Genomic DNA, 69,348 nt, shown 5'->3' on the forward strand with positions numbered 1-69,348 from the left:
TATCAAATAGAGTTATAGACTTATAGCTCATTTGTAGTTAAGGTTCAATCTCTCATCAAAGTTCACCACACAAGAATCTTGGCAACACCTATTCTCCACTCCCTTGAGCTCCTTCCACACATCTTGTTTCACATCATATATATCATATAATCCCCTAATTTTGCCCAAATAATCATAACAATACAGCACCCCAAGTCTAGCCGCTTTGGGACAGTCCCCCACATCGTACACCACCGTACCCCGCCCCTATCCGCCATTGCATACACTCTAACATCCGATCCATTACTGTGCTGGCATGCATCCATTTGTCCCGGACCTCAATCTGGCTAGGCAAAGCTGACCACGACTCGGAAACCCGGTCAAAAACCTCAGCCGCCATCGCTTCCTCAGCGAGGAAGCTTAGTAATGGGAAGACGAGCGGTCTAAATTCTTATGGCTTCTTAGGAATCTTAGGTTGTGTTGGTCAAACACCCCAATGATTCATGCTTTTATAAATATTATAAAAAAAAGATCCATAAAACTAATTAGCAATGGGTTGAGTTGGTTGAGTTGGTCTAAGGCGCCAAATTAATGTTCTGGTCCGATAGAGGGCGTGGGTTCAAATCCCACACTCAACAATAAAATTTTCAGCACTTTAATATTACTATTTCAATATGATTTTTAAAACCTTTTGCCCCCTACAACTAATCTTAATACAATTTTCACCCCTTATTTTTAAAAATGTAATCTATTTCTGCCCTAAAATTCCTCTTTAATATAATTTTGAAGTTGATGTTTCAAAACAACAAAGAACATATATATTTTTCGCATATTTATTTTATATCTTGCATTTTGTTTGAAGGGTAAAAACAAAATTAAAAAAACCTGATTGTAAACACCCTGATTTTGCATTATTTTTCATTTTTATTTTTAATTATATTAATAAAGGAAAATTTGTATTTTTGACCTTCAATTATACTCGTGGTACAAACTTAGACTATGAGTTATATGGATGATCGTCTTTAACCCCTATGTTATGCACGAAGTGATAATTTTAATCTCTCAGGGACTTTTTTACCACCAATTTGTCACTTAATAAAGTAGCTGATTTGGTCCTTCAAATACTAAAATCGCAACTATATGCATAACTTAGGGTTAAAGATGGTCACACATATAATTCAGGGACTAAGTATGTACTACGGGTATAACTGGAGGACCAAAAATGTAAATTTTTTCATTAACAAATTAATAAATATTAATAATAGCTTATTATTTATGAAAATAATTAAATATACATATATTCAAATTATTATATTAGTAATTAAATAAATTTATTTGTTAAATTATCTACATAAAATCAATAGATAGTAAATTCAATTTCACTTTAAGTGGTTCTATTCTATTAATAAGAAAATAGATTTGACATATTTTTATATTAATTAGGATTTAATGTAAATAAAATTTTTTATACTACTAACTCTATTATAATGTAATATATGTCAATATAAATAAACTTATTAGTATTAAAATGTTTTTGTATGTTAATATATATATATATATATATATATATATATGTATATATATAGAGTTAATACCCAAAATTGTCCTTGACTATAGTTGTTTTTCTCAATTTTGTCCTAAACGACTTTGGTGTCATAAAGTGGTCACAGACTTTAGTGTTATCACTCAAAATTGTCCTCCCTTAGTTTAGCTGTTAAAAGGTGTTAAGTCCAGGGATAATATAGTCATTTCATAAAGGAGAGCGCCCTCATCACGCTCCGGGAAACCGCAGAGATTTCGGTCAACGTTGTACCCGTTAATAAGGAAGACGACAGAGTGCACAACTACCAGATTCCGTCCGAGTGTCCGACGATTGCTTTGCCCATCTAGAAGTTCAGTTCAGATTCTTCGGCCTATCGGATACCGTAGAAGGCATGCTGGGGAGGACGTACAGGTCGGATTTTGAAAACCCGGCGTTGCAATGCCCGTTGTCGGATGAGAAGACAAGTACCGGACGGCGTGACGCTCAAGGGAGACCTGCTCATCACTGATTTGTTGCGAGGGAGGATTTTCTTCATTCATGATGAACAATATGGCAGAAAGCATAAAAAAATAAAGGGAGCAAAAATGGGAGAGCTAATCTCCCAAAAAACAACAAGAAAAACAGCAAGAAATTATAAGAACAAAACGAAAATAAATGAGAAAATGAGAACACTTAGCTAACGAAACCAAGGCAAAGCAAAAATGATCCTGTCTTCACACTCTGCCACAGCTTGGTATTCTTACTCTTCTCCAAAGTTTAAACATGCTGCTTCCAAATTCGTCCACTGCCATAGCTTCGAAAGTGCAATTCAAACTGTTGGATTTCGCTTGGTTTGTCGTCTGAGGAAATACCGCCGGCCAAATGGGTTCGCGGAGGTTCGTCACTGTAGAAACCAAGCCTTCCAATCGATTGCGACTCGCACAAAGCCGGAGGTTAGGTGCCGTGGTCCAAGGAATCTGCCGTTAAGCTTGTCGCTGGTGTTTACCGATCAGCTTGTCGTCGTTGCTCCCGCGACCCAAGCAATTCAGGTCAAAAAGACACGACAACAGTTCTCAACACGGTTTGTGACGACCAAAACAATGTCTCTATTCACACTCTGGCCGGAAGTTCGTCATCGGAAGTCCTAATCTGTTCTCTCTCACATTCTTGGTGTTAGCGGGTGTGGTCAGAACCGGCGCAAGACAAAATTGATGAAATGACTATATTATCCCTGACTTCACACCCTTTTGACAGCTAAACTAACCGAGGACAATTTTAAGTAATAACATCAAAGTCTGGGATCACTTTATGACACCAAAGTCGTTTAGGACAAAATTGAGAATAACCACTATAGTCGAGGATAATTTTGGGTATTAACTCTCTCTCTCTCTCTCTCTCTCTATATATATATATATATATATATATATATATGGTAGGATTCCAGTGAGGCCACCTGCTTAGGTAAGATCGTGAGATCACATCTTGTGCATCCATGTAATACTTTTTAATGGTCTAGATTGATTGACACACACACTTTGTTCGCACACATTTAATCACCGTTCGCACACACTTCAATTTGAAATCTTAATTAATCTAGACCATTAAACAATTTTGAGATCAAATCTTGTACATCAATCACCGTTTGCGCACATTTAATCACCGTCTGCACACACTTAATTACCATTCGCACACATTTTATTACCGGTCGCACACACTTCAAATTAGCATTTTATATCAATATAGACCATTAAATTATTAAATGGATGGACAAGATCTGATCTCACGATCTTACCTAAACAAGTTATCCCATATGATCCTAACTCTTTCTCTCTCTCTCTCTCTATATATATATATATATATAAGCTTTATGGATAAATATACAATTAATTGAGTATTCTATTATTATTAAGGGTTGGTCTCCTGTGAGACCATCTTATGTGTCTCAATTCATGAGATGAGTCAAATGTAATAAAATGGTTCATAAATCATAATATAATTATATGTATATATAATCAATATTTTAAACCTTATATATATTGCAATTATATCATAAATGTAGTACATTATAGCAAAATTATAATAGACAATTTGTAAGAAATAAAATAATAACACAATACAATCGCGGATATAATCTATATTTTAAGCCATACATATAATATTTTATAGCAAAATTGTAATAGACAATTTGTAAAAAAATAAATTAATAATATAACATAATTGTGAATATAATATTTATAACATAAATGTAATACACATTTTGCAAGGATTATATATATATATATATATATATATATATATATATATAGGGGCGCGCTCTAATGAGAACAGGTGCCCACGAGAGAAATAAGAACGATCCACAACCGTCCACGTGTTCAGATCAATGAATCAGATGTAATTTTAAAAAAATGACGCGGTGGCATTTTCGTAAATATCTCGAACTTTGGTGCAAGTAAATGTGTTATAAGTGCAAATAGCTGGTGCACATTTACAAGTAAAAAGTGCAAGTAAAATCATTTACAAGTGCACCTATTTTCACTTACAAGTGCAAGTAATTTACATTGTTAACATTCGTGCACCTAGGTGCAACTAATTATACCATTAGGTGCAACTAGTTATAACATTAGGTGCACTTAGTATTGATGCTCAATGTATATTTTACTTGCATATGTAAGACATTTTACATGCACTTGTGCACCTATTTTCATGTACAAATGCAAGTAATTTACCTTGTTAACATTCATGCACCTAAGTGCACCTAGTTATAACCTTAGGTGCAACTACATCTGGACATGTGGCGCGCGGCGATTGATTCTCAGTTCTCTCTTGGCTGGTGCGTTCTAATTTGAACGCAGTCCTATATATATATATATATATATATATATATATATATAATAATAATAATAATAGAGCTGCAGATATCATCAACACTATAAGCAGTTTACATGAAATAATATTACTAAACTCATATACCATAACTCTATAAGACACAAATTATCCTAACCTGACTCATCTCATATATTTGAGACATGTGAGACAGTCTCACTAGAGAATTTACTGGTTATTAATGACAGAACAAGTAAAAGATATAATGCATATTTTTGTATTACTTTGTTATTTATGAGAATTTGGATTAACTTTATACGGGAGGTGGTGGGTTCGAGCCTAAGTGGAGGCAATACTGACTCTTGTGCTTTAACAGGTTAAGAAAGTAGTTATGAACAGATACTGCATTGTAATAGAGTTAGTAGTATTCAAAAAATATATATATATATGTATGTATGTATGTGAGCGCGTATGAACCTCCATGACTTGCAAACTAGAGAGCTAATGGGGTGGTATATCCGAGGGCCCTGAGCCAGGCAAGAGATGTCGTTTGGGATGTCGAGGATCAACTGCGATGAGGGGTCCTTTTTACAGTGGGGGGGGGGGGGGGGGGGGATATTTGGGATCCAAAAATGTAACACTTTGGGGTGGCAAACAAAGGTCAACACACATCCCTTTGTGGTCCCTTGTACTCGGTGTCAGAAGGCGGATTCAGGCTGTGGATGGCGGCGGTTGAAATATAGATACATTATTTGCCAGTCTTATAGTTGAAATATGTATTAATAGTGTAGTGTGTATATTGTATTTTTTTTAAAGTATTAAAAGTGTTATATATTGCTATATCAATTGATTTTATTATTTTACAACATTTTCCAATATTTAGAATAACAGTCTCTCAAATTTTAACTTATCATTAACAGATTCGTGAAAATCTTAGTTACCATTTTACAAATTTGCATTTGGAGATTCATGCATGTTAACCTCTAGCCAAGATATCAATACATTTGTACGATTTTTGTTGTCAATAAAAAATTTCTAAAGTTTTTTTAAAACAAAATATAACACATATATATATATATATATATATATATATATATATATATATACTTAAAATTAAATAAAACTAATAGTTCTTAGTATTATAACATAACAACAATACTTATAATCTTTAGTCTATGCATAACACGGTATCATGCTTAATTGTGAAGCAACCTTTTACTCATAGTCTATATATAAACATTAATATCATCACTTAAGAACCACATTTATTTGCATTTATGCAGGATGAAGGTGGCATTCTAATTGGCAATAAAATGATGAGTAATCTAGAGGAGGTCATGATTCATCAAGAAGAAAATTCTTGTGTGCCAGAGGGAGGCCCTTCCTCCCACTGTTGGAGTGTTGGAGAACCTGAGCTGCCGGTAGAAGATCAACCAGCTCCAAAAATCTGTTCACTTTCCAAGCTTTCTTCATCTAAGATCAAGAAGAAGAAGACCAGGAGAAAGGCTCGAAGGTGGAGCCGCAGATCCTCCACTTAGCTTTTTCTATTCCACCCATACAAGGCTCCTAACAATATTTGTCCATCCTTTATCTTTTCTGCAGGGAGCATAGAAAATTTTCTATATGATGTTTGGAAATGCATCATATTCCTGATGGACCTCATACATGCTACTCTCTATGTTATTTCTGTTTGAATATTTTATATGTATGATTGGTCCATGTAGCATTATAGATTTGAAAACTGGCCTATGCTTTCATTATTATAAGGGTTCTTATTCTCAGTTTCTCACACTTTTTCTTGGACCATACTTGGGGATTTAAGGTTGTTTTTCTTTCATTAGTTTTCTCCTTTGCCTTTCATCTTTCTTTTTCCACAACTAACAAATGCTGGCTAAGTCAGTTTTTATGCAATCAGTTCTCTTTCAAACCCAAATTACTACATGAGCTGCAACACACCCTATATAAAATATCTTAATTTGGGGCAGCCACTCCTACATATACCTAATTCAAGATGAAATGGAATATATATATATATATATATAAATGACTTCCTGTGCGGCCTTCTCAAGTGCGGTTGCTTAGGTGCGTAATTTTTATTCTTAAAGTGCGTGTTTTGTGTGTTTAAAGCGCGTGGTCTGTTTGCTTAAGGTGCGTCAACCTAAAGGTTTAAGTGCATGGTTTTCCTTTTTAAAGTGCTATGTTTTTCTTTCTTAAGGTGCGTGATTCGTATACTTAAGGTGTGTCAGTGTTAAAATTTAAGGTGCGCCATTTTAAAACTTTTTTAAAACTTTAGATGCGTGATTTGTGTTCTTAAGGTGCTTTGTGTGTGCTTAAGGTGCGTGGTTTGTGTACTGAAGATACACCATTTAAAAACTTTAGGTGTAGTTTGTGTACTTAAGGTGCACCACTTTAATGCTTAAGATGCGTAACTGCAACACCACACGGGAAGTTATATCTGCACTTGAACCCTTCCTTATATATATATAATAAACATAATAAGTGTGAATGAAGGTTATACCCTTCATTTATGTCCGTTTTTTCCGTTAAGTTTTTTTGTACATTATGTTATAAAAGTTGTACGTTATAATATATTAGACAAACATACCCTTACCGTTATAACTTCCGTTATCTTTTCACTGTTGTTACCATACACATGCATCCATTATATAATTTCTTATTTTCTTCAATAATAATAATATATACAGAAGTTATATGTTAGTTATTTTTTAAAATATAAATATAAAATTTATAAAAATATTTTACATTATTATTATTGTTATTATTTACAATAATTTAAATATCTAAAATCTAAATAAATTTAAAATTTTAATATAAAATATTAATATTGGGCACCTTTTTTTGCGCATCACGCATAAGAAAAACTAGTGTGTGTGTGTGTGTGTATATATATATATATATATATATATATATAGTACAAAAAGGGGCATTTGCGTCTAGAGTTTTGGACTTTTTGCGTCTAGAGTACTCCAGACGCATATGCCGTAGACGCAATTGGTCCGTCCGGAAGTCCGGAACTGCCCTTCCGGACGCAGATGGATTTTTTTTTTTTAATTTATAAAAAAAAATAAAATTATTTAGAGAATTAAATAATAGTACAAATATAAGCTATACTTGTTTATTAAAAACTAAATTAAAATAAACCGATACAAAAAATAAAAGAAAAGAAAAATAAAAAACCATTATAAAGAAACACACAAACCTTTTTAAATTGGCTCTCCCAATAACGGATGCAATAGGAAGCACACTCATGCTTGCTTAGCATATCTAGTGGCATAGAATCAAAACCAGGAAGACCAATCTGACAGTAATTAATTAGAGAAGTAATATGGTCAGCAATTAATGCAATTGATCAACAAATTAAAGAATAAAATATTAACTCTGATCTACACCAATATCATATCATATCATTCCAAAGTTAACCAATATCAATTACAGAAACAACAAAGCAGCCTCTTCAATTGTTAATTTAGAAGCAATTTCTGCAACTTGCTTGTACTTCTCTTCATATTTCTTTTGAAGCAACTCAGCCTAAATCAGGGAAATGATCATGGATTATAAGGAAATGGAAGCGTGGCTAGAAGGAAGCAGAGGCAGACATGCCGACACAAAGGTCCATGTTTGCAAAAGTTTACCTCACGTTTATCAGCTAAAGTCCTTGTAAAGCATAGCCATTTTGCTTACCTGAATCGTCTGTCTGTGGTGTTTGTAGATATTGATCCGTACAGTTGCTTTTTTGAATTCTGGATTTGTGCTTTTCACAACATCATAATCCCACTGTTTTCTTCTATTAAAAGTAACAGACCCACAACATCATATCTGTTTAGTGAAGTTGTGCACATCACAATTTTAAGGAATTTAACATGAGCCCAGCCTAGTGAGGTGGAGCCAAGTCAGGCAACAATTTTACAACTCACACAAAGTCTCAATACTTCTAGCCAAAATCTCTTGGTTAAATCCACATTGGCCTCTACTTTTGTTGCCTTCAAATCTTTTTAGCCGCAGTTACAGCAGCTAGTTTAAGTATGCATATTTCCCAAAACCCAATCGATTTCCATGGTTGGTGACTGATTAAATTAGATGATGAGAAAGTATAATAGAAGTAAGAATATCAGAAAAGAATAGTGAAAGAAAGGCCAGGAGTAGAATATAGAAGCCAAAAAGGCATTCTTGCTAATTACTTTTAATTTAAAAGTTCAAATGATAATTATAATATTCATATGGGCAATATACAAACACATTAATAGACACACATTTTCTTTCTTTTTTTTTTCCTTGACTTGTTAAAAGGCAATTACAAATTTTGGTCTCTTCCAATTCTGTAATACTTTATTTAGATGGAAAAAAAATCAGAATATGTAATAAACATTCCCATGGCTCTAAACCTGCTTTGTCTACAGGTCCCCATTCTTCAAAGTGAAACAGCAAGCTCTAATTAGTACAAAGGAGAGGATTCATACTTTTTCTCTTTTAGGTTGGGATGGGCTGGAGAGTTTTACAAGGCTAATATCTAGTTTAAGACATTTATATAATAACTTGGACAATTTTTAATCATCAGGAGAAGAACAAATTTAAAAGATATCTGCAATTCGAAATTGTAAGTGCATCACCTTGATGAGCCTCAGATTATAACATAATGGAGCATAGTAAACAGAAATACAAATGGACACTTCAACCTTCAGTATAAAACTTAGTTCTGACTTACCGTGTAGCACTCCTTATTTGTATCTGATTCAGCTACGTTTAGGGCCCATGTGCGAACCCGTTCAAGCCCTTTTAAAATGTCAGCATTTCCTTCAGTTAGGGCAGATGTGATGAAAGAGGGGTGAAGAGAAATCAATATGCATGATGCTGCAAAAAGCACAGATCTACTAACGTATGCTTCCTTATGATAAGATACCTCCCTGTACAGTAACAAGTAACCACACTTGAGAATCACAAGATCATAAAAGAGATCAAGGAAATATAGCACTCTGATTCACAAAAGTGATACTACATTGACATTTTTTTCAGGTACCACACATGTTGTACTTTTATTAGTAAATCACAAACCAGGTTTATTAGGTTCTTGGGAGATGTATGGATAACCAAAAGCCTAAACTCCACCGGTTTGAAGAATGATCTATATGAATAATTGTTAGTACCTTGATCTCAGCAAATCCAGCAGAGGAGATGCCAAAACAGATGCTTCTGGTGGCCCAATATCCCTTGGCACAAACCAGTTATCAATAATAGTGAGTAAAGTTCTTCCAAAGTTTGAGTTGGATCATGAATGCATCTGCCCTTACATAAAATGAACATAATATGTAATAAACAAGTCAAATTAACAATCTAACAATTACCAATTGATTTGAAGATTATGGTTTTCCCTGCATACTTTTCCTAATTCTTTTAATAATATACCACTATTTGCTAGATTGAACTCTTTAGTTCTAGAACATAAGATTTTCAAAGGGATGCAAGGGAAATAATATTATGTGATCGCAGCCTGACATTTAACTTACAGTGAAAAACCCTCTGGCTCCATTTCCAGCATCAACAACTATATGGAATACCTCCAGGGGCTTCTCTGAGAAATTAAGAAAGAGGATGTCAAAGATATTAACAAAGAAATGCAACTGCAATCATTACAAAAAATAAATATTGATGGCATGACAATTCTATAGTGATAACCAATATTTTTGTCTTTAAAAATGTCTGCAATTGTTATTTGCTTCAACCAAATATATGACAAAATAGTTACCTATATTACCTATGGTTATAAATTATGGAACTTGGAAAGTATGGTTATAAATTCTTGAAAAAATAACTTACTTATAGCTAATTTAGTGTTTTTTAGAAACTGTGGATGCTTAGTCAGATTCTCAAAATGATGCTCCTTTAAATACTCATCTGCACGTGAACCACCATGGCCTGCAATAACACATGAAGATCATCGCAGAAATCTCAGACCTTGACTCATATAAAGATGAGTATACAACAGCAGGTTCTGCCCATGGTTATCAAAATGTTTTCAAGCCTGATAACACAGACTTAAAATATGCTTATGGAATCAAAAGGCAACCCAACTCAAGGCCCTGTCTTATTAAAATAAAATAGCAAGTATAAGAGCTAAAGAAACTACCAATGGCTACTAACTCAAGATTTTAAATGGAAGGGTCGTCAAAACAGTTCTAACCATCAAATATCTCAAACAAACAAACTGTTTCTCCCTCAATTTTAGAAGTCTTCATATTATAACAATCCTCCATGCTGGCTCAATATTAAAGGACTAGCAAAGACCAGTAACAGAGCAATAGTGCACAGCTAGCTCTCTATTCATATTTATAGTCTAAAAATGTATAATTCAAATTAAGCAATTATCAAAAACATGTCCAACTAATAATATTTAAGAAATGGCAGACCATTGAGTTACCTTTGATTGAATAAATGCATTAAAACAAAATATAAATGGGGCATTCAACAGCAGAGGAAATTTACCTAGTTATACTCCTAGATATAGAGATAAAGCTCCTTGAGAAGTTAAAAACACACTAATATATGGAGTAGAGACCAAATCAAATCATATAATTCATACAAGCAAAAAATAACTCGTCAAATACTAATACCTTTAATTTACAGTCATGTGTTCTTCTAAATCATGCGTTCTTCTACATCACATTGTAGTACTCCCTCATTTCCTGCAAAAGTAAAATCTCACACACAAAGATTATTCAACTGTAAAAACACTTTTCAAGTTTCAACTCAAATAACAGTTAAAAGAATTATACCTTCATGAAAGGATCCTTGACCTTGTCATTTGAAGCCATCATTGATGACAGAAATTGCTTGTAATCTTCAGTCCATCTCCGAACTGTTATTATACCTTCAGTCCATGCTTCATATGCCAATTTCACCCCATTTACTAAGGAATGCCCCAGCCCAGAGAATACAGTTCCAAGCAAGAAGCAAATAGAGTATCAGCATAAGCCAGTAATACCTAACATATACAATAACAAGCAATTAATCAAAACTAAAATAAACGATAACCAAAATTTCTAAAATATTAAACAAATAAATAAAATAAAAAACGAAATAAACGTACCTGTGTCGACGGCGAGCAGGCGCTATTCCGGCGGCGAAGCAGGAGGCCGAGGCAATGCCGGCGGCGAGGGCAGCAGGGGCGAGGGCATCAGGGGCGAGGGCGTCAGGCGACGGCGGCTAGTGGCTGTGTCGATGGCATGAGGCGAGAGGCAACGGGGGATGCTGCTGTGGACGGCGGCGGTGGCTGTAGACGGGAGGCGATGGTGGTTCGGCGATGGGTGTGGGGAAGGTGGTGCGGCAATGGTGAAAGTGAAGCCAGATCTGCGCGATTTCAAAACATTTTATCTAAAAAAAATTAAATAAAAAATGATATTATTTCAAAAAAATAAAAAATAAAAGTCTAATTTTATTTTCTTTAGTAATATTTTATTATTTTTAAATTTAATTTTTTGTGTTTAATAGTACTTTTAATGTAGTTTCTAAATATATAAATTATATATATTAATGTTAAAATTAATAATATGAAAAATTGGATTAAAAATTACTTCAATCAAGCCTCGTTAAACGAACCAGACAACCAATTTGAGACGGAGGTAGTAATAAATAGTAACTAGCTGCGTCCGAACTCCGAAGTAGGAACTTCGGACGTAGCTGGTTACACTCTAGGGAGCACCTACGTCCGAACTCCGAAGTAGTTACTTTGGACGCAGATTGTCTGCTAAAAATAATAATAATAATTAAATAGTAGATATTTTAATTATAAAAATGCCACCGCATCACTTTACGCGTCCGGAGTTGAAACTCCGGACGCAAATAATCCTATATTTATGATATGTTTTGTACTAGTGATATATGCATAGAAATGAGTTCTCGTGTGGTTGGCTACTTGAGATGCGATTGTGCAGTGAGATGAGAGCCATTGATCTTGTCAATATCAACGTCCAGGATTAACAAGAATTAAAAAAGAAACGCGGTGGCAATTTAGTCTTTTTCCATCTAGGGCAAATTTAAAGTGCGTGGTTTTGTGTTGTGGGCTTAAGGTGTGTCAGTTGATGAAACTTAAGGTGCGTCGGCCTAAGGCTTTAAGCGTGTGGTTTTCCTTCTTTAGGTGCGTGGTTTTCTTTCTTAAGGTGCGTGAATTGTGTGTTTAAGGTGCATTAGTTGTTGAAATTTAAGGTGCGTGGTTTTCTTTCTTAAGGTGCGTGAATTGTGTGTTTAAGGTGCATTAGTTGTTGAAATTTAAGGTGCGCGGTTTTCCTTCTTAAAGTGTTTTGTTTGTGTGCTTAAGGTGCGTGTTTTGTGTACTTAAGATGCGTCATTTTAATGCTTAAGGTTATGTGTGTCATTTCTACACTTAAGGTGCGTCCTTTGTGTGTTAACTGCACTACCGCACGCGAAGTTTTCTTCGCAGGGAACCCTTTCCTATATATATTGTAAGTTTACAAATGATACACGGTCCATTTTATTGGCTTAATTATTTGTCAAAATACACTTTGGATTATATTATGTTATTTTAGGTTTTGGACCGTCAATCAGGATATTTAGCTTTGCTGAAAGATGGACTGTTTCAGCGGAATCTGTCTCATACAGGATGCAGTCAAACACTGTCAAACAGAATTAGTCTCAAAGATTTATTTTATGTGGATATCATATTATTTCAGATTTAAAGGTTAAGTAACTCTCATTTAATTAAGGATTTTCTGCTGCTACTTTGGTGAAGGTTGTTAAGGATTTCTATGCTATATAAAGGATGGAATTGAAGCTCATTAATTCACACACTCCAAGATTATAATCCAGAGCTTCTCACGCGAACACTAAGAGTATTATGCTGATGAATTAATGTCACTTTGATGGTGTCTTTGATGTTGAGTCGTGATTGAAGATTATTGAAGAATTCCCAGCTTGCAGCTAACCAATTCAAGTGTAGATGATAAAGACTGTGTTGGTTTAGGATCATTGTATGTTTGGGCATATATTCTAACTATTGTAACCTTGGTGATCATCTACTGGATTGGGCGAATGCTGAGTAGCCCCACAGACGTAGGAGTTTTAGCTCCGAACTGCGTAGTCATTTCTTGTGTCCGAGTTCATTTCTTTTACTTATGCTTTTATATTTATTTGTCTAAACTGATCAATCTAATATGGACTAATAATTATAAAAACATTAATTAATGTTTAATCCGAACCCTTAAGTCTTATATATATATATATATATATATATATATATATATATATATATATATATATATATATATATAGAGAGAGAGAGAGAGAGAGAGAGAATTGAGGGTAAGATGACAGAGCAAAGAAGCAGCCAAGACGGCACTTTCACTTTCTCATTTTCAAAGGCATCTGCGACTCAATTGCCGCCTTCATAAATATGATGCATTTTGCACTGCACCTAGACCAAGAGTTTCGAGGGAGAATCATGTAAATCACACTTAGAGTTGCATATCACCTGATGCACAACATTTTGATGCAGTCAGTTCAACCTAATAAAAGGACTGCTAAATGTTTTGCATAATTCTTAGTGAACCATTGCATATTATTCACATAAGCATAAAATCAAGACACGAAAAACTCTTACATTTTGCACAATTCTTGGTCATTTAGTCCTCTGTCCCAGATTATTTACATAATCTAGTCCTATGTCCTAGATTATTTACTTATGCATAACGACAATTTCCTTGGGAATTCCCGGAGATACCTCTGTTTCCACCATTAATGGGGTTGCCTTTGAAGCCCCACAACATTAATCTTATACGTGACACACAACTTTTGGCATTATTTAGGTAGATAAGAGAAGCACCAATCCATATACAAATGCTTATACTATATGATAACATAGTCAAAACTATACACTTTTTTACTCACAATCTTATAGAGCATCCCTCAAGATCGAGAAAAAGATGACAATGAACCATGTCAGACAGTAGATTTTCCAAGTAATATGCATCTCTAGAATCTCACAGGGTGATTATGCTAGTGAAGATATATTATATGCAACATTTGACCCAATTTTATTTGTCCCATAAAACATAAAATGACAAAACGTACGGGGTCATTTACTTCATTTCTCTGTTTTTTCATTTCCAGTTTTCCATTTCTCTAGTTTTCTAATTTTCCAATTTTTTAATTTTCATTTCCTATTCCTCCAGTTTTTTCATTCTCTAATAATAATAATAATAATAATAATAATAATAATAATAATAATAATAATAATAATACAATATTGTCCTTCAACATTTATTGTTGTAATCTTGTCCATTTTCATTGTGTGTATATACCAATAAATATAGTTCTATTTCTGTCTTTTGAATATTTATTCAATTTGTATTTATTAATGTAACCCAAAATTTGGATATATAATAATAATAATAATAATAATAATAATAATAATTTCAATACACCAATAAGCATACATTTTATAAAAATAAATATCATTAATTGTAGAGGCATAAGAAATCCATATTCAGATTTTGTAATTGCATCTGAAAATACAAAAGTGAAGAAATAATTTGCAATTTGCAATAATAATAATAATAATAATAATAATAATAATAATTATTATTATTATTATTATTATTAATTATTTAATAGTAATAACAACAACAACAACAACGACAAAGAAGAAGAAAGAAATGAAAAGGGAAAAAAAAAGAGAGGGGGAAAAAAGAGAGGGAGAAAAGGAAAATGATAGGGAAGAGAAGAGGCACACGCAAGCATGAATAAAACCCGCGACCTAGCGCAGTATGCCCCCGCGTCCACTGTCCACCCGTGCAATCCATTTCTCTATTTGGAGAATACCTTTTCTTATATCTCCAAAATTGTATAAGAAGTAGAAGAATGGAGATGAGATTGAAATCGGAAGAATAAATTTAGTAAACAAGTTCTCCAATTTTCATTTTTCGACTTCTTCAATTCTCCATTTTTTTTGGAAAATCCTCTATTTTTCCAAGTTACTAAACGACCCCTAAGTCTTATATGCTTTTCCACGTCATTAAAAAGAAACATTTGACTCTCTTTGTTGTTAGGTATTGAAAAGCAAACTTTTATGATGCACATATAAGCCTAGAAATGATACGTGCAATATGTTAGATAAAATAATCTAACCATACAGAATAGTTTATAAGAAACCTGACCTCGTAGTAGCGGAAGCGGAAGTAGTGTTGATCTCCAGCCATAGTTGATGCGTGATGCCTCTTGAACGGTAGACCATTAGCCATATTTGGCTCATAATTGACTCAGAACCCTAGATGGTGTATTGGTATCTACTGAACAGTATGAGTACCATATTTGAATGTGCTACATAATGAATATATCCTATATCCCATCAATTCAGGTTTATATAGGCACAGAGTCTGGTTGAATAACAATTACTAGTTATTCAGTCCAACCAAACTACTTTTTTTTTTGACAATCAACCAAACTACTTAATAAGCCTGGTTAACTTGCACCACTTAATTAAGGTCCTAATATATAATACATATATATTATTAGGGAAAATCTTACATTCTCCCACTTGGTGCAAGTACTAACACAACCCTCATCAAAGAACAAAACACGCGAATCATAGTGACATGTCCTCTATTTGAGAGAGTAGTATCCATTATGGTCACATGCATTTTAATTCTCCAACTTAGGTCCTTCATGAACAAAACCAATGTTTATTCTCGGTATCTTAATGGATGTTTCTCAAAATATATATTATGTGCACAACTGAAGAGAAGAAACCATCCAAAACATTTGTACAAAAGAGTACACTGTATGATCTCTAAAATCCTTAAAAGCATGCCTTAAATAGAGATATCTTAACGTTAGCATAATGCTAATTGTATTCCATGGCTTCTTTATAACTGAACTTAAACACTACCTCTAACAGCTAAGAGCTTGGAGTTGCCACGTCTATCACTCACACTCATTAAAATAGCCAAAAGATAGTTAAGTCACAGAAGCATTCCAATAACTTAGAGAACAAGCAAAAAATCTCTAAGTCCATATTTTTGGAATCTTAAACGTACACCATAACTTCCCAAATAATCTCAATATCCAGTTTAAAAATGAACTAAACATTATGAGTCTTACTTTTATGTCTCACAAAATTGTTTTCGAGCCTTACATACCATAATGGCCCATGATCAATTTTGAAGAAACTAAAGGCTCTATTAAACGCTAAAGAATGACAGTCCACCACAAGTTAGATGATTTTGTTCTAATAAATTCCTTAATATTGTTATAACATTTTCATAAATATGTTGCACAACCAAATGTTTAATAATTTGAACTTATGAATTTATATGAACAAATACAAGATTAATACTTGTGGAATTGCATGGACTTGGTGTTTGATATACAATCCAATTTGCATTAGGATGTATGAAGACAATAATTAAATCCATAATCTTTAGTGGAGCATCTTAATGATCTTTCTTTTTCTAAATGATCACTCCCACTGTTCTTCAGCAAAATTAATGATATACACACTCATAATTGATTTGACCAACTAATAAATGAAGATAGAATTCCCCACCATTAGTTGGCATACTAAATAATCAATGCTATTTTATTCCAATTAAAGTCCAACTAAATAATGAAGATGTAATTCCCCACCACAGTTGAACATACTAAAAAACAAAAAAATACACCTTCCAAAACCAAGTTAGAATTTGGCTCAAAAGATACATTTTATTCTTGGAATCCAAAACAAGTATATATATCATGTCACGTAACTTACTATAGTTAGTCTAAAAAACTAAGTAAGCTTTCATGGATTAATTAATAAAAGTGGCTAAATTTTGGGAAGTAACTAAATACATGTTTTGCCAATGCAAACCATGAAACTTAGAATTTATAATTGGATTGAATTTACAAATTCTAAGAAATTGTGATCAAATTATTATTTCATGGGTTGAGGAATTTATTGACATAAAACTTTCTTGTAGACTAAAATTTTAATTCTATTAAATCCAATTAAGAAACCCTTTATGATAATATTTTATCTCAATTATCAAATAGCCAGAAGAATCTAGAGACATAAAATAGCCAGAAGAATCTAGAGACATAAAACTTGCCTGTGGGCTAAAGTTTTACTCAATTAGAACCAACTCAAAATTTTTATTTATGATGAAACAATTATCAAATGAGTTGAAGAATCAAGTGACATAAAACTTGCATGTGGGCTAAAGTTTTAATTTAATAAGATTCATTACAACCATTATGATAAAAAAAAAACTTAAAGAAATCAAGTTGCTTTTCCTTAACCCCGTGGGCACGTAATTCAAGAAATATGATCCAAAGTTTACATCATAAAATTAAACTTCATGATAGAATTGAAAATTATTTACAAAAAAATATAAAGTAAATAAATTGATTTATTTCTATCATCACTAATAAAACTACTAAACTACATTCCAATACATAATTGTTTGTGGGCTAAATTATGAACGTAGTCTAGTATTTCATCCTAATTAATTATACAAATATAATGAAATTTCCTGTAGGCTAAATTCCATCATATTACATACAATTAATCACAACTTATATGTCTAAAACTTTATGTGATCAAAATAAACCGCTCAATATATAATTTTAACTGATTAAAGGATGTTACGTTGTGGCTACTCACCAACCAAATTAAAATTATAAGACCACTAGACATTTATCAAATCCTTGCGTAATCTTTATGTGATTAAGATAAAGATATATATATAATTTAATCTGATTAATAATGCTGTGGCTACTCCCCAACCAAATTAAAATTATAATATCAAAACTTAATAATCTTAGGTAGTTGAATATGTTGTGGCTATTCCTTAATTAACCAAGATTGAAAACTTAAGAGACTTCAGTAAATTAAAGATGGTATGACTATTCTTTAATGAACTGAAATCAAATCACATTGCAAGAAATACTTAAGATTTTGACAAATTATACCAAATCATGATGGGATTTCAAATGTATATACCCTAGGAAAGTTGGTAAAACAAAACCTCACTAAAGACCAACTCTTTAGATAGTATCAATTTAAGGAGACTAGTGGCCAACATGTTCTTAAGTCATGACCATAAAATTAGTATGCCTCCCCGATTCATATATACATAATGTATAACTGTTTGGGGTATAAACAAAAAACTATACGGTATAATCCAAAACTGAATAGTTCACATATGAATAAAGCCTAAAAATGGTGAACTAAATTAACGGACTAAATGTGCTTAAATTCAGGCACTACTTAATATAATTTCATTCTAAATTTATGCATTGCTAAAGGCATAATAATAAAATTGCATAATTTAAAACAGAATATATTTTTATGACAAATATGCATAAAATTAAGCATTATTAAACTCATATATTCTTAACAAATTGCAACATAAAACAATTTTAATATGGGTTTACAAAGTATAAACTTAATATTCAAACTCTAATGACTCCAAACCAAAAGAGACCCAAAGTTTTGAATAATGAAGTAATATCTAACCAAAAGTATATATTGTCATTTGTAACCCAAACAAACCCAAAATTGCATAATTAAACTTAATATTATGCACTTAATGTGATTGAATGCATAAAACTATCTAAAGAGTATGAAATTACACCAAATATTAATTTATTCATACTTAACCAAATATGGGTAATAAGAACTAAAATCATAATTCAAAGAACTAAATGAATTATGGCATAAATGGCAATAGTCAATTGCCTAGCAAATATGTTTTTTTTTTAAAAATTACTGAATTAATTCAAAATCACTCTCCATAACCCAATTAATAATATTATTATCATTAATGAAAAAATTGCAAATAATCCAAAAAAAAAACAATAAATAACCATAATAATATTATCACATTAAATAGGAAACTAAATATGAAAAACAATAGTTAAAACCGCTCACTGTAGGAACATTTTCGAATATAATTTTGAAACTTAATAAAATTTGAAGCCCGAAAAATGTCAAGAAAATGATAATGTCCATAATATTTTCTTAATTGGAACATTGTCACATGAACTTAATTGGAAACAATTCAGGATTCATAAATGAATACCATATTAATATTAATGGTTTCATTAATTAAAATATTTAATGGTAATAAGCAATATTATAACCACCATTAAATAAGCTTCACTTTGCATAAAACAAACATACTACTCAAGGTAAAGACAAGACAACAAGTTTTCCCCTAAGAATTTTTTCTGAGCCTTCAGTCCTTGTGATAGATGTGTCTATGTGATTCAACAATTACCTAAAGAGTTAGTGTTATCAAAATCTATATACTCTCAATCACTGTCCCATTAAAGTTGACCAACTTATGTTTCTAATCCATCCCAAATTCCTTCACCTACCTCTAATCCTCATTGCAAATTACTTTGAAATAACATTTTACATTATTCATAGCAAATACTATATATTGTGATGGAATAATAAATTGAATGTATTCTCCATGAGGAAAGTTGAACAATGATCTAAATCATAGAATTAAGCTTTGTTGGGTGAAGTGGATGAGTGTCATAGGCCTTTTATGTGGCTCTGAAGTTGAATGGAAAGTTGTGCAGCACAGTAATTAGGGGTTATATTATTGTGTTGGATGCTAACTGTCAAAGAAGCAAAATATTCATAATGCGATCTTTATGGATATGAGAATACTCGGATGGATCTATGGAGGATTTACTTGGGGTGACATAGAAAAATGAAATGCAAATACAAACATTTCAATTAATTTAATGTCAAAGAGTAGAGCAACTTAGACTCTATTTTGTTTTTAAAGATACACTAAGCATAAAAAATGTATTGTATTCAATTGGAGCTAGAAATGGAAATTGCACCCATACCCAACATAATACTCAAATGGGTATAGTGATTTGAACCTAGTCCAAGGTTCAAATCAAGATGGAGTATTGTCCCAAGGAAGCTCTCAATGCAAGGATAGAGATGGATCGAAATACCTTAAACCACACGAGAAACCCTTAGTCCTGAATCCTCAAAGACTTAGAAGGATCTCATGGTAGCTTCTTCAAGTACCTCGATGATGCAATCTTCAATCAACTAGAGTCGGATCTAGTTTTCTTCGATTCAAGAACGAGTCCACGAACCTAAATCTAAGGTTGAAGAAAGGAAGATTGATTCGAGTCCACGAATCAATTTGCTAGTTGAGTCCACGACTAGCCACTGATTGAGTCCACAATTAGCCATAAGGTTTCTTACACAAGTGTAAAGAAAAACTTAAGAATTTTATTGAATGAAAGCTTTCATTAGACTGATATGATTGTGCCCTATTTATAGGTATAAGGACATCATTATAATCCTAAATACAATAAGAAAAAGAATCCCAAACCTAATCTATAAAGCAAGTAAAGATACCAAAAATAATAGGGCTGATTTGGGCGTAACTTAATCCCCAAAATCAGCACTTAAACAATTATAAAAAGCCTTGAGTTCTTCTACATCTTTTACAATTGGGCTTGAATTGGATTTCCACCATCTTTGAACATAACCAATGAAGAGTTGTCTTAATTGTTTAGACTTAGATCTTGTGATTGGCCCAATTGGTACTCTTAATGGATTTTCAGTAGTTTGGGTTACATTATCCTCCCCTTCTTGAAAAGGATTCGTCCTCGAATCTGTGCAATCATATGGGGAAAAGTCTGAAATATTGAAAGTAGAAGAGACACTGTATTCTCCTCTAAGATCAACCTTATAAGCGTTGTCTCCAATCCATGATATAACTTGAAACGGGCCACTATAATACTTTGATCTATCAAATGGAATTCTTCTTGGGCTTTCTTGTTTCTTCCACCAATGATGCTTTAAGGATGCAGTGATGGGCCTTGTGATGAGCACACTATGGACTCTTATTGGGGTCCATGTGTGCCGGTTCCTATTATTTTCCCCTTCTTGAAAAGGATTCGTCATCGAATCCAAATCTTCAATGAAAGACAAATAAGTAAGCTCACTTTGTGCTTTATCACGCTCATGCAACTTTTTCTTGGGATGCTTTGTAACACCCCGTAATTTCGTTCAAGCCTTGAGACCGGTAATTAGGGCTGGGCATAAATCGGGTCCAACCCGAAAAACCCGCGGGTTCAACCCATTTGACTCGAATCGGGTCGGATTTGAGCCAAAACGGGTCAAACCCGCAAAATTACAAACACAAATTAATGTTGTCGGATCGGATTTCGGGTTCGCCGTTTGAGTTTCGGATTCGACCCGAAACCCGAAATATATATAAGTATATAAAGGAAATATATGTTAGGGTTGAAGGCATTCATCTCATTTGCGCCTCACGCCTCTCGCTCCTCACCTCACCTTGTCATCCAGACACCATCTCCGCCTCACCTCAAACCTCTCATCCAGACACCACCGCCGAAGTCTCTTTGTCTCCGACACTCTGCCTCTCACCCCTATGGTGTTCTGACCCTCTCAGCCACTCCGATCCGGCTCCGCCACTTCACCCTTTTCGCGAGACAGTGACTTCGACTCCTTCTCAGGTTCTCACCGTCGACTCTCGCCTACCGGTAAGTCTCCTCTAACATCACACTTTTTGAGTTTTATCTACTCATACTCATATTCTGATTATTCTTTCACACAGGAAACCCTAGATCCAGAGATATGCCCTTAGCTTCTTCAGTGACTAGCCATGAAAATCTAACAGGAGTGACAGGTAATTTACTACTACTCTGCTAGTTTGCTATTTTCGTTTTTTTTAAAGTTTTTTTAAAATGTTTTCTTTGCATTAGTTTAACTAAGATTTTTTTCAGAAATTATAGTTGGTCACTTGGTCCTACAATTTTGTTTACAGAAAATTTGGTTTAACTATGATTTTTCCAGGATTTTTTAATTAGTTGGTTTTTTTTTTCTAGAAAACTAAAGTTAACTATAATTCATTTACAGAAAACTTGTTAATGTATCCATTAAAATTAGAGTTTAAATTAAAATTTTGTGTAGTTCTAATTTTGTGTTAATTGTGTTATGAGTTTATGAATATACTAATAATTGTTAAAGTCTTAATTCTTGAATTTTATGAATTTTTTAAATTAATGAATAAATGTGATTTTGTGAATATACTGTCATATTGTTGAATAGTATATTCTTGAAGTTTATGACAAAAATTGTGAACTGTTAATACTTGTGAATTCTCATTTTAGGGTGAAATGAGAATGTATGGTTCTGCGGTTTTTAAGACATCATTTGGGAGATAAGGTATGTATAAATATTGAAGATTTGGAGTTTTTAATGAAGTTCTTTGTATCATTGTATATTTGTATATACATATGATTTTGAAATTATGCTAACTCAGAATTCTGTATGAATGCATTTAAAATACTTTTTGAGTTCATATAAAATTATAAATTATAATAGTGCAATTCTTTGTATCAATATCTGAAAAATTTTGGTGTTTATTTCTTAAAAATCTTTTTGTTGTAAATTTTTAGTTGGTAGTATTCAGTGAGTTCACTGAATATTGTAGGTTTGATTTTGTTGTCTGGGATAATTTGGTAGTTTTGTACTCATGCATATGTGTATGTGTGAATACATATATAAATAGATGTATGAGGTGGTGAATGGTGATGATGATGTATTTTTTTGAGATTTGTCCTAAATGATCTTTAATTGCATTTGCAGTCAATGTTATGTAACTTAGGTTGTCAAAGGAAATTCTTAATAGTCTTTTTGTGTTTGCTTTCAAGTTCAAAATTAAATGTTTCTCAAATAAAGTTGCAGTCGATTGTATTGTGCAAAGATAGATAGATAGGTGATATTATTTGTATGAGACTCATCATCCTGCATCCTTTCTTTATTACTAGAGATGAGATATGCTGAAATCTTTAACTATTGACTTGGCTTTTATTTCTCACAGGCCAGCCAAAATTTTTATCACCCATCATTTCTGTTACTTTTTGTCTGTTTCATAGGCAATATAGTGCATGTACCTGCATGCAACTGGACAACTACCAATATCCCTTTCCTCTTTTAATTATTTAAACTCTTAAATTTTTTACTATGCCTGTGTGGTTAGGTCTGCTGATATCAACTGTGTGTTAATATGTTAGATTTGATCTTATCCCCTGATCTTAACCCCTCTTCTCATTTGAAGGGAATTGAAATTATATTGATCTAACTGTTAATTTCTCTTTATTGCATCAAATATGAAATTCAATGATGGAACTAATACCTATAGAGGATCGAACTACAATATATATATCGATAGATAGATGATTCACTCAAGTTGCCAAGCATCTGCATTTTCACCTATTAAATTTCAATTTTATGTGTTATCGTTATTGATGTTTCATGTTCTTAATAACAGAATATTAGATTTGTAAATTGTTGTAATTTTATTAAAGTTGATGGGTTGTAATAATTACTTTATTTTGAAATTATGATTTTACAAAATTGTAATCCATTTAGCTACTTAAACTCTTAGATTTCTTTATTTTAATTAACATATTTAAAAAATTCGGGTATAGGCACCCGAACCCGATGCAGGCCCGAACCGATAAGCCCGAACCCGAAGATGATTGTTAATATCTCGGTTCGGGCTCGGGTACCAAAAATCCCAACCCGAAAATTTCGGGTACCCGAAATTAGCCACGGGTCGAACCCGAACCTGACCCGTGCCCACCCCTACCGGTAATTATTTCCACCGGGTAATTTATTTGATTTAATTGGGCTTAATCTTTCCAATTGATATACATACATACATACATACATACATACATACATACATACATACATATATATATATATATATATATATATATATATATATATATCCTATTTCGGAATTAATTATTTATTCTAAAGGCCCAATTCTTGATTTAATTCTTGTGAGGGATTTATTCAAATTGGATCCTTACAATTTCTATATGTAAGAGCATTTCTTTATAATGGCCCAATGTATTTATTCTTGAAGGATTAATTTCCTACTAACTAGTAGTATAATAAATAATGTGAGACACATTCTTATAAGGGCCCATTATTTAATGTCTTTACCCTAGTATGATACATATATGATATATGTAATGATCTTTCCTCCTAATATAAAAGTCTTGTACTTGCAACCCTATCATTCTTTTCCCTTTCCTGCAAATGCATTTCCATCCTACTCCTTTCACCTCTAAAGAACCCTAAGTAAATCCTACACTTCCTTCTTCAAGATCCAAGATCAAGGTTGCTCTTTTAGGATTGATAAGGCTTGGGTAAGTGTTTATCTTTAGGAATATGCTTTGCATCATTATTTTCATAATCTTTATATAAGTTCTTATGGTGTTCTTTTGGGGATCTTTTTGGGAAAAAGATGATCAAGGTGGAGGTGATGCTTTGTAAGGAGTTTTTAGGATTTCTTGGTTGAAGTGTGCTCCAAAAGGTAACCATCATGTCCACTAAAACCTATTTTACACTCTTGATCTATGAATATTATTTGGTGTATTGGAATCTTGTGGAAATCTTTACTGCTTAGCCTATTCTTTGTTGGTCTGTGAGTTATTTTGATGGATTTATGAACTTGTGTTCTTGATCCTTTGCATCTTGATGTTTATGAACATTTCTTGGTATGGATTCCATGTTTATTTGGCTTCTAGGAGGTGTAATTTGGGCAATCTGATCCTATTTTTGTATTCTGGAATGAACATTGCGTATTCTGATTTGAGTCTGTGAGCTAAGTGTTGGGTTTGCCCTTGCGGAGTACCCCAACGGTATAATGTGTACCGCTGGAGTCTTCCGCAAGTGGATAGCGGTGAAGGGTGGCAGGGGCGAGTCTTCCGCCAGGGAGCTCCGTCTCCTTCTTACGGAAGGGGGTGGCGGAGAAGGTGGTTCCGTCTGGGAGTTCCGCCAGTTCAGTAGGGACTCTGGTTCTAGTGAGTTGTTTTGTGATCTGTTGTCTGGTTGTTTGACCTTTGATTTTGTTGGGATATTTTGTGGAGTATTTTACCATGATTCTGGAGTGTTTATTCATATCTCTTGGTCCATTTTGGGAGTCTGTTGGTTGGTTGGTTCCTTGATTATATTCTCTGGGAGTTGGTTGTGTTCATAATCTGAGATGAACACTGTGAGTGGATTGTTCTTGGGTTGAATCTGAGTTTGGATATGGAGTGGTGGATCTTTGAGTATCTTTTGGACATTATTTACCTCTGTGATTGGGCATTCTTTGCCTCTGTGATTGGGCATTATTTGCCTCTGTGTTGGGCATTATTTGCCTCTGTGTTTTGGGCATTATTTGCCTCTGTGTTTTGGGCACTATTTGTCTCTGTGTTTTGGGCATTATTGCCTCTGTGCTTTGGGCATCAATTGCCTCTGTGTTTTGGGCACTATTTGCCTCTGTGATTGGGCACCGTTTGCCTCTGTGATTGGGCATCATTTGCCTCTGTGTTTTGGGCACCATTTGCCTTTGTGTTTCGGCTTTTGCCTCTGTGAACTAACTTTAGATTTGATGATTGGTATGAGGGATGGTACTTTGGTTGGAGGTTAAGGTTTTGTGCTTATCCTTGGTTTGAAGTCCGTTTAGTTCCTTATTTGATTCTTGAGTTGTATCGTATCTCGTTGGTTATCGGTTATTCCTTGATATATTGCGGTTTGGTTGTTTCTTGTGAGTATTCGGTTGAGTTTATGATTCGGTTGATATTCCGTTATAGACTTGTTGTCTTGTGCAATTCGGTTGGATATTGGTATTGTTGGAACATCCTTGGTTTATTGCTTATTTAGCGTGTTGTTATTGAGTATCCGATTTAAATACTGAACAGTTTGTTGGTGTGTATATTCTATATGGGTATATGTATGTTTATCACGGGTGTGAATGGTGGTTGCTTAGCAGTCTTTTGCTAATGGTTTCTTACATGTTTTCCAGGTATGGAATAAGTCTAAGCGAGAGCGCGTTAGAGTTTACCGATATGAGGCTGCTTAGACTTAACTTACATTGTTTAGACTTTGTGTTTTGGGCTTGTGTGCCGATGTTGAGATTATATACTCTTGGTTAGATTCTTGTTATGATGACAATGTTTTGAGGATTTATACACTATGCAGTTTCAGATTTTGGATAGCCTGTGCATCTAGGCTGTGTTATTCTTACCTAGATGTGGCATGATACCCCTTAGGTTATAAATCGCTTCCGCTATGTTGTGTTTGATAGTTGAGATAAGCAGCTTTTGTGTTAAAGTTTAGCTATCTCGGCTTGTGAAAGGTTGGGGTGTCACATGCTTGACATGAGTTGCTCCAATTAACTTTATCCTTCTTTTCTTTTGCTTACTATCCTTTTTTGTTACCAAGCGAGGTTGCACTTTGACACCCTGGCTGGTCCTTTCAATTGTATCATTGATTGTGGTCCCTTTGTTTAGCTACAGACTGTGTTAGAGGATTGGAGTGGCGACTGCAATTCCAAACATAGAGGTTCCACTTTGCTCTCTTTGATTTCTTCTTTCTTCGAGGCTAGTTTGAGAGCTTGCTTCAACCTCAGTTGAATTTCTTCTACTTGTTTTGGAAGGAGAGGTTTAAGCATATGTATAAATCTATTGTAGGTGACATTGCATGTGTAGTTGAGTGCATTATAGTAAAAATGTCTATTAGATTTCCATGACCTTCCAAGCAAAACATGTGTAGTACGCATTGGCACAATATCACATAGAACCTCATCATAATACTTGCCAATACAAAAAGGAATAAAAGCTTATTTAGTCACTCTCACATCCCCTGAATCAATAAGAATATATGGTTGGGGGTGATCGATAAGAGGTAACTTAAGGTAGTCCACCATGGATGCACTAGCCAAATTCATACAACGATCTGAGTTGATAATGATAAGGCATCCCATTCCATGAATGTTTCCCCTAGTATAGAGTGGCAGTTGGACTTGCAAAGGGTGTTGTTCCAGATTAGTTATTTGAGTGCTTAACCATTCCATGGCAAAGGATATCATCTATTTTTTGCTCTAATATTTGAGGTGGGTTTAGAACCATAATTTTTTTGGGGTTTTTTTGATGTATATAAGAAATGAAAAGTAAGATAGGAATGATGCTTTTATATATATATATATATATATAACCTAGGAACCAAATTTGTAATGATTATGAGATAAACCTAGGCTCTGATACCAAATTCATATGAACCTTGTCCAAGGTTCAAATAAAGATGGAGTATTGTCCCAAGGAAGCTCTCAATGCAAGGATAGAGATGGATCGAAATACCTTAGACCTCACGAGAAACCCTTAGTACCGAATCCTCAAAGACTTAGAAGAATCTCATGGTAGCTTCAAGTACCTCGATGATGCAATCTTCAATCAACTAGAGTCAGATCTAGTTTCCTTCGATTCAAGAACGAGTCCACGAACCTAAATCTAAGGTTGAAGAAAAGAAGATTGATTCGAGTCCACGAATCAATTTGTTAGTCGAGTCCACGACTAGCCACTAATTGAGTCCACAATTAGCCATAAGGTTTCTTACACAAGTGTAATTGATAGGGATAAAATCACGGTCTTTTTGTACCGACCTCCCGGTCTATATTCCGCCCCCGGGGGTGTGTTTTTGGTTCTCTAAGAGCCCGTCGTTATCCTGGTCTCTACAGACTGGTCGAACTATCATCCCGACCTACAATAGTACCCTATTTTGGGTTGGAACCTTAGCTTATCCGAGGCTAACACCTGACTACCGAGCAATTGGGCTGTTACATGGACCGGTGCATGTTCGACACGCATAGGACTTTTGGCTGTTTTACCTTCTGAATAGTCAAAGAGACCGGGAACCTCTGACCCACTGTCACGTAGACCGGTTTTGTATAGGGTATTCCTACTTGTACCCGCTTTAGTATTAATACAGAGTATTCCAATCGTACACCCGTATTTTACTATATCATTTTTGGCGTCGTCTGTGGGGACCGAAGTGTAGAAGCTGACCACCGCGCTTTCCATTTTTCGGTCTCCGACCATGTACCCTTACATGGACTATTTCGCCGCTGCCAACCTGGAGCAGGAGGCACAATCAGATCTACGATCCCGACTCAGCTCCCGCGACGAGCCGAACAACATGGATGGGGCACCAAACCCTGAACCGGTCAACATCATTGATCAACCCCAGGCATTCCCTATCCCGGTCGGGCCGGTCCCCTATCAATACCCCGCGTAGCCGATGGATCCAAACATGCAGTGGTGGGCTAGTTCACCACGTTTTTACCCGCAGCCGTACGCTCAGTCTTTCCCTTTCCAACTGATGCCGCCCGTTCAACCTCAGGTTCCTCAACTGGAGACTACTACGATAGAAGTCGTCGCAACTACGACGCCCGGGCTGCGAAGAACTCAGTCCGAGAGACGTCCAGTATCGTCCAGATTGCACGAGCCGATTCCTACGCGTCGCCCGGCGCTCTCCCGCTTGAGCGGTTCGGGGGCCGTTCCCCCCGCCGATCGTGAAGACCAGTCGAGGGCGAGCGCCTTTGATCGGATCGATCCCCCTGTCCAGAGAAGGTCAGGAGCTGTTGAAGGAGGGCGTATGTGTTTAGACTTGCCGACCGCTAGCGACGGGGATTCCAGCGAGGACAGTTCATCCAATTTTCGCCGTCACCATCGTCGAGATCAGGCCCGTCCGTTCGGCCTATCCCACGGAATTCTGGATCAGGTGCGCGTTGAATTCAATAGATGGAAACAAGAACAAGGTGATGATAGATCGACTGACCGGGCAAGTAACCTGTTACGGACGCCTTTCACTCAGGATATCATGAGCCAGCCCTACCCCATTGACTTACGCATCCCCGGTGATAAAGATTATGCCAGACAATCAGACCCTGAATAGCATGTTAACTAGTATTACGGTAACATGCTTATGATGGGGGTATCGGAAGCCGTCATGTGTCGAGCATTCTATTCCACATTGACAGAGTCCATTTCCAATTTCTGAGTACTGGCCCGGAAGTTCGTTTAAAGATTCTCCATGTCCAAAACTGTCAAGAAACACTTTACCCACCTAGAAAATGCTAAGCAGCGGGAGGAAGAACCGCTCTCCGTTTTCATCGAGAGATGGAAGATTGCGATGACAGAGATCGATCCGATCGACGATGCCACGGCGATCAATTTGTTACTAGCGTCCTTGCGGGCCGAAAATCTGTACCAGGACCTAATCCTCCGACCGCTCCTTTCCTATGAGGACGCCATTCGCAGAGTGGTCGATCATGCCACGTCCATGGAGGCGAACTCGGCCAAGAGGATGATGGAGACAGGAGGACCGAGGAGAGATCAAAATCAAAGAGACCGACGCCCCAATAACCAAAGGCAAAAGGACCGAGACGGATATCCGATCTACACCCCGTTGAGTAGACCGGTGGCAAAAGTACTGCAATACGCCCAAAGTTGTCATATGATCCAGTTACCTGCTCCATCTAAGGATGGCCCGAAGAAGGACAAGTATTGCGCGTACCACCGGAACCGGGGGCATGACACGGAGGAATGCCATGTGTTGAAGGGCCTAATCGAGGACTTGCTGCAGACCGGCGAGCTGGCTCAGTTCGCAGAAAAGAAGAAGAAAGGTCGACGGGGGTGGAAGAAATTCTTTAAGAAGAACAAGGACAAGAAGGACAAGGACCCCGACCAGGATCGAGAGCCTCCCCCGACCGGGTCTAAACAAGTTATTCATGTGATCTTCGGCGGACCGGAAGGTGGTGACACCGCGGGGGAGCGTCATAATTGGGTTTGAGACTTACACGTCGGCTTGGTCGAAGATGTAACCCCTCGGTTTTCCGACAAAGTTAGGGTTCGAAAATATTTTTTTTTAAGCTATGACATTTATGAGAAGATCTCTCGGTACTTCAAAAGAATTTTTTTTTGACTAAGTTATTAATAAGCTGCGATTTACGTACCGTTTTTTTGACTAAGTTATTAATAAGCTGCGATTTACGTACCGGTCACGAACCGAAAATTTTAAGGATTTGCGATTTACGTACCGGTCACGAACCGAAAATTTTAAGGATTCACTAACAGTTCGAATTTTCCTAGAAAATGGATTATTAAGTACGATACAATTAAGCCTGAACTTCCTACTTAGTTCAAGAGAAATTTAAATGGACTGTAAGAGTGAAATTGTTACGGACTTTCGTACCTAAATTTCGCGGGAGACCGAAAAATTCCCGATTTTAGTGGTTAATGACGAGATTATTTTTAGAATAATTTTGGTGTTAGAATTTTCCCGAATTAAGTTATAATCCTCCGCACCTTTATCTGATTTAATCCCAAACTGGCAAAATAATCCCTACTCTTCAAGATCTACCATGGGGAGTTGACAAGTGTCACCCTATTTCACCACATGGTAATTTAATTAATGCAATGTCATAAGAGGTATGGTAAGATCATACTTGTTTCTTAATCTTCAAGCCAACTTCCCATCACACACTCTCTCTCTCCCATTTTCGAAATTCTTGAAGGAAAAAGAAAAAGAAGAAAACCTCATTCTTCTACATTGTGATCCAAGAACTCCCTAGCTTTCTCTTCAACTCAAGTGCTCCATAATAGGTAAAAACTTTGGTTTTGTTCGGTTAAATCCTTCCTAGAACTTAAGTTTAAGCTAAGAGTTCATGAAAATGTTGTTATTATGGTGATTTTTGTTTAGGATCTTCGGTGAAAAGTTTGGAGGAAGAGATCATCATCTTTCTACGGTTTTAGAAATCTACTTGGGAGGTAAGGAATCCCTTAAGTTGGTTTAGTCACTTGAAGGTGATCAAATGCTAGTAAATTATGTGACTAGGATTTTTATGTCAAAATTATGTATTAAGTTTATGGATCTACAAGTTGGCTCAAAAGACTACACCTTGATTTTTGGTAATTTTTGTATGCATGTTCATAGTTAATTTATGCATGTATATGTTGTGTTTAAGTCCATATAGGCTTATACTTGTGAAAATAGTGGAAAAACGGGGCGTTACAACCCAGTTTTTGCTGCCTGAAGTTGGCAGAATCGGATGGACGCAGCCTTGGACGCGCGTCCACCGCGCGTCCATCGGCGCCCAGGATTTCGGCGTTGCGGCCGAGAGGCCGGACGCCACCACGGACGCACGTCCGCGGGTGTCCGAGACTACGGCGTCACGGCCGAAAGGCTGGACGCAACCACGGACGCGCGTCCGCTGCGCGTCCGTGGCGCCCAGTTTTTCGGCGTCAATGTCGAACGTGCGGACGCCGCCCGGACGCACGCGTCCGCCGTGCGTCCGCCGCTGCGGTAACCGCGAGCCCGTGCGACGCGGAGCCGTTTTCGACCGAACTTTTCCCCGATGTTTTTGCTCCCGAATGTTATGATGCTTGGAAGGCCTACGGGCAACCGAGTCAATTTTTGAAAGCTCAAATATTATTTTTTACATTATGTTCATTAATGTGGGGAAAGATTGTGTTTTCAAGAAACAAGTGTGACCCTTGCCACTTGGAATTTCATGGGGAAAAGTCATTAACAACTATGTGTATTTTGGAGATATATTCGGATAAGAATGATCGCTTGAGTCATCACGTGAATATACTAATTAAACCCAAGGACAGAAAAAATGTTTTGAAAACCTTAATTTCTGGATAATGTTGTTGAAATGTTTGACTTCTTGGGAGGCTTGCGAGCCGGGGCCCGGAAGTTAATGAGATGTTTGACTTTATGGGAGGCCTGCGGGAGCCGTGGCCCGAAAGTTATTGAAATGTTTGACTTCTTGGGAGGCTTGCGAGCCGGGGCCCGGAAGTTAATGAGATGTTTGACTTTATGGGAGGCCTGCGGGAGCCGTGGCCCGAAAGTTATTGAAATGCTTGACTTCTTGGGAGGCTTGCGAGCCGGGGCCCGGAAGTTAATGAGATGTTTGACTTTACGGGAGGCCTGCGGGAGCCGTGGCCCGAAAGTTATTGAAATGTTTGACTTTTTGGGAGGCTTGCGAGCCGGGGCCCGGAAGTTAATGAGATGTTTGACTTTACGGGAGGCCTGCGGGAGCCGTGGCCCGAAAGTTATTGAAATGTTTGACTTTTTGGGAGGCTTGCGAGCCGGGGCCCGGAAGTTAATGAGATGTTTGACTTTACGGGAGGCCTGCGGGAGCCGTGGCCCGAAAGTTATTGAAATGTTTGACTTCTTGGGAGGCTAGCGAGCCGGGGCCCGGAAGTTAATGAGATGTTTGACTTTACGGGAGGCCTGCGGGAGCTGTGGCCCGAAAGTTATTGAAATGTTTGACTTTATGGGAGGCTTGCGAGCCGGGGCCCGGAAGTTACTGAGACGTTTGACTTTGCGGGAGGCTTATCAGCCGGGGCCCCAAAGTTATTGAGATGTTGACCTGCGGGAGGCATGAGTGCCGCGGCCCGAGGTGCTTGAAAATATTCCAAGTATGCCTTACACTTATCCAGGGGGAAACTAAGTAAAATTTTACTAACTATGAAAATCTAGTTACTCCGTAACTAGATTGAAGAATAAAATGTCACGAGTTCTGAATAGTATAGTGTGTGTGTTGTTGAACTCACTATTTTGAGTTAAATGATGAAATTCTCGGAAATGAGAGTGTTATATGCTGATATCACTCATATACTATGCTATACTTTCTTTTGTTGATAATCTGATTGTAGATAGATTGCAACTGATGGGTAAAGTTTACAGTTTCTGAGTATTATGTTGTTTTTGAAACCTTTGTTTACTTTCGAGGGACAATGGATTTCCTTACTTAGCCGTCGTGCTAACTACACTTCATTGTGCCCAGCGGACTCCGATCCGTCGGAGTTTGAGCTCCCCGTTCTAGATTACGATGATTACATGCAGTTTTTGTCTGATGATGATGACCCGTACGCCCCCGGCTACGCTCCAGATCCTCCAGTGCTGACTTGGTACGCCCCCGGCTACGCTCCAGATCCTCCAGTGCTGACTTGTACTCCCGACCCTTACGCTCCAGATCCTCCAGTGCTGACTTGTACTCCCGACCCTGTGCCCACTTCTGTCTCACTGCTGACTTGTACTCCCGACCCTGTGCCCACTTCTGTCTCACTGGCGGTACCGATTTGGTCACCAGTCCCTGTTGAACCGTTGTGCCCTCTAGACATTATTCAGGCTAGCTATGGGTTCTACCCCATAGAGGTTTTACCCGATAGTGATCCCTATGGGTTCTACCCCATAGAGGTTTTACCCGATAGTGATCCTCTCGAGTTTGTCCCCATAGAGGTTTTACCCGATAGTGATCCTCTCGAGTTTGTTCCCATAGAGGTTTTACCCGATAGTGATCCTCTCGAGTTTGTTGTTCGCTAGGTTTTACCCGATAGTGATCCTCTCGAGTTTGTTGTTCGCTACCCTTACCCGTGGGACCCAAGTCCCCTGGAGTATCATGACGAGTGGATGATGCATATCAATACCTGTAACTTTCTGGACCACATCACCTGGTTCGAGGGTGAGTGGCACCTTGTTTGGGGCACCTACACTGGCCCGGTGTACCACTCGTTAGACTAGGTAGTGTCTAGGGTGGGAAGTCAAGTCTGACCTTTTGTGTATATATCTTTTGTAGCCATGCTTGTACTAAGATGGCTAGTGGGTCGGGTCTATCTCAAACTCTCCCAGTGGTTTGTAACTAAACTTTGGTACTTGTTAGTAGCTAGCTTAGCTACTCTTTTGTTGATGCCGTGAATATATATATATCAAGTTATGATGATCATGATGATATAGTACAGTTCCTTATCTTTAGCCTGTGCATCTAGAATGAATCCTATCTGTATGTGATTGGGTTTAGTCTAGGTGTGGCGGTAACTACTCCGATTGTTCGGTACAGCCGAGTCGGGGTGTTATAGGAGAGGCTAGCCTCGAGAAGAGGCCGAAGTTGGAACCGATAGTATTCACAGATTGGGATTTGCCGAACACTACTGATCATGCGACCGAGGCTCTGGTTGTAACCATAGACATCAACGGCGTGGACGTTCAGAGGGTCATGGTGGACACCGGGTCGAGCATCAACGTAATGTACTTGGAAGTCTTTCGAAAACTCCAATTAGACCGGTCCGAGCTGACTCCCGTCAGGACCCCGCTTTCCGGCTTCACGGGGGCCCTGATCCACCTGGAAGGAGTTGTACGCTTGCCAGTAGAGGTCGGGACTATCCCAAAAGTGTTCCGAGTAATGATGGAGTTCGTCGTAGTCGATTTGGCTTGTGTCCACAACGTAATATTGGGGAGGCCGGGGATCTCTCAACTCGGAGCGATTATCTCCATGCCACACCTTTGCATGAAATTCCAAACCCTAGAAGGCGTAGGCACGGTCAGAGGTGACCCCCCAGTCGGCTAGACGTTGTTACGTTAGGGCGGTACAAAAGCAAGACGCCAGCACTTCCAGGGTGAACACCATTACTAAGAGAAAGGATGATGATCGAGTCGAGCAGCCCGAGCCGTCGGAGGAAATCAAAGCAGTTGCTCTATCTGTTTCCCGACCTGATCGAACAGTGAAGATCAGCACGACGCTAACTGTAGACTTGAGGATGGCGATCATAAACGTTCTCCGGGAATACTCCGACATTTTTGCATGGGGCCCAGAAGACATGCCGGGGATCGACCGCCAAACCATTTGTCACCGACTGGCAGTCCGACCGGGGTCGAGGCCGGTAAAGCAAAAGTAGAGGCATCTCTCTACTGACCGGCGAGAGTTTGTCCGAAACGAAGTAAAATCCTTAGCCGCTACCGGGCACATTCGGGAAGCCCATTACCCCAAATGGTTGGCGAACGTGGTCCTGGTCCCCAAGCCCCCAGCCTGGAGAATGTGTTTAGACTACACCGATTTGAACAAGGCTTGCCCGTTGGACCTATTCCCCTTCCCCAGCATTCATCAGATAGTGGACGAAACGACTAGAGCCGAGCTGTTAAGCTTCATGGATGCGTTTAAAGGATACCACCAAGTTATGATGGCTGAGGAGGATGAAATGTGAAAACGGCGTTCATTACCCCGAATGGGTTATACTGTTACCGAGTGATCTCGTTCGGCCTGCGGAATGTTGGAGCTACCAATCAACGAATGGTGAATGCGCTGTTCGGAAGCTTGATCGGCAAGACAATGGAGGCCTACATTGATGACATGCTGGTGAAGAGCGCGGGCATGCACGATCATGCGGCAGATCTATGACAGAGCTTTGAGATCATGAGGCAACACCGATTAAGACTCAACCCGGCCAAGTGTACCTTCGCTGTCTAGACCGGGAAATTCCTTGGATTTATGATGACGAGAAGAGGGATAGAGCCCAACCCCGCAAAAGTAAAGGCGATCGTCGACATGAGACCACCGACTACAGTCCGAGAGGTCCAGCAACTGACCGGCCGGCTGGCCGCCTTGAGCCGATTCCTCTCGAAACTTACTGAACGAGCGCACCCGTTCTTCCAGACTTTAAAGAAAACGTCCGCTTTCATTTGGACGGAGGAGTGTCAAAGGGCCTTCGAGAGCTTAAAAGAGTACCTCGCGTCGCCAATAGTGTTGTCCCGACCAGAGCCCGGAGAAGAGTCGCAGGTCTACCTTTCAGCGTCAGACCGGGCAGTCAGCACGGTACTTTGAGAACGGATGCTGATGGCGTGCAACGCCTGGTGAACTATATCAGCCATGCCCTCCAAGGGCCGGAACTACGGTATTCCCGATTGGAAAAGGTAGTCTTTGCCCTGTATACGGCCGCAAAGAAGTTCACTCCTTATTTCTAGGGTCGTCCGATTCGGGTGTTGACGGACCAACCGATGGGCGCCATTCTCCGGACAACAGCGTCTTCCGGTCGGTTAATTAAGTGGGCGATGATGTTGACCCAGTTCGCCATTGAGTACACGCCCCGACCAGCCATCAAGGGGCAAGCTTTATCCGATTTTGTGGTCGAATGCTCGGCGAGGGATCTTACGGCGGTAAGCGACCACGAGACTAACCCAACCGAGTGGGAGATAGCGACGGATGGGTCGAGCTGCAAAAAAGGGGCCAGCATTGGAGTGGTGTTGACGAGCCCGGAAGGGTTCAAGGTCTATTACGCCTTGTCACTCCGCTTTTCTCCGACTAACAACGAGGTAGAGTATGAAGCCTTCATAGCAAGATTACGTAGCGCCCGGTCCCTAGGAGCCCGACATGTTAGAATCCGGACCGACTCAGCCTTAGTCATAGGTCAAGTCACAAGCGCCTTCGAGGCGAAGGGGGAACGGTTGGCCCGGTACCGGGATGTGACACCCCGTAAAATTATTCGAAATAAACGATATTATTTTAATACAAATACTCTAGAAAATAAAATTTATTTTTTCAACGATAAATATTTTTAGTTTCAAATATTATTAAAATACTATTAAAACTATTTATTTTGTTTAGGGCTTTAAATAAATTATTTTATGATCCAAAAATTTTCTATACAAAATCTATTTGAGAGGAGCCTGCTAATATCATTTTTATAACTATCAAACTTTCTAAGCTAAGTAATTATTCTTTCTAAGTCCAATGTCTTGCTTGAGCCCAAAATATTCCTAAGCCCAATTTTTAGCCCATAATCCAATTATGAAAAATTAGAATTTTCTAGAGCCATGATCCTTTATATATATAACTAGCGGTGGCACGCGCGATGCGCGTAGTATAATGCCCAACAAAGATCGAATAAAAATAATGATATAAAAAATGTGTTAAAATTGAAATTCTTTGGTATTTATTTTGTAAACTTTTTTTTTTTTTTTAAAATTTGAATGTAATTAAGAGGTGAAGAGTGATATTTCAATAGTTATGTACGATATAAATATAAAGAGGTAGTTCATTTTTGTCAAACGGAGATTCATACATACAAGTTTATTGATAATAAATAGAGTTGTAACATTTATATATACAAGTTTATTAAAATCGTTGTTCATTCTCCTACATCATTGTTAGTGTCCTACTTTGGGTATTTTTTTTCGTACAGTTTCTAAAACAAACATAGAAACTTGTGTTTTTGGTTGTTCATATCTCATATTCAAATAAATGTACTAACATGTAATGCTTTTATTTTTTTTTAAATAAAGTTAGTTGTGTTGCACCAAAGAAAACATAAACAATTTGAAATGAAGACTTATACATGCATTTAAATTCTTGTCCATCTCAATAAAAAAAAAAGTTGTGTCAAATTGCATCAATGTATAATAAAAAATATTAAAGTACGAATCGAACATGTACAAAATGATCTCCAAATGATTTGTTTCATTCAGCTTCGATAAATTCCTAAATCACGTGAAAAAGCATTTAACATAGTTTGAGTTTTTGCTTGTAAACAAATTTGCATATTAAACAAACTAAACAGAAGTAGTGCTAATAGTCTACCTCGTCTAACAAGTTAATGTCTTCTTCTTCTGGCTCAAGATACCAATTTTTGTTTTATAACCTCAGGACAGTAAAGGCTGACTAATGTTTGATCATTTATTATCTTTGTTATGGAGAAGGGAGCGTATCTATTTTCCAATTGTTCCCTTTTCACCTCAACCATAAATAACATGCCAAGTCCAACCAATGATTGTATTTCTTTTGGTAGTTGAGGGGTTATGCGCCTATGCTTTGCCCGGAGGTCTGATGCTGTTCTGCCTATCAGTTGGATGCAGTCTTTGTCCACCAATTTCAATTTTGCATTTCCATTGGCATTTTCTACTTGAAGCTTTAAATTGTACTTGTCGATGCCCTTTGTCCAATTTGTCAAACATTTTTTGCACTCATATTCACCAGAAGGAAGGGGAATGAGTCATTTTTTGCACTCATATTCACCAGAAGGAAGGGGAATGAGTCGACTATTACAATCATATTCACCAGAAGGAAGGGGAATGAGTCGACTATTACAATCGTTTGCTTGAGAAGGAAGGGGAATGAGTCGACTATTACAATCGTTTGCTTGACAGCACACAACAAACCAGATTGTAAGAGTTCTCTACTGCAACAATTTTTCCACCAATCCAAAATTCACCAGCCTTACAATTATAAACAAAGTTTTATTAAATTTATATTCATGCTAACACATTAAAAAATATGTTCTAGAGTGCGCTATTTGAATGTAAATATCACGAGATTATGATAAAGTGGTCCTATTTTTCAACCCAATGCAACTTACTTTTCCTTTTTCGTAGATATCTTTAATTGAGACAATATGCATGAGAGCATTGCTTAAGTCCTGTAGTGTCTTTTCGTTAGTTGAAGTCATACTTGTGCTTTAAGGCTCTGTAAGCAGGGAAAATAGAAACAAAATTGTTTAAGGCATTTAATTATAAATAAATTCTATTTGTTTGACAATAAAATATGTAGTAACATAATCATTTGGTCAATTGTGTTGATACTACATAATAATGGTCGAGTTTGTGTTACTAAAAGATATTTAAATAAGAAGAAGTAAGTCACGTAGGATTGTCAGGTTTTAAGAATGAAATTTTATGTTAAAGAGAGCTCACCGCTTAATGGATACGTAAAAGTGGGGAAATTCGCACCATCTAATTCTCTGACAAGTGTTCTCAAAGACAAGTTTAACATGTACTTGTGATTGGTTGTCTTGTGTTTTTGCACATTAGTCGTGACCAGAAATTTTTTTATGCGATAAACTCGGCTCTCTTTAAATTTCTTCGCATACATTCGAACACATTCATTCGGAATATGCATGTTAATAAAGGTGCTCTATTGTGTAAATGCAGTTAACACTTGCTTTAACAGAATCTATATGCAATAAGAAAGAGTTTAATAAAACACAATGTTACAAGTGAATTACCTCTTCATCGTGGAAGATGTATTGTAAAGAATCAAGTTCAGAGTAATTTGTGTCGACGAGGTACAACATTTGTATAAACTTGACGTGTATTGATTCCGTTGTGTTCGTTGGAGAAATATAACGTAAGAGAATGTTCATAGAAGCCATGAGTGCTAGAAACAATTACAAGTATATGATACTATGTGAATACTTTTACCCTAAAAATTTAGAACGCAGAAGTCATAGTAACTATAATGAAGTCTATATATACACTTTGAAAGTTTGTAAATTTGTCAGTTGTAATTAATGATTAGTAAGAATAAAAGAGTAAAAAGTAATATAATGATGTATTTTATACTTACAGTTTAGGAAGTCGTTTAGAGTTAACAAGTATCAGAATTGGTTGAATTGGTAGTAATGCTCAACTGGTGTTGCTTACAGTTTTGGTGGAGGTGGACAAGGCCAGCTGAAAAAACCAAAGAAAATGGAGAGTTATGAGATTTTGCTTTATAATCAACTCAGAACAGTTAATTGTAAAACAACTTACATTATAAAGCATGAAAACATCAGCAAAACCAGATGGTGCAGAGATAAGAGAAAATCAAGTATCGTAGTCCTTTTTGTTTCCTTAACCAGGTAACAGGGTTGGACGTCTTTCCACAAAAAAGCAATAAACTTTTATTTTTTTTTCAGCAAAGGACAAGGTTGAGCATCAATCACGAAACAGGAAAGCAGCCAATCTTAATTTTTTTTTTGTCTTAAGCACTAAAAAAAAAATATACTCAGCCACTCATGTTTTTTTTTTATTCAGCAGTCACAAAAAGACACTCAACCACTCTTGTTTAAGGTGATAATGGAGTTAGTGGATTTTAACTATTTGTTTCATATTTTCAATAATTACTAGTGATAGGTAATGTGGTAATTGGATCCCTAATTTAAGTGATAATAGAGTTAGTGGAAGTAATAATTTTAAGTGATAATGATGACAAATATTTATCAATCATTTATTGTCATTCAATGATGCAAATATATGAGTACAATAGACATTTGTAAACATAAACAATTTTTAGCTATTACCTTGAGTGGGTGCCTTATGGTAATAAACCATTTATGTGTCTAAACTTTAATTTATATGTCTTTGTCAAGATAAACATATGGAGTAAATGATTATTTAGCTTTATGGTGTATTATATTCCGTGTATTACAAAGTTAAATATTTGCCATATCTAAAAAGTGTTACAAGTTTAATAAAGTGATAAACATAAGAACAGAGAAAAAAAACAAACAATGTGAGGTACACTTAAGAAGATTTTAATGCCAATCGAATCATTAATTTATATAAAAGTTTAACAGTTTAATTAAACATCATGTGAGACTATTGAAGACTTTTGATTATTTCGAGGGAAGTTCGTGTGCCAATCACGAAAATTTAATGTGCAGAAGTTGTATAAAACAATAGATTTTTTTAGGAAACAGTGATGCAAATTGTCAACGTAGATGTCCTTTCGAACAATAGATGTCATTTTACCATGTACAATAGCCGTCGGTTGATGAGGATGCTCCATTTGGGGTATATTTTCTTCAGTTTATTAAATTGTTGTTCACACCTTTTTTATATTTTCAACATTTTTATTATAAGTTCTCTTCTTAGTTTTATCTTTTTGTTTATGGTTTTTCAAAATGGCAAGTCATTCTACTTCCTCTTTTCCTCACAAAAATGACTCAACCGACGATAATTCATTTTGGAATGATTTTCAAATATCACCATTGAGGACTAATGTATCTCAAACGAGTATGGATTTAGCCTATGTTCAAGATATAGTGGATTTACAATTAGAGTTCAACGAAGTTGTTGGTAAGTGTACACTTTTTCATAAACTTTACTTCTTATGATATATATTGTTTTAATGGGTAACTTCTTATTAAGGTGATCTAGCTACGAACGTTGTGGCTAAAAATCAAAATAATATTCCATTTATGGAGGAGAATAATGCCATTTCTGGGATAGCTGTAGGAAGTATTAGTAATAATGTCTTGGGAAAAATAGAATAAAAAATTCCTTTCGTAATCCCAACACAATAACTAAAGAAGAGATGCTTCAGTATTTATATCTGCAACAACTTGATGCTGCAAAGAAATTATTGATTAGCTCATATACTTTAAGGAGGGTATGTAGGAAATTAGGAATTTCCGAATGGCCTAACCGGAAATTCTTGACTTTGGAAAGGATAGCAAAAAATATCCAGGTGTTTTTTGTTTATTTATCAACTTAGTAATTGATATTTTTGAATGAGAGATAACAATTTCCTTTTTGTAGGAATTTGGGAATATTCAGGATGAAGCGGAGGTTGAAAGGATAAAGAGTGATTTGGAAAATAAGAAGAAAATGTTGCTTGATAATCCAACAATGAAATTGGATAAGGCAACTAATAAACTTAGAGTTACTATTAATAGTAATATTTCGTATAGGAAAAAATGCAATAAATATAAACGTTCTTCTTCTTATTACCTTCCTGTAACCCAACCTGAAAGTTCTTATACCATTCTATAGGTATAACACTTGCAGAGGGAAGAAGAACCCCATCCATACGTAGTTGATTCAAGGCTGCAACATTGACAATAAGAAATATATATTAAATCATCACATGTGAATGTACAAAAGGAAAGTAGGTCGCTTACCAGTAGCCCCGATTAGACGTTCCAGATTATGTTCAAAGTTCCAGAATGGATCAAAGTCCATGTTTAGCAAGGGTTCATCATTATTTATTGCACTGAAATAAGTCAATAGGAATTGTTCACATTGTGCATCCCAAAACGGATATTCTGAAGCATCTGAGGAAGGGTAAACAAGTTGATTAGTGAACGCAGAGGAGGAGGAAATATGATTTGCCATCTTTGGATAGAAGAAAGTAAAAGATATCTCTTAAAAGTGAAGAAAATATGCAAGTAATTATTTAGTCAGAAGTAAACGAAGAGGATAGCTGCTTGATTGGTTTAAAGAAAATGGAGCTTTCCAGATTTAAAACGTCAAACACACATTCCAATGATATAAGATATCAAATTTTGGAAAAAGAAAATAGTGCATGGTTGAGAGTCATTGATGTTATTCGTTTTATCAAAAGGTAAACAGCATATTGGCCGACAACACAAAATTTGTCAAAAGTGAAATAGTAAGAAGGTAAAAAGTTAGATCGTTTGAAAATTTTTCAGCATAAATCCATTGAAAAGCCCAAAAGTTTTAAACAGTTTTTTAATTCAATATTTTCCTTTGACAAAAAAATTGCTTTTGGAAAAAAAAATCTTAACAAGTATTAACAACTTTTTAAATTGTTGTCGAACGTCGTTATAAATTCATACTTTTGTTCGTTCTTAACACTTATTCACATCCTTAATTTTTTAGCCCTTAGAAATTATCAATCACTTAAACATTAACCACATACTTTTCAAAAATGCAAAATTTGTTTCCTTGCTCATATCAGTTGAACAAAATGATTGTTCTTTGGGTGGTAACAATTCATTTTGGGATGGGATACACTTATCACCACTAAGGGATACTGACTGTCTTTTAAGTAGAGATTTTTATGAAGGCGGAAATAATGCCAGTACTCAACCACAATGTAATGAAATTATTGGTAAAGTTCTAACATTTGTTTGGAATTTTTGGTTGTAATAATTAATAGTTATTTGAATAAGTTGTTTGCAAATGCAGGTGTTTTACCTACAAATGAGGTTGATGTATTTGATCGCGTTGATTTATTTGTGGAGGAAAATAATAAACCTGCAAAGATAGATGTAGCAAATTTAAAATGAACAATAGTGAATACATATATATTATGAATATATATCTGTAGTTGTATTCATAATATATATGTATATATATATATATATATATATATATATATATATATTTGTTGCAGATGTTGCAACTACTGAAGCTGTAAATGTCGAAGAAATTTCAACCGTAGTTATAGGGAATGATACCAAACCATCCTAACGACTTTGGAATTTCGAAATGGTTTCTAAATACTTCCATCTGCCTATGAATCAAGCGGTGAAAGAGTTAAAGATTAAGGAAGCTTCTTTGAAGAAGATATGTAAGAAGGTTGGAATTGATGAATGGCCATATAAGAAGCTGCGTACCTTGGAGCGATTAGCAAAAAATGTCCAAGGGAATACTGATCATAGAGAAATTATAAATGAGCAAGAAAATCAAAGGGAGCAAATGTTAAAGGATCCTAATATTCAATCAGGCATAGAAAGAAATAAACTTGAAGTTTCATACTTTAAGAAGAGAAAGTATCGAAATTTGACGGAACTTTCTTACTATGCTCCTCTTGCGAGCTCATCTTATGTTTCTGGTAATCCTCTCCCAAAAACTAAGAATGAAGATACAATGTAGCTTTCCTACACTTAATATTATTTTAATAATGAAAATATTTCCTGTTTTATAGTGCGAACTCTTGAAAATTCAATAACAAGTCGTTCAAATGTAAACAAAAATAACCATCAAAGGTGAAATATAGAATTCTCTTCACCAATAACAAAAATGTTCTACTGAGAGACGTAAGAATGAAATCAGGTGAGGAATAATATCCATTATCGGAGTGATATAGATATGTTAAAAACTTGAGAAATAGAAAATTCATATTAACCACCAAGGGTGGTGTATAAACCATCCACTGAGAAATGGAAGGAGATAACCTTAGCTATAGATGTGGTATATACGTAAAGTATATGTTTACCTTCTTCCTTATGAACTGCAGTTTTAAGTATTTGAAAAAATAGAAGCAAATTATAATCATAACATCTCTTTATTTCCTATATTCGGCTGAAAACCAAACAAATGATCTATCAACCAAATGGTTTTAGGATTCCAGGTTACTTTTGAACTTCACGTGTGAAAGTTTTTTTTTTTGGGATAAATTTAGCATGATTAATGACATCCGATAAAGAACTATTGCGCTTGTGACAACCTCACATAAGCACCTCATGGTTAGACTATATTTACATATAATAACTTTTTAACTATTTTACTTTTGTCACACTTGGACAATTAGCCCACATAATTGATTTAAAATTTGACACGATTGTCAAGTGTACTGTTTTTTTTTTTACGATTCGGATGCGATCAATGACTTTCGACCGTGAACTGTTTGTTTTTTGACAAGCTTAATATCTGACATCATTGAAAGGTATGTTTGCCATTTCAAATCTCAGAATCCCCATCATTTACTATCCTCAATGGTGTTTTACCTTATTCTTTGTCACTGAATTATCATTTTCTATTCTCTCTTTGTTTTTGAACGTCATTTTTTCCAAAAATGGCGAACCAAGCTTATTTTCCAGACCAATTTTCCTACACCACTTATGATATTGCTAGGTATTCCTTATGGGATGAGACGGCATACCAGCTTCTTCCTCATCTTTTCCAAACAAAATTGTTGACCCATCTTCCGATATTACGGAGTATTCCTTTTGTGATGAGTTGGTCGACCCTACGCCTTCTTCATCTTTACCAAACCACATTTCTTATCCATTTTTCGATGTTATCGGATATCCTTTATCGATTGATGTTGCGGATGCTACTCCTGCCTCATTTTTTCCAAGCCAAATTTCTTACACATCTTCCGATATTAGCAAATATCCTTTATGGGATCAACAACATGGGATATCAACTTTTGGTAATGGATCGTTACTGAACATACCCTTTGATCCATTTTGGGGTATTGAGCATAATATGGGAGGACTGCTTGAGGCTACTGGTAATCATATGTTTTTTTTCTTGATATGCAATGGTGATGACGTAATATATTTTTTCATCTTTGTTGCAGCCATGAACCACTTAAGTACGGAAGAAAATCTTATGGCATCAACAAGTGGTATACTTGTACAGGAAAATACATTTCCAGTTGCAAGTAACACAAGTGTAGGAGGAAATATGACTACAGATTCTGTAGTTATAGAAAGGAGTATGATTGAAACTCTTGCACGTAGGTAGCGGAAGAATACGAGAAGAACTTTTCGTGATTCATCCACAATAAGCAAGGAAATGATTTCCAAATATTTCCATCTGCATATATATCGAGCCGCCAAGGAACTGAGAGTTGGGTATACATTTTTGAAGGAAAGGTGTAGAGAATTAGGAATCTTTAAATGGCCATATCGACAGTTAGTGAGCTTGGAGAAGCTATTAGGAAAAGCTCAGGTAGTTTTTTTATTTTCCAAAGTTGTATCATTATAAGGTGAATGTTAATATAATGTTTTACATGTATTTAGTAACATCGAAAATGACCCTAACATAAAGGAGGCAATGAAGGAACTAAAAAGTAGAAGGGAAATGTTGCTAAGGGATCCGAATTTGAAGTTGAATCTAGCAGAGATTAGGCTCAGGGATTCATGTACCAGAAAGATAAAGTATAGGGATATGATGAGTCTTCTTCATTCTCCCACCCTTCCTATACATCCCCTTCATATTCCTCCATTAATTGTTGATCCTGCCTTGCCGTTAACTGTTGATCCACCTTCACTTGCGACAGAAGAAGACGAATCGTTTAAACTTTTGGTTGATGGCTTTTGATAATATTTTTGAATAATAAGTATTTTTCTAAATATCAATAAATTTTTAAACTCTTTAATAAAGAGGTTGTAGATGCCAAAGTTAGGCTACTGCCCATTGAGAGGTCATTCATAGCCATAAGATAAAATTGTAATCATTTACAACGCATAATATATTCCATAAATGTAGATAACAAATGTCATTGTCGTACGACATGGCTTGCACTTTTTTACCTTGGAAAAGGTAACAAATACATACATATATGTGAACCAAATTTAATTATATTTGACATAAAATAAGATATGGTCATCTTTAAACGATAACACCGAGGCTTAATATTTGCGATCAATTTAAAAACTTACAATAACATCATGCAATATTATAGGTTTATATTTCTTCCCTGGAATGCTCTTTCATTATCGTGTATTACGTTTTTGTACCACTGTATCCTTGCACGTCCATTCTTGTGACTCAGTAGTAACATAAGGTATTAAAGCTAAAACTTTCATGCTATACACAATTTAAAAAAAAAGGGAACAATTTAAGGCGCATAGGAAATTCTTTTAATAAAGCTAATTTGCTGCCTAATGCCCATCTCTAACCTAAAAGTCGTTATTATTATAATTTTTGTCTTGATAAATGTGAATATATTAGCTTTGAAATAGAACTTGTTTTAAACTTATAACATTTATTGGACCTATGATTTAAGCATAACTTGTTGCAAAAGCTGAGCTTTCGCCCAATATTGCATGATGATATTGAACTTGTTGCAGAAGAATTGGTTAAAAATAACTCGTCGTAATTATAAAACGGTAAGTAAGGAAATGATAGCAAGTTATTTTCATTTGCCCATAAATGAAGCAGCGGATTAAATTGAACATTGATAAGCAAAAGCATTATTAAGTTTTATATATGCCATGTTGCCTACAAATGCCAAGCAAGTAATTACGAAGGAAATTAAAAAATTGGTACAAATGTCAGATATCTTTACAGTTGTCATCACAAATCAATTGAAAAGCGCAAATGTTTTAAACAGTGTCGGCGAAATAACTATTATCATTTGACAAAAAAACTGCCATCGTGGAAAAAAAGACTTCAAAAGTATTTCTGACTGTTTGCACTTACTGTTGTCCTTTGCTATAAATTCGTGGTTTTGTTGGTCTTAGACTCTTCTTAACACTTATTCACACTCTTAGAAATTATTAATCCCTGAAACATTTAGTACATACATTTCACAAATGGCAATATTGCTACTTGCTCATATCAGCTTCAACAAAATGATTGTTCTTCTGATGGTAACAATTCATTTTGGGATGCGGTATATCTATCACCACTAAGGGATAGTGAACCTCTTCTAAGTAGAGATCTTCTTCCAGGTGGAAATAATGTCAGTACTGAACCACAATGTACTGAAACTATTGGTAAGGTTTTAACATTTTGTAGGTAACTCTTGTTTTAATAATTAATAGTTTTTAACAAGTTATTTGTAAATGCAGGTGTTTTAGCTACAAATCCTGTTGATGTATTTGATAGTGTTGATTTAATTGTCGAGGAAGATAATACAACTGCAAAGATAGATTTACCAAATTTAAATCTAAATATCTTTATTAGAAGAAAAAGGACAAAAAAACTTATCGTGACCCTAATACATTAACTTTAGAATTGCTTTCTAAATATTTTTATATGACCGTTGATCAAGCTGCAGATGAACTACATGTTGGTCGAGCAATTTTAAAGAAAAGGTATAAAGAATTAGGAATTTTGTACTGGCCTCAACGAAAACTCGTGAGTTTGGAGAGGTTATTAAAAAACGTCAAGGTAATTAAGTAATGCTTATTTATCAGCCTTATATTATTTAAGGAGAAATAACAAATTATTTTGTAGGAATTTGGCAGAATCCAAGACGAAAGCGAGCTAAAAAGAGTGATTGAAGAGTTGGAAGATAAGAAAAAAATGATAATACAAAACCCAAATGTTGAGTTGGGTGAGACAACAATAAGACTTAGAGACAAATGTGACAGGAATAGCTCAAAAAAAAGGTATAGAAACTTGTCATACTTTCATTCAACAATTCATAAGAGTCCGTTGCAAAGTCATACACTTCCTGATATTTCCGAATTAATGCCTGAAGAAATAGATGAAGTGCTAGAGTTTGTACATAATGATTTTCCAGATTCCAATAATACAACATAAATTTATAATTATCATGCAATTATACTCTATATAATTCTATTTTTTTGACCAATCTAAATTAATTTGTTTGTGTATGGATTAACGATTTTAGGTGAAGGGAGGGAATTAGAAGTAATATTGTGTGCAAATGTTTACAAAGTTTTACTGTTCCTATGGATTTCACAAAGGACTAAAATATAACGAGCATATATTTTTTTTTAAAAAAATTACGATGTGTATAAATTTGATAGTACGTGTACCATTAATATGTAACAAATTAACTAATTTAACCCAATGAAACTCTAATTTCTTATTCATGGCCTTATGTTTTCTTGGTTTGTCTTCCCTTTCTCGAAAAATGCCAACAGTTTATTATGTATAAACATATTTTTCAGTTTTTTTCCATATGTTGTTACTTTAACATTTGCTTGTAATTAATGGTTCTAGTTTTAATTTATGGGACAAAAAAAAAAAACTGTATATATGGTTACTTTAATATTTTACGTAATAACTATCAGAACCATTTTAAAATTATGTGTAAGCATATTTTGTATTTTTAATATTTTCTTCTTTGAAGCATATAACTTTAAAAATATCTATATCATGCACCACTTGATATAGATTGTAAATTTTGTAGAATAAATAAAGTTTCAATTTAAACAAAAATAATGTTGTTTGTTGCAAGTTTAAATGATAAGTTACATATTGATGCCGAAAAACACTGAAATGGAATACGAAAATACAAATAGTTTGTTAGGAATGACGGAAATATGACTTAACTAAATAGTTACCACATGTTTTCGAAACCCTTTAAAAATTCAACATTATTTTCTAGGTACATAATATGCATAATATTCATTGGCTCAACCAATTTTAGGCTTTTTCCCTTTATCATTTGGTGGACTACTTGGTTGCGAATCGTCTACACTATCTCCCGATAATTGTCTAAAATCAAGCCTTCTTTTCGTGGGATTTCCTAGCATTAACGATTGCCTAAACAAACCATCGTTTGATTCACCTAAGTCTAGCTGAACATCGTTGCACAGACACGCTACTGTATACTTTGTTCTTTGTTCACTGAATATGGTATTTTTCTTGAGAGCAAACACAAGCCCAAGATTATCGAGTGTTTGTTGGAGCATAGCACCATCGTTTTCACAGGTAGGTATGTTGGACGACGTCAGTAACAATAGGCGGTGCACCTCGTGATTAAACATTGTTACGCGTACACTTCCAACGTTATCAAATATTTCTATGTCCACCTTATACCTGTATATCAACACAAACATAATATAAGTCATGCTATAGAATTTTAAGTATTAAGGAAACAACGAAGATATATATTTTGATACCTTCTGACAGTGATGCCATCAGTTTGTCCACAGTTCATGTAGTGGAGTTGTAAGCCTTCAGTTGAGTGGACAATTTTGTTGCAGTAATTGCAACCAACGTAGTAGTCGAAACCATCACGCTTAAGCAATCTAATTTTACCTCTCACCCATGCAATTGGTTTCTAAATGCAATGCAGAGCCACAAAAGTAGGTCAAAAGCATTAAAAGTAAATAGATTGATGGTTAAATGTAAAAGGCGATTTGACAATCGATATACAATTGAAATGAAATGTTTACTAACTTGTTCAAATTCAGTTTCAAGAGATGAAAGGCATGTTTTTCGTTGCCTTATAGGGTCTGCCAATGTAAGCAATGAATCAAGGTAAGTCTTATCTACAATTTCCTTGTAGATGAGTTAAGAGTTTTTGTCCTTCCTATATGAATAACCAATAATTATTATCATGGTCAAATAACTGGTATATTCTACATAAGTGACAATGAATTAAAAAATACCAATCATTAAGGACTTTTGCACCGAGGCCAACAGGATCAACTTCAATTGATGTGTTATATAGTGTACTCAGTGACAACCCTAATTAAACACAAATGTCAAGTATGTAATATAAAAAGTAAAAATAATTTAATGCACTCGTTGAAAGAACATAACAGTATTACCTTGGAATGCATTAACGTTCAATCCTTCAGCAAGTATAATGGGGAATTTCCCTTGCCGAAGTTGTAATTCAAGTTGAACCCCTTGGTTTACAGCAAACGTTCCCCAAAGTGTTAGGATAATAGGCTTCAATCTATAAGTGAAATTCGAAACATAATATATAAATAAAATGATAACATATAACAAAGTAAATAATTGTTATATAAGTAAGGCAAGAAACGGGTTAAGATTTATACTCTTCGTTCATGACAACAAAATCATGAACATTTTGTTTGCCATTTTTGGTCACCACAATTTGGCGTGGTAACTTGTATATAACAATCGCCATAATGCCTATAGTTATACAAAACAAGCAACTAAATTGATGATGCATATAACGAAGACTTTGATCCACATTTTTGTACAAGAAATTGAGAAGGAACTTTTATTTTGTTTTGGTAAATAGCAGGTTCTGTGCCATTACCTATCTTCATCAAGTAACTTGCAAATGTAGGATCAACCTGTGCACGCATGTTCTCAACTAAAGTCAAACGACAAATGTGCAGCCATATAGAAGTTGACTTAACCAAAGATACTGCAATGAAATCTTCCTTCTTTCCATGTCTTACAACTGGTAATGTTTGCCTAAAATCTCCTCCAAATACAATGACTTTTCCCCCAAATAAATCTTGACAATCCATTATATCTTTAAGTGTTATATCAAGGCTCTCAACTATATTCCTATGTGCCATGGATGCTTCATCCCAAAGAATCAATTTACTATGGCGAAGTAAACTCGCATCAGCAGTATGTTTACCTATATTACATACATACTTATCAGTGCCATCAAGTGGGAGCTTGAAGCGAGAATGTGCTGTGCGACCGCCAGGTAGTATAGATGCAGCTATGCCAGAAGTTGCAGTTGCAAGGGCGATCAAGCCTTTAGAACGTACAAATGCTAGTAAACAGCGATATAAGAATGTTTTTCCTGTACCACCAGGGCCATCAACAAAAAATGCACTAGGTTTATTACCTAAAACAGCATCTGTTATAGTTTTGAAAGCTGCTCGCTGGCAAGCATTAAGTTTGTGAATAGCTAAAAGATCTGCCTCAGAAATTGGAAGGTTCTTTCCATGTAAAATTTCATTAGTAACACGTCCTGGGAAATCATAGGATTCCAATAGATCAAATAGGCAAAGTCTTTCGTTTTCTTGACCATTTCTTGTACTATATTAGCAATCATCTTTAGGACTAATGATTCAGCCTCAACATTGGTGTGCAAGCCTGTCCTTAATAAGTCTTGACACATGTGTGTTTTGTATTTCATCCATAATGAAATAGGATTGGAAATATCACAAAAGATGAGAAGCGTTGCAAAAAAAGTCCGCAAACTTGAAGGCATTTGGAATAATACTGCTTCATTCAACGATTTTTCAACAATGAAATCTCCTGCAAGTAATCCTAGTTTCTCAGCAGCATCACGAAAAGATGAAGTGATTTGACCATTGACAGTTCTTAAACAATCAAACGAAGTTGGTGCCCTGACATTCATTAATAGCAGTCATAGATAATACCGTTCTCCCTCAGTTGGATTAACAGCAACAAGTCTGCCTATAAGTGTAAGCTATTTTCGAGGTTTCCAAGACTTGCTTGACTTACACCAAACAAAATGGCAAGGGAATTCTACATAAAGCAAGTTCAAAGTTCTTGCAAAATCACTTGAAAGATTCATTGCAAAGAATAAAGTTAACATAGTACGAGACGACTCTTCTCTGCTTACTATGTAGGTTATCCTTTCATGGCGCCATAAAAATTGATATATTGTGAGTTTTCTAAATGTATCTGCAACTGTATAACAACAGGCTTCATCTCTGTAATTGCAAATCCAAATATGCGCTATGCAGCTTCAGGGCGCGAGATCCATCTTGCATTTTGGTATTCTTTAATTTCATCAATCACACGATCATCATTGTTATCACCCAAAGTCATGCTTACTCTATCATGGCCTTTGTAAATATATTTATAAATGTACTTCACAGACTTAATACTGGCATAGACTTCCACATTTATATGGCAATCAAACTTAAGTAATAACTGGGGATTATAAGGCACTATCCATCTATTATCAAGATTAAACCCTTTAACATGAACCAAAAAGGGTGTATTGCGTCTCTTATATATAGGGTAAGATTCATCAGCAAACTCAGTGGCATCGCTAAATAGTTTGGGGTATTTACTTTTACAAGTAGGTGCGGATTTGCATTTCCTTTGTGTCATGCAAGGGCAATTTGGATTAAGAAAACCACAAGGACCATGAACCATATGTTTTTTTACAAGCTCGTACAACGCAGGTTGAAGATGTTTATCTGGTATTTCTGCCGATACAAAATTATCAACAAAAGAAGGAGACATTGCATGACATTTGTCTTTTAGAATAATAAGGAAATGAGCATGTGGCAATCCTCTCTTTTGGAACTCGATTACATAAGTGTATGCAGCAATTTCGCCAAAAAATTGTTTCTTTGTAATATCATTCTTAAGTTCTTGCATTTTTGCGTGGAACACTCTTGCAATCAAGTCTGGCCTGTTTTGTGCGTCGTCATTGTATTGCAAGAGCCCTTTAATTTCAGGCCAATTAGGGTTACATGTCATGGTTAAAAACATATCAGGTTTGCCAAAGTTTTGGACAAGGGACATTGCATCCATATATCGACCACGCATATCTCTAGGACCTCCAATGAATGACGATGGCAAAATAACTCTGCACCCGACCTCATTACCAAACACAGCACCCGTTCCAACGCTATCAACGAGGCCTTGAAAGTTTTCAGAGCTAAAAAACTGTTGTTTTTTCCTAAAATAATCTAGTCTTTGTGTTTCAACTTTAATATATATGTCAACAATAAATTGCTGAAATAATCTTCCAGTATGTAATAATAGAGAATTATCACTTGCTCGAACCTGAAATTTGTATGCATAATATTCTCTGCACGATATTGAGGATCGCTTCCTACCTTCTCGAAACACTGCTTCCTTTGCTCGAATTAGATCATCAACAGATAATTGAGTGTTTGCATTAATAGATAAAGAATTTACATAACCAAGAGGTTGTAAATTCCTCGATTGCAAGGCTCTTTGAATACCCTCATGCCATCCAACATCACCAAATGGGAATAACAAAGGGTATTGTAATGGATCATAACAACCATAATAGTATTGGATATTTTGTGACCGACCACAATGTGCATATACCCTAATATTCCTATTATCTTCAACTCCATCATAGTCTTCAATCCATACAGCAGCAACTTGAGAAGCAGTTGGCGAATTATAAAGTCTTTGATCCAATGAAGGTGAAGAGTTCAACAAAATATTAAAGTCATCAGAGTGAACAACATCCTTAAGACTTCTAAAGAAATTTGCGTATGGATTGCAAGACATGACTTCTATCAAAGCTTTGACAATGTTCTCTTCCAATCTAGCAACACTTTCAACTCGATTTTCAATTTCATGGTCAGTGTCATAAAAATAGAGTTGCAAATTGCGTGGCGGACAACCATCAGGCAATAAGTCATTGATAAAATGATACATTTGCCCTTGAACTTTGAACGTATATATGCCTTTATTACGCTTACAAAGATTTTTATCATACTGATGAATGCCAAGTGAAGTAAAAGCAAATGTATTGTTGTAAGTCCTAACACATGTACGGAAATTCTTTGAAGCATCATCAACTCCAGTGTATAGGTTTTTCAACACCAAAGGCATTTCGTTTGATACAAGTACAACTTCTCCCTTGCAACAGCAAAAAGCAGGTGGCTCATACTGAATGCGTTTAACGCCACAATAAATACAGTCATGAATAGCCGGCAACACAAACAGTTCTATTGTTCCACGGCGTTAACCAATAAACAATGAGAGGACATGGCGTTCATCATTCATTGTGTATAGATTATGTGGATTTACAAGCAAAGGATTATAATTGGTGAATTTATGTGCGCATTGTCCCAAATGGCACATACACATGAATAATGTCACCGTACAATAAACAGGACAAAAAAAAGAGTTACGAAAATTAGTACATTGTAAAAAAACATTTATAAAGTCATTGTTAATATCGATTTAGTCGTTCAGCACCTGTATTACATGGCAGAGGTGAAGGACGTGGTGGTTGTTCAGACGCGTTCTGAGGGTTTAAACATTGCATTTCATTTGGAATTTGTTGTTGTGATGACAATTGTTTCCATGATTGTTTATTTTTATTTCTTTTACGCTCACGAATTTCTTTAAGCGTAAAGCGTGCACGGCTTTTCGAAAAGGATTGCATGATTGAACTAAGTCAAACGTAAAAAACCACAGCTCGTTGAATAAAGTTGTAGAGAAAGGTCCCAGAACTGAAAACGTGATAAAACACAATAAATGACTACTTCACATCAATAAGACAACAACTAAGTGTTTTAATGATGTGAGAAATAATTTTTGAAAAAAAATAATGTGAGAATTAATTTTTTTTCCTAATGCTTTTATTCCAAGAAGGAAAGTAGGTCCATTTTAATATTTGGCTAACGCTTGTAGAAATGGCCCATACCCGACCAAGTATTGCCCTTCATCATGTTCATTCTTTAGCCATATCCTTTCTATAGATATCTACATTCAACGCAGATAACTGCAAAGGAAGAGAGAGAAATGCCGACCGCTAGGAGAGAGAGAGAGAAATGCAGACCGCTAGGAGAGAGAGGTCGCCAGTCGGATCGACAGTGGGAAGCAAGAACACTAATCGCTATTGCCAAGCCCTAGTACCGACATTTCAACAACCTCAACCATCCAGAGTCAAGGTCAGATCGGAGACAGGCCTGATCCTTCAGCGCCGATGACACCGCTTAAAGTGAGTAGGCAGACCTGATCCGCCAACGCACACTACCGTCGACGCATGCCAAAGTCCCGAACTGAGTAGTTTATCGGAACAATCACCGGTCGAGCAAGCGTAGCTTCGCCGTCGCCTTCACGGTTAAACGAAGGTCACTGGCGGTGATTCCAAAGGAATAGGCATATTTGTATATATTTCAAGAAATTTTCCATGTATAAGCCTAACTCTCTCACTCTCACTCTCACGTGAACGCTCACGGCATATCTCTCGCTCTCACAGAGGTGCGGTTTAGTTCTCTCATTCTCACAGATGCAGACCTCGACCAGCGAATCTCACCAACAGGCGTGGCGAGAAACGAGTCCTCCACCAGTCGTGCTCCGTGAGACCACGACAGCGACCAGCCTGCTCAGTGAGTATTCTACTGCCTCTAAACCTCTACGCGACTAAGGTATTATTGTTCTAGTTGACTCATTTAATTTTGTTTAATTAATATTTTCTTTTTCTTTTATTATTGTTAATGGAGATGATTTTATGATTTGATTTCTCAAAATGAAGTTATGATTTGGTTCTGAATATTGTTGTGATTGAATATGATTTGCTTATTGTTGACGGTTGATTTGTTGTGATTAATCGTAATTTTTTTTTAACATATGATTAATTATAATCTTGTCATTATTCTGTGCATAGGCCTTATTGTCTTATTGTGGTTGTTAAATGTTAGGTTTTAATTGTAGGTAAATAAAATGTGAAAATGTGAAAATATATTATTATTATTATTATATTATTATTATCATTATTATATTATTATTATTATTATTATTTTGAAATATTATTATTATTATTATTATTATTATTATTATTATTATTATTATATTTTCGGTGGAAAGATGGAATTGTTGGAATGGGGAATGTTTTGTCTCCCTCTTTCCTTGAGTTCTTCCCACGCCGGATCACCATCTCCAAAGCTTAACTCCATTCAAAAATTCTTTTGTTGTCTTATTCTCTTGTCTTTCTTGCTAGCTAGAATCCATCATATTTATCTTTTTTTTTGAAAGGTACATATTTATCTATATGGGTTATGTTAGAAGAAGAAATAAGGAGAAGAGAAGAGAGATAGAGGGATTAACGAAGAGAAAGAGAAAAGCTGCCGTGGGGAAATGAAAGAAGAGAAACAAATGGTTTTCTCTTCATTTTCGGCAGAGAAGAGAGAAATAAGTGGAAATCTCTTGTTCAAATTTCTTTCTTTTTATTATTACTTGGATTAATTCACAAGCTATGGTTGAATAATTCAAGGTAGTGAATCCCTTCTATTTGTATTACTATTTGGATTAATTTACAAGTTGTGGTTGAATAATCCAAGATAGTTGAGGGTTGAGTGTTGAGGAGATACAAACCTTTTGTTCAATCCTTGACTCCTTGTTCTACTTCGCTAAAAATAATATTGGTTGAGTGTTCTACTATATTATTGTTAATCATTTTATCTTGGGAGACCGACACTACAACGCTCCTAGCACCATGGGAGGTAGCGAATCGGTTTTAAGGAAAATGTGTTATACGCGATTTGGATCTTTCTATTTTCATTTACATACTAGTATTTTCGGATTTATCATTTATATTCGGAATATATTTTTATTTTCGAATTGTTACTTGTCAATTTATGTTTTGTTATTATTATTGATGTATTGATTTATTTACAGTACTCTCCTACTATTTTCTGTCGCGATCTATTAGAAGAATGGATAGACGGATACAGTTTTTCCTTTCAATCTTAAAACCGACGTGGTGCTTTGAAGATTGTTTCTTCATAAATATAGTGTGAAAATCTTAAATTATGAAAAAAGAAAAAACAAAATAAAATAGACTTAAATTATTTTGAGTTTTACGAATTTATGGATTTTTAATATACTATTAATTGTCAAAGACTTAAATCTTGAATTTATGATTTTTTGGGATTCACTGACTTTCATAGTCTCTATTATATGCCTTGTGAGTTTTTTGATTTTATATGCTTTTAGAGTTTGTACTATATCTTTTTCAATAACGGTTTCCTTTTCTTTTATCAATTTTATTAGAATCTTAGAATGCATATTTGAATTGGTAAATTTATATGCTTAGTTCTTGTCTATTTGATAGACTAAAGTTTTTGTTTACTAATGGGATAACTGGTTATATCAATAATGATGAAGTAACTTCCATACGTTATATGTAAACTTTGGACTTGTGCATTAAATTTGTATCAAGTATCATAGCATGCATTATTGAAATTCATATATGAACTTTCACAATTAATTGTCTTTATTGTTGTTTGTTGTAGGGGTTCAAATTATTAAACAAATGAGTAGTAGATCACTTGCTCAATATTTGTTGAGAAGAAAACTAAATTCCACCTAAATGGCTAAATGCGACATAAATAAATAAATAAGCATAAATGAATATAAATATAAATAATTTTGTAAAAATAGAAATTAGTTTTTACAATTAAAAGAGGTGTGCAACAAAGGTGTAATTTTTAACTCACAGGTTGAGAAGTGCGGCTATCGAAATTGACTCAAACAAATGAGCAACAGATCACTTGATCAATAACCTGTTTTGAAAAAAAAAATTATCAAGTAAGAAGATGAATACTATTTTTTTTTCTGTATGTATTAACCTTCAGCTCACGTGAAAAGAGATTAAAAAAACTGGAAATCTTTTGCTTGGTTTGAGCTATGGATATATGCGTAAAAAAAGTTGATAATCTTTTGCTTTCTTTGAGGTGTCCGGATATACGTGTACTTTTACACGATTTTTTTTTAAAACATAGAGATTTTAAACAAGTTGTAAGCCATGCGCCCAAGTAAAAAAAGGTGACAATCTTTTGCTTTCTTTGAGGTGCATGTATATACGTGTACTTTATAATTAAATAAGAATATTTTTTTTTAAAACCATAAAGCTGCAAACCATGTGTCCAATTCTATAAGTTGATTAAATAATTTTTTGTTATATTTTTTATGCATGCAGTTGAACAATTTGTCAGGATCCGTTGTAAATTGTGTATATATGTTTGTGTCTTAAGTAATGATGTATATAATTATATATGTTTGTGGCTTAAGTAATGATACGACGAAGAACAATCATGCGACATACATATATATAAGCTATGAGTTAAGTAAATCGAAGATGAAATATACATATCACACCAAAATATATAGATATATCAGCTTAACAATGGAAGTTGAGCAGTTTAGGAAATTACATGGATATCATTTGGTAAGATCTCATGTCCTTCAAAATTATTGTTTTCAGTTATTGTAGTATGGAAATTGTAAATTCGGAACTTAGCTTTTCATCATCAGTAAAAAAGAAATACCTGAGCGTCGTTGTAGAATTTTTTTTTACATAGATGTGATTCCACAATGGTTTTGTAAGAAATTTTTTTTAGCAAAGGTCGTAAAAAAATTTTGGTATGGAAATGGCGTTGTTACAATGGGCATTTGTATTGAATGTTTTTAAAACTGTTTTTTGCATTTATTTCAATGTTATTATATATATATATATACATACATACATATACACTATGCTTAAAGAACAAATCGACATTTAGGGTGGGATACCACGTGACTCATGCTGTACAAGCATAGAGCTTATAATACTATATATAATATATAATAAGCTCTATGCTTGTAGAGCATGAGTCACGTGGTATCCCACCTGATAGCGTAAACTGTCCCGGGATTACGATTACGCTACGAATACGTATGTTGCAAGTGGATGGAGAAAAAGGGGCGCTCGGCGAGTCAGTCGGTCGGTCGGTCTACGGGCGACGACTGAGCGGTCCGAGGCTACGAGTTGCAATGGCGAATGGTAATCTGTTGAATGGATTGCAATATTAAGTGGATCACGCGAGGCGATCGTTATAGGTGTTCTAACTATTACAAACGACTGGTAGTGTTGTGGAGTGCTTGTTAGTAGTGAATGTAGAACTCAATCTGAGATGGATCCCCAGTGAAGGAGGGAGACCCCCTATTTATACTAGTTGAAGGCGGTCTTGAGCATTTAATGAGCTGCTGCAGGTGGCTTGACGTGGCGCCTTCCCACTGGCTCGGTCTGACGGTCGATCTACAGTTACGTGTAGACCATCTGCTCGAGGTATCAGCACCGCCATCTCTGCAAGTTGTCAGGCGCCGCACTGCGGATCAAGTGGGTTCTGATGTTACTTGTAGTGTAAGTCAAGATTTCGGCTTGCAGGTTGCGTCACTTTGTTGACCGACTGGTCATCCTTCGGTAGATTGGTCGGGTGTGTTTCTGTCGGGGCGACTCCAAGGGCGATCCGAGAGCATTTTGTCACGAGGCCTATCGGTACAAGCAAACCGGTTGATCACAAGTGATTTATCCCAGTCGGGTTGATGACTATGACGGACCAGCCAGTTGGCGATTGTCGGATCGAGTGATACTTGGCGGACCGGCTCAACGGGTAATCTTTGTACGTATTTATCCATCACGAGTCCCCCACTTCTTGAATCCGCGAGAGTCGTCGGGTTCGAGAAGTGAATTTTGTTCTTGCAATTTATTCCAATCGTCATGTTGCGGGTTGCGCTTCGTTCGGTCGGTCCTCAAGCATCCAGGCACCTTTTGGTAACTTCCCAATTTTTGCAAGTCGCTGGAGATTCTGATCAGATGGCTAACATGCAAAGTGGGACAGGTGGCGCGAATCTGGGCCTCCACGTGAACGGGCTGTCCCTTCAACTTCCAGGCCCATCTCTTCTCCTATAAATATCCTTCGGTGAAAGTTCATTTTTACTCTTCTCCCTTTGGCCAAAGTGGGACGATCTGCTGCTACACTTACACCATGTACGTCCATTTGTTTTTCCCTATTGCTTTCTTTCCTCACTACTGTAAGTAATGTACATTATATATATATATATATATATATATATATATATATATATATATATATATATATTATTTTTTATTATATGGCCGACCGGCCAAAATTGTGTTTTGTCCGACCGGCCAAAATTGATTTTGGTCGGTCGGCCAAAATCAATATATGTAATAATTTTTTTTTTTTTTTAGCTCCGGTCGACCGGTCGCCGAGGCCGATCAGTCATTCGGCCTTGCACTATGCTCCGCTTAATCTTGTCATGTTCTTGCTTCCTAATAGTGCTTTGTTGTAGTATATTGGGTCTGTTGAGTGTGATTGTAGTCTTTGCCATAATGATTCTGACTAGCCTTTGATTCCATTTGTTAACTTCTTGCATGTTCTTTGCGTGTGCAACATGCCTTCAGATGATAGTCAGAATTTGTCCTGTCGCGACTACGACGATCAAGGTGATGAGGAAACACTTAGTGCGTCTGGAGAGTCGTCACCAGGTCGCTCCGATGAGGTTTTTGTAGTTCAACCGATTGAAGGGAGGCTAGCCAAAGAACCTCTGGCCGTCCATACTAAATCTGCTCCGACTAGAGTCCCGTCGAAAAAAAAGAGTCATCGGGATCAAGGGATATCAGCTAGACCCGTAGGGCCATCGGTTAGCAAACCGAACCTTACGAGTGGCAAGTTTCTCTACTTGGATCCGTGTGGTGCCTATGGAACTCCAGTCGACGTGTCAGTCAAGGAGGAGGAACAGGTAGAAGACATACTCGGAGGAACGGTCAGGTATAAGGTTGATCGTGAAATGGACAACATCATTGACTGTCACTCCGGCAAGTGGATAGGTGTTCATGTGGACTCTTTGAAGGGTGGGCTGCGATTTCCACTCGACCCATTTCTTGTCAAGTTTGTGAATTACTACGGCGTAGTCCCCGGTCAGATAGCACCTAATGGCCACCGGATCTTGGCATGCTTCCCACAGATCTGTCGGCGTCATCACGTCCCATGCACAGTGGAGCTCTTCAATTTCCTGCATCTGGTGAAGCCAATGGGAAAAAATTATGGGAGCGGCTTTATCATGATCCAGAGCCGCGGGGTGATTGGTAAAATCTCTGATCTTCCGGACAATCATCGCAGATGGAGAAACAAGTTCCTTCGGGTACGTCTGGATGATGGGCCACCCTTCACAAATGTCTGGTCAGAACAAATGCGTAAGTGCGTGTCACCGCGCAAGACTTCGCTGATCAAGACGGCTGTGCAAAAGATATCGTTAGAGAGCTACACTTGGGAAATTTTTCATTCTCCTGACGCACTGAAATCGGCTCGGCTCCCCCCTCCATCTTACAAGGCAACTGATCAAAACATCACAGGTGGTCGGTCGGTCGGCGAGATTGTGCAATTCATCTTGGCTCTTTTCCTAACGCTTTGTGTTTTTTCTCTTGCGCAGGTCAACAGGAGATGGAGCTAGGCAGCGATTTGGAGGAGATTCTCGGGACGACTGGAAAGAGCTCGCATGGGGGGAAAACGTCAAAGAGCTTGAAGGTCGTTTTTAAGAAGAAGAACACCGCGTCATCCGGGGAGCAGCACGCGGGTGACCGACCACCAGTTTCCTCTCGTCCGTCCGGTTCGTCCGTCGCCCCTGTCTAGACCAGGTCAAGCGGGAAGCGCCTGATGGGAGAAACTGAAATTGAGACGCCAGAACTTGCACCTGCAACGGACCCCAAGAGACCCCGGGTAACCGGTGAGGAGGTCCCCTTTGTCGACATACTGAATCGTGGCTCAATCAGCATTTCCGAGATGTTTAATGTGATGTTCCAGTACGTTCCTCCTCCTGTGAACTTGTTCAGCCAGACGACTGACTATGTGGGAGAGCATCTTGTCCGCAGTCTATCTCAGGTACCCGCTCCGACTTGTTGATTGTAATTTTACTCTCTCTGTTTTCCGGTGTGACTGACTAAGCCATTTTCCAGGTTGCCCACTCGAGTGTCGAGCTCTTCATTCGGTCTCGGTCTGCTGACGTAGAGCGGGAGGAGGAGTTGAAGATGTTAAGAGAGAAAGTGAGGAAGCATGAGGCCGCCTTGAGGTCTTGGGAGCAATATCCAGGCTCTGCTTAGTTCCATAAGGATGCGGTCGCTTACTTTGCTAATCGACCGGCCGCCCTCCCTGACTTAGTCGCATCTACTTGCCAGTCCGAGGAAGCTGTTCTCCCCTTGTTTTAGACATTGCAACGGGACCCGGTGGAGCTCAAGATGCTCCGTAGAGAGGCTGCTTGGGGCTATTCTCGGGGAAAGGAAGCTATGCAGGTGCTGCTGCAACGGGCCTTGGAGGAGGCCGTGCAACCTGAAACCTGGGAGGAGTTACGCGCCATGCTGCCTGAAGATGTGGCGCTGCCTGGCCCGGAGCCCTTTACCGATCCTGCTACTGGTCCGACTGATCCCTCCACTGCTGCTTCTAGGAACCAAGACCCTAAGTAAATGGTTGATCTGTAGGTTGAATATTTTCACGGGAGACCGGCCCCGTCTTTGTGCCGGTCAGACTTTGATCATCGTTTTCATCTTTTTTGAATAGAAGTTGCTTATTTCCTCATTGTCTGTGACCTTGACATGTTTTTGTTTTCTTCGTGTCCGACCGACTAGTCACCATGTGACTTTCAACCTACAAAAATACGACAACTAGGTTGCAGTCCTTTAAAACATCGCAACTGACCCTCGGCTCATGCAAAGCGCCAAGCATGTGGCTGCTCGTGGGATCACTTGCTTTCGGCGCCCTTCAATATTGAAGGTGATTGGCTAATGACTACAACCAATTGATCAACCGGACAAGACTAGTTGGTCAGTCCGGGAGATATATACTTGGACAAAACCTTCAGTGGTAAGTCCATAAGAAGTGTACTCAGTCGCACATTCTACCGGATTAAACCATGTGGGTTGGGCTGTGATAACTCAACCGATCAACGACCTCTAACGATGGTTCCGGAGGATAATAAGCGCACTTAATCACATACTCGACCGGTCGAAATCGTGCGGGTTAGGTCGAGATAACTCAACCGATTAAAACCTCAAACGATAGCTCCGGGAGATAACAAGTGAACTTAATCACACACTGGACCGGTCGAGATCGTGCGGGTTAGGTCGGGATAACTCAACCGATCAAAACCTCAAACGATAGCTCCGGGAGATAACAAGTGAACTTAATCACACACTCGACCGGTCGAAATCGTGCAGGTTAGGTCAGGATAATTCAATTGATCAAAACCTCAAACGATAGCTCCGGGATTTCAAGTGAACTTAATCACACACTCGACCGATCGAAATCGTGCGGGTTAGGTCGGGATAACTCAACCGATCAAAAAACCTCAAACGATAGGACCAGGATTTTTTTTTTGACTCGTCCATACAATGAGATGTCAAGAACCAAAATCTTCATTCCGTCATTTCAATTACAATCATCACACTACTGACCCTACATTACTTATAAAATTTCACGAGGTGCTCGGAGTTCCACACCCGATCGACCAGTCGTCCAGATGGAGTTTTCAATTTGTAAGTGCCGGGTTGGACGACTGCAGAAACTTTGTAGGGACCTTCCCACTTCCTGGAAAACNCTTTTCCTAACGCTTTGTGTTTTTTCTCTTGCGCAGGTCAACAGGAGATGGAGCTAGGCAGCGATTTGGAGGAGATTCTCGGGACGACTGGAAAGAGCTCGCATGGGGGGAAAACGTCAAAGAGCTTGAAGGTCGTTTTTAAGAAGAAGAACACCGCGTCATCCGGGGAGCAGCACGCGGGTGACCGACCACCAGTTTCCTCTCGTCCGTCCGGTTCGTCCGTCGCCCCTGTCTAGACCAGGTCAAGCGGGAAGCGCCTGATGGGAGAAACTGAAATTGAGACGCCAGAACTTGCACCTGCAACGGACCCCAAGAGACCCCGGGTAACCGGTGAGGAGGTCCCCTTTGTCGACATACTGAATCGTGGCTCAATCAGCATTTCCGAGATGTTTAATGTGATGTTCCAGTACGTTCCTCCTCCTGTGAACTTGTTCAGCCAGACGACTGACTATGTGGGAGAGCATCTTGTCCGCAGTCTATCTCAGGTACCCGCTCCGACTTGTTGATTGTAATTTTACTCTCTCTGTTTTCCGGTGTGACTGACTAAGCCATTTTCCAGGTTGCCCACTCGAGTGTCGAGCTCTTCATTCGGTCTCGGTCTGCTGACGTAGAGCGGGAGGAGGAGTTGAAGATGTTAAGAGAGAAAGTGAGGAAGCATGAGGCCGCCTTGAGGTCTTGGGAGCAATATCCAGGCTCTGCTTAGTTCCATAAGGATGCGGTCGCTTACTTTGCTAATCGACCGGCCGCCCTCCCTGACTTAGTCGCATCTACTTGCCAGTCCGAGGAAGCTGTTCTCCCCTTGTTTTAGACATTGCAACGGGACCCGGTGGAGCTCAAGATGCTCCGTAGAGAGGCTGCTTGGGGCTATTCTCGGGGAAAGGAAGCTATGCAGGTGCTGCTGCAACGGGCCTTGGAGGAGGCCGTGCAACCTGAAACCTGGGAGGAGTTACGCGCCATGCTGCCTGAAGATGTGGCGCTGCCTGGCCCGGAGCCCTTTACCGATCCTGCTACTGGTCCGACTGATCCCTCCACTGCTGCTTCTAGGAACCAAGACCCTAAGTAAATGGTTGATCTGTAGGTTGAATATTTTCACGGGAGACCGGCCCCGTCTTTGTGCCGGTCAGACTTTGATCATCGTTTTCATCTTTTTTGAATAGAAGTTGCTTATTTCCTCATTGTCTGTGACCTTGACATGTTTTTGTTTTCTTCGTGTCCGACCGACTAGTCACCATGTGACTTTCAACCTACAAAAATACGACAACTAGGTTGCAGTCCTTTAAAACATCGCAACTGACCCTCGGCTCATGCAAAGCGCCAAGCATGTGGCTGCTCGTGGGATCACTTGCTTTCGGCGCCCTTCAATATTGAAGGTGATTGGCTAATGACTACAACCAATTGATCAACCGGACAAGACTAGTTGGTCAGTCCGGGAGATATATACTTGGACAAAACCTTCAGTGGTAAGTCCATAAGAAGTGTACTCAGTCGCACATTCTACCGGATTAAACCATGTGGGTTGGGCTGTGATAACTCAACCGATCAACGACCTCTAACGATGGTTCCGGAGGATAATAAGCGCACTTAATCACATACTCGACCGGTCGAAATCGTGCGGGTTAGGTCGAGATAACTCAACCGATTAAAACCTCAAACGATAGCTCCGGGAGATAACAAGTGAACTTAATCACACACTGGACCGGTCGAGATCGTGCGGGTTAGGTCGGGATAACTCAACCGATCAAAACCTCAAACGATAGCTCCGGGAGATAACAAGTGAACTTAATCACACACAACGATAGCTCCGGGAGATAACAAGTGAACTTAATCACACACTCGAATAGCTCCGGGAGATAACAAGTGAACTTAATCACACACTCGACCGGTCGCGGGAGATAACAAGTGAACTTAATCACACACTCGACCGGTCGAGGGAGATAACAAGTGAACTTAATCACACACTCGACCGGTCGAAATCGTGCAGGTTAGGTCTTAATCACACACTCGACCGGTCGAAATCGTGCAGGTTAGGTCAGGATAATTCAATTGATCAAAACCTCAAACGATAGCTCCGGGATTTCAAGTGAACTTAATCACACACTCGACCGATCGAAATCGTGCGGGTTAGGTCGGGATAACTCAACCGATCAAAAAACCTCAAACGATAGGACCAGGATTTTTTTTTTGACTCGTCCATACAATGAGATGTCAAGAACCAAAATCTTCATTCCGTCATTTCAATTACAATCATCACACTACTGACCCTACATTACTTATAAAATTTCACGAGGTGCTCGGAGTTCCACACCCGATCGACCAGTCGTCCAGATGGAGTTTTCAATTTGTAAGTGCCGGGTTGGACGACTGCAGAAACTTTGTAGGGACCTTCCCACTTCCTGGAAAACTTCCCGTGGTCGGTCAGTCTTCTAGCTTCTCTCCGTCGGAGCACCAAGTCGCCTACTTGGAAGTAGCGGGGCTTCACTCGACCGTCATGGTATGTCTTGTCTCTCTTCTCCTCTACAAAGTTGAGTTCTACTCCTTGCATTTCATCTTTATCCTCTGGTCGGTAATTCCTCTCCCGAGCGGTAGGTAACCATGCTTCAATTGGTACTCTCGCTTCAAATCCGTAGGCCAGTGAGAAAGGTGTTTCGTTGGTTGCTCGTCTTGGAGTGGTCCGATAGGTCCACAGGACGTATGGAAGTTCTTCTACCCATCCCCGGCCAGCACTTTGCAGTTTCTTCTTCAGCCCGTCTAGAATCGTTCGGTTAGCATTCTCCACTTGTCCATTGGCTTGTGGATATGCTACGGCCGCCCGGGTGTGTCTGATGCCCAAGTGAGCCATGAAGTTTCTGAACGGTTGACTGTCAAATTGTGTCCCATTGTCTGTGGTTAGGTGGACGGGTACGCCAAAGCGAGTGATCACATTGTGCCATAAGAACTTCTGACACTATTGGGAGGTAATGGTCGCTAACGCTTCGGCTTCGACCCACTTAGTGAAGTAATCAACGGCCACTATCACGTGCTTTTTTCGACCGGCCGTCATTGGGAATGCACCAATCAAGTCTACTCCCCATCTTGCGAATGGAATTACCTCGCTGACCGGCTGGTAGTAGGTCGTTGGTCGACCGGGCAACTTGTGGAATTCTTGGCATGTAGCGCATCGCCGCACGTACTGCTCACAATCCAAATTCATAGAGGGCCAGTAGTAACCTAACAAGACAATCTTTTGCGCTAGCGTCCTTGGTCCTTGGTGGGCCGAGCAGATTCCGTCATGGACTTCTTCAATCACAATCTTAGCCTCATCGCTGGTCAAACACCTCAGGAGTGGTCCGCCATACGATCGTTTGTAGAGCCTACCGTCGATCAACTAGAATCGGGGTGCCCTCAGTCTGACTTTCTGTGCTCGTGTAGGATCGTCCAGTAGGGTGCCATCGGTTATGTATGTTAGGAACATCATGTAATAGGTTTTGATGATACCAACTGTTAAGTAAGAATCCCCAAGTCTCGATACATAGGCAAAACAATGTAAGTTCGATAAGTAAACTAAGAGCGAAAATACAACCGGGTAATTTGAGCTCAACTCGGGAAATATTTAAGCTTAAGGTAAACTTGTTTGAACAACTTAGAAGTTTTCGTGTTGTAAGCAAACAGATAGATCAGAAGCAGGCACGAGACAACTCTGGAGGAATAAGGGTCTACGAGACATCAACTAAGTCTCGAGACACAAGCCAAGTTCGAGAGGTAAGGACCTCTCGATATACCTATCGAGTTCGAGACGTAAAGAATATTCGAGAGATAGACCTCTCGATACATGGGATTGAAACATCAAGTGGTCGAGACATCTTTTATGGTCTCGATAAACCGGCACTTCTCCAAGAGGCTGAATGTTAGTCAACATGTGCAGATAAAATACTCTAAGTTTGGAGAAGAAGAATATCATGGAGATAAAATATTNAAAACCTCAAACGATAGCTCCGGGAGATAACAAGTGAACTTAATCACACACTCGACCGGTCGAAATCGTGCAGGTTAGGTCAGGATAATTCAATTGATCAAAACCTCAAACGATAGCTCCGGGATTTCAAGTGAACTTAATCACACACTCGACCGATCGAAATCGTGCGGGTTAGGTCGGGATAACTCAACCGATCAAAAAACCTCAAACGATAGGACCAGGATTTTTTTTTTGACTCGTCCATACAATGAGATGTCAAGAACCAAAATCTTCATTCCGTCATTTCAATTACAATCATCACACTACTGACCCTACATTACTTATAAAATTTCACGAGGTGCTCGGAGTTCCACACCCGATCGACCAGTCGTCCAGATGGAGTTTTCAATTTGTAAGTGCCGGGTTGGACGACTGCAGAAACTTTGTAGGGACCTTCCCACTTCCTGGAAAACTTCCCGTGGTCGGTCAGTCTTCTAGCTTCTCTCCGTCGGAGCACCAAGTCGCCTACTTGGAAGTAGCGGGGCTTCACTCGACCGTCATGGTATGTCTTGTCTCTCTTCTCCTCTACAAAGTTGAGTTCTACTCCTTGCATTTCATCTTTATCCTCTGGTCGGTAATTCCTCTCCCGAGCGGTAGGTAACCATGCTTCAATTGGTACTCTCGCTTCAAATCCGTAGGCCAGTGAGAAAGGTGTTTCGTTGGTTGCTCGTCTTGGAGTGGTCCGATAGGTCCACAGGACGTATGGAAGTTCTTCTACCCATCCCCGGCCAGCACTTTGCAGTTTCTTCTTCAGCCCGTCTAGAATCGTTCGGTTAGCATTCTCCACTTGTCCATTGGCTTGTGGATATGCTACGGCCGCCCGGGTGTGTCTGATGCCCAAGTGAGCCATGAAGTTTCTGAACGGTTGACTGTCAAATTGTGTCCCATTGTCTGTGGTTAGGTGGACGGGTACGCCAAAGCGAGTGATCACATTGTGCCATAAGAACTTCTGACACTATTGGGAGGTAATGGTCGCTAACGCTTCGGCTTCGACCCACTTAGTGAAGTAATCAACGGCCACTATCACGTGCTTTTTTCGACCGGCCGTCATTGGGAATGCACCAATCAAGTCTACTCCCCATCTTGCGAATGGAATTACCTCGCTGACCGGCTGGTAGTAGGTCGTTGGTCGACCGGGCAACTTGTGGAATTCTTGGCATGTAGCGCATCGCCGCACGTACTGCTCACAATCCAAATTCATAGAGGGCCAGTAGTAACCTAACAAGACAATCTTTTGCGCTAGCGTCCTTGGTCCTTGGTGGGCCGAGCAGATTCCGTCATGGACTTCTTCAATCACAATCTTAGCCTCATCGCTGGTCAAACACCTCAGGAGTGGTCCGCCATACGATCGTTTGTAGAGCCTACCGTCGATCAACTAGAATCGGGGTGCCCTCAGTCTGACTTTCTGTGCTCGTGTAGGATCGTCCAGTAGGGTGCCATCGGTTATGTATGTTAGGAACATCATGTAATAGGTTTTGATGATACCAACTGTTAAGTAAGAATCCCCAAGTCTCGATACATAGGCAAAACAATGTAAGTTCGATAAGTAAACTAAGAGCGAAAATACAACCGGGTAATTTGAGCTCAACTCGGGAAATATTTAAGCTTAAGGTAAACTTGTTTGAACAACTTAGAAGTTTTCGTGTTGTAAGCAAACAGATAGATCAGAAGCAGGCACGAGACAACTCTGGAGGAATAAGGGTCTACGAGACATCAACTAAGTCTCGAGACACAAGCCAAGTTCGAGAGGTAAGGACCTCTCGATATACCTATCGAGTTCGAGACGTAAAGAATATTCGAGAGATAGACCTCTCGATACATGGGATTGAAACATCAAGTGGTCGAGACATCTTTTATGGTCTCGATAAACCGGCACTTCTCCAAGAGGCTGAATGTTAGTCAACATGTGCAGATAAAATACTCTAAGTTTGGAGAAGAAGAATATCATGGAGATAAAATATTGAAGAGGTGCTGAGCGGGAGGTTTCAAAATGGACGGAAGTGGATGACACGTCAGACCTCCACCACAAACGGTCAAGAAGTGCACCAATCCTGAAGTGGTCAGATTCCCCAAACAAGGAATGATGGGAACATAAAAAGAGTAACTTTATCCAAAAGAAGCAAGTGAAGCATGAGCTCAAGAAAGTGGAATATGGAATATTCACTACAAAACAAAAGGCTCAAGTTACAAGACCACTACTCCATGAAAAATGCTGAAATTGTGCAAAGACCCATGTTCGGCGTGGGAGACCAATTTCAAACGGAATAGTTTTCCCTCCAACGGAACTATTCTTCTACTCTCATATATAAGGACGTAAAGACACAGAAGAAA

General features: G+C 37.5%; 3 protein-coding genes and 2 long non-coding RNA genes across 10 annotated transcripts; 2 read left to right on the forward strand and 3 right to left on the reverse strand.

Moving 5' to 3' along the window:
• Positions 1–7,681: 7,681 nt before the first annotated feature.
• LOC116005255 lies at positions 7,682–11,673 on the reverse strand. 6 transcript variants are annotated; one of them, XR_004094919.1, is made up of 8 exons: positions 11,427–11,673; positions 11,113–11,321; positions 10,951–11,022; positions 10,157–10,255; positions 9,847–9,911; positions 9,487–9,620; positions 9,048–9,246; positions 7,682–8,129 (listed from the first exon to the last, which is right to left on the reverse strand). It is a non-coding gene; the product is annotated as an uncharacterized LOC116005255 (long non-coding RNA). The 6 variants fall into 6 exon arrangements; XR_004094917.1 differs by having other exon boundaries at positions 7,682–7,873; positions 8,027–9,246; XR_004094915.1 differs by having other exon boundaries at positions 7,682–7,873; positions 7,978–9,246.
• A 9,951-nt stretch (positions 11,674–21,624) lies between these two features.
• Positions 21,625–22,568, forward strand: LOC116005254. The gene is made up of 3 exons (XR_004094913.1): positions 21,625–21,877; positions 21,952–22,023; positions 22,508–22,568. It is a non-coding gene; the product is annotated as an uncharacterized LOC116005254 (long non-coding RNA).
• Positions 22,569–29,270: 6,702 nt separating this feature from the next.
• Positions 29,271–30,029, forward strand: LOC116003918. Its single transcript, XM_031243857.1, has one exon. The coding sequence runs from the start codon at positions 29,271–29,273 to the stop codon at positions 30,027–30,029; it is 759 nt and encodes a 252-aa protein (XP_031099717.1).
• Positions 30,030–50,083: 20,054 nt separating this feature from the next.
• On the reverse strand, positions 50,084–51,258 carry LOC116003919 (ATP-dependent DNA helicase PIF2-like). Its single transcript, XM_031243858.1, has 2 exons — positions 51,099–51,258; positions 50,084–50,865 (listed from the first exon to the last, which is right to left on the reverse strand). The coding sequence occupies exons 1-2, from the start codon at positions 51,256–51,258 to the stop codon at positions 50,084–50,086; spliced, it is 942 nt and encodes a 313-aa protein (XP_031099718.1).
• A 344-nt stretch (positions 51,259–51,602) lies between these two features.
• LOC116003920 lies at positions 51,603–53,474 on the reverse strand. The gene is made up of 2 exons (XM_031243859.1): positions 52,721–53,474; positions 51,603–52,522 (listed from the first exon to the last, which is right to left on the reverse strand). The coding sequence occupies exons 1-2, from the start codon at positions 53,472–53,474 to the stop codon at positions 51,603–51,605; spliced, it is 1,674 nt and encodes a 557-aa protein (XP_031099719.1).
• Positions 53,475–69,348: the final 15,874 nt, after the last annotated feature.

This window comes from Ipomoea triloba, chromosome 14 (genome assembly GCF_003576645.1).
Source record: "Ipomoea triloba cultivar NCNSP0323 chromosome 14, ASM357664v1".
Lineage (NCBI taxonomy): Eukaryota > Viridiplantae > Streptophyta > Magnoliopsida > Solanales > Convolvulaceae > Ipomoea > Ipomoea triloba.

What these genes read in the sequence shown, in the direction of transcription:
- LOC116003920 (XM_031243859.1), bottom strand. Translation starts at nt 53,474, where the DNA reads ATGCCTTTGGTGTTGAAAAACCTATACACTGGAGTTGATGATGCTTCA. An exon ending in GGAAGCAGTGTTTCGAGAAG is followed by an intron (nt 52,523 to 52,720) that starts GTAGGAAGCGAT and finishes AAAACTTTCAAG; the next exon opens with GCCTCGTTGATAGCGTTGGA.
- LOC116003919 (XM_031243858.1), bottom strand. Translation starts at nt 51,258, where the DNA reads ATGAATGTCAGGGCACCAACTTCGTTTGATTGTTTAAGAACTGTCAAT. An exon ending in ATTATTCCAAATGCCTTCAA is followed by an intron (nt 50,866 to 51,098) that starts GTTTGCGGACTT and finishes ATGATTTCCCAG; the next exon opens with GACGTGTTACTAATGAAATT.
- LOC116003918 (XM_031243857.1), top strand. Translation starts at nt 29,271, where the DNA reads ATGTCCAAAACTGTCAAGAAACACTTTACCCACCTAGAAAATGCTAAG.